This window comes from Cibotium barometz, chromosome 1, assembly GCF_041138505.1.
Source record: "Cibotium barometz isolate CiBa-2024 chromosome 1, ASM4113850v1, whole genome shotgun sequence".
Classification (NCBI taxonomy): domain Eukaryota; kingdom Viridiplantae; phylum Streptophyta; class Polypodiopsida; order Cyatheales; family Cibotiaceae; genus Cibotium; species Cibotium barometz.
The window spans coordinates 79,887,952-79,960,040 of NC_141046.1; the positions used below are offsets into that span (position 1 = coordinate 79,887,952).

General features: G+C 43.0%; 2 protein-coding genes across 5 annotated transcripts; both read left to right on the forward strand.

The window, feature by feature from the left end:
• Window positions 1-15,973: 15,973 nt before the first annotated feature.
• On the forward strand, window positions 15,974-52,212 carry LOC147642478 (uncharacterized). 4 transcript variants are annotated; one of them, XM_086806934.1, is made up of 6 exons: window positions 15,981-16,271; window positions 16,620-16,744; window positions 16,992-17,088; window positions 17,543-17,655; window positions 17,794-17,868; window positions 51,536-52,051. In XM_086806934.1, the coding sequence occupies exons 1-6, from the start codon at window positions 16,202-16,204 to the stop codon at window positions 51,563-51,565; spliced, it is 510 nt and encodes a 169-aa protein (XP_086663060.1). In that variant the 5' UTR covers window positions 15,981-16,201; the 3' UTR covers window positions 51,566-52,051. The 4 variants fall into 4 exon arrangements, with proteins under 4 accessions (XP_086663040.1, XP_086663060.1, XP_086663048.1 ...); XM_086806922.1 differs by lacking the exon at window positions 51,536-52,051 and adding an exon at window positions 52,100-52,212 and having other exon boundaries at window positions 15,983-16,271; XM_086806928.1 differs by lacking the exon at window positions 51,536-52,051 and adding an exon at window positions 52,100-52,212 and having other exon boundaries at window positions 15,985-16,271; window positions 17,546-17,655.
• On the forward strand, window positions 48,296-50,943 carry LOC147642479 (uncharacterized). Its single transcript, XM_086807319.1, has 3 exons — window positions 48,296-49,710; window positions 49,806-50,121; window positions 50,252-50,943. Exons 1-3 carry the CDS (start codon window positions 48,296-48,298, stop codon window positions 50,675-50,677), a joined length of 2,157 nt encoding a protein of 718 aa, XP_086663445.1. The 3' UTR covers window positions 50,678-50,943.
• Window positions 52,213-72,089: the final 19,877 nt, after the last annotated feature.

Sequence of the window (72,089 nt, forward strand, 5' to 3'; positions counted from 1 at the left end):
TAATTCATCCTTAGGTAAATAAATCAATTCTTTTTTTATTCTCCCTCACTTTAGGATCCATACCAACTTGTCATATGCTATGCTTTGTAGGTTAGGTATGGTAGCTTTTGGGATCCACACCCATTTTGGTTTCTTTACCTTGGATTTTGGAGAGTATAGCTCTACTATTGTAATTGTTAGAACTTTTGGTACCCCCACATGTCAAAGTTTTTCCTTGGGTGTTTGTGGCAAAGTGAAGGCAGTAGGGATTGGTGATTATTGGGCCATTTTCTGTTTCCTCCTCGATTTAGGCTTGGACTTCTCTAGCTTAGGTTTGGCTTTTTGCTTCTTGGCCCCTGTTACTAGTAGAGTTGGGAAGGGTTGGGGTGGTTTCATTAAGGCTTAGAGTTTTTCGATAATCGATCTTACTAGCTAGATTAGACCTACTTATAATGAGCGAACAATTTATAGATCTCAGAGGAGACTTGTTCTAGTTCACCATCAGCAACTAAGAAGGATACTTGTGGTTCTTTTCTCAAACTTGAGAGTTGCGGTCTTTGTCCTCCAATCGACATTACAATCATGCTTTTAGTGATCCATCCTCTTCCAAGGATGATTTCTTATGGCATAGTCTCTACATGATGACAAATAAACTACATTCCATACGATAAGAGTTTATGTGGAACTTCAGTTTTACAACACCTTCACACTCATTATATAGTCCTAAAACAATTTGTACGTAAGGCCTTTGTGGGATCAAGGACTGGTTTGCCTATTGTGATGACCATCTCTCCAAGAAGACCCCATTATGGTCAATGTAGATGGGAACCTTTGTAATTTCATGATACCCATAGCAATGCAACACATATGTTTCATTTACAGTTTTTGTGTATTCTCGGTGAGTCTCTTTTTTCTCCAGTCAGATGAGCTTCTTGAGCTCTCTTAGCCCTTCTTGATGATTCACCCATGTATATAAGATGCTCATTGGGCTCCATTCTATAGGATTATGGATACCCCACAATATTGATCTAGTCTCTTCATTGTGGTGAAAGACTCTTGGCCCACTTCCGAACTAGTGTGTTTAATGCTAGAAGGGAGGTCGATTTTACTCGAGGTCTAGTACCACTCTCCAATGTTAGTGCCTGTAGTGCATGAGATAAGCACATTCAAAGGTCGGATTTAAATAGAACTAGGCAATGATTCAACCTGACTACAAATGCATAATCATGTGATCTAGCCCCATAATTGCTTGCAAAAGTTCTTTTTATGATTTTTTGGTTTTTGAGTTTTTTACTAGTCTTTTTTTGGTTTTTGAGTTTTTTACTAGTCTTTTTTTGTAATGTTTTTATATTTTTAATATTCTAAAAGCACAAGAAAACAATAACAAAAGGAAGGGAATACATAAATACATACATAATGCGACTGTGAGTTCTTTGTTTCCCCCCCTTATTTTTCCCACTCTCTAGAATCCAGTTAGATTGACGATCTGAAAGTCCATCTATCTACCGTGTGGCATTAAAGTAAATGATCCTTCACTAGACTATCCTAATGTGCGCGATAAAAAACCGGACGATCGAAACATGATGATCTAAAAGACAACAATCAAAGCTTTGAGCAATCTAAACACAACGCGATTTGAATCATCACGATCGAGATGATGGGGCGGACATGATTTGATGATCCAAAAAGCTCATTAAAGATGGCAATTGGCGTTGGTTTCAACGTCCTTTTCAGCTACAGAGGTCTTTACTCACCTTTATTCCCTCTTATAAGAGAGCATATGTTAAGTACTTTGTCAACCCCCATAACTTATGCTCAAGCACGTGGCATTGAAAGGCCATTCACCACATGCTACCATAAATTAATTATTTTCAGGCTTTGACTAGCAATCTAGATGCTTGCACAATGATCTGGATCTTGGTTGATAATTTGAAAATTCTAGAGAGCAGAATATACATATTGTTTTATTTTTTAGGGTTTTTGTGAATGCCTTTTGGTTTTTTAACATGACAGGGTTGCTAAGAAACACTCCAATGTCATGTTTATCAACTCAATTTATTTTTAAAACAACACTTACTAAGATTAATTCCTTAACTACGCTAATCTAGGCAAAAAAATACAAATGTACACTAATTTCCCAATTAATCTAAGGCTAATTCTCATAGTTATGCTGAAATCTACTAAGTTGAGAGATAGCTTACCCCTCTATCACACCCGAGGGCGAGAGAGCTTGCTCTTCATTCCACCACTTCTATGAGACAAATAATTGAGCAAAATAAGCACTATAAAACCCTAAAGAGGTTAAAGTTAGAAGTAAAAACCTATTTTAATCGCATAAATCTACTCCCAATCACACAATGTAACTCCAATCCTACACTAGGCATATTTCCTCAACATTCAACCAAAGGATTTGTATCCCCATCAAGGGCAAGATAGAGCGGGGAAAATTAGAAGATTATTGAGTGGAAAAGTAGTTCTATTCCCTTATCTCATTCGAGACTAGTTTGATCCATTTGTTCATGTCAAGAACCTTCTTGCTCTCTAGCAAGGAATCATAGTACTAGTGGTTAGACCACTTGTCTTAGATCATGGATAAAGAAGCCAAGAGGTGTATCAATCCCTCCGAGGGGTTGGGTGGTGAGGGGAGAGAGAGAAAGAGAGACGTTTTTTTCTCTTTTCTCTTTTCTTTTTCTTCTTTTTTTGGAAAGAAGAAAGAAAAATAGGATGAGGGGGGCTTTTTGGGTAATTAAGGGAGTAACTAATTTTATTTTTTTGGGAGAAAACAAAATACTAAGGGGGAGTTGATTCGGCTTCCAACACTGTTTCTTCTTGGCATCTGTATTGCCGTCTATTCCACATGCTGATTTTGCTCACTTCCCATATGTTCATGCATTTTAGGGTTCCACCAACCCATTAGTTCATATCAATATGTATCTTCAAATGATGTGCCTCCCGGATCACACTGTTTGGCCAGCTTTACATGATTGTCTTCTTTCACTCACAAATGATCTTGATGTGGCGTTTCCAGCCCGCAACCACGAAGTCGGGTGCCGCTGGTCCCAAATGTGCCACCATATCTAAATTGCCAAGCACCAGTGTGAGCAGGTGTGGACAAAGCGGAAGCGAGAATGTCGGCTTGAGTAACGCAAACATTGGTGAGAATCCAATGCCCCGAAAACCTAAGGGTTCCTCCGCAAGTCAGGGCCTAAGATCAGGCCGAAAGACGTAGTCGATGGACAACGGGTTAATATTCCTGTATTGCCCCTTGTTGGTCCCGAGGGACGGAGGAGGCTAGGTTAGCCGAAAGATGGTTGTGTAAGCCCTTCCTCTACTCTCTAATCAGCTAAGAAATCCTTCCTAAAAGGCAATGGTTAAGCTAGGAAGCTTGAACCACCCTCTTCCACAATTATGCTCAATTAATCTCTCACTCAAGCAAGTAAGCATGCACTCTCTATGCACACCATCAAGTCACACAAGCATGCAAACTACAATCAAGCAAGCAAGACAACAAGAGCTCAAGAAAAGAAGAAAGCTTTATACGGTGACTTGAGAAATGATAAAAATTTCCCCATTCACATCATCACAAGCTGCCCAACTTAGGTGGGTGCCTAATTCCTATCTCTAGCCATATATACAAGATTTATGGTTGTGGTAGGCTTCAATACAACAGAGGCCCAAGGCGTAAACATAATGCGAATACAATTGAGGCTAAAGGCAGGGATTTTAGGTGTACGAAAAAAGAGCTAAGAGTTACCCCATGGATTGGTGATTACCCACCCTTTGATCATGCCGTTGATAGTGTTGCAAGAGACTCGTCACACTTTCCACATGGTGGTAATGGGCTACTTAGCTAAGGAATACCGTGAACTTTGTAGAAGGGTGTTATTCACATAGAGCATGTAGGTGAATTTAGGGTTTGGCATAGATTGTGGCACCTCCCATTTCTAGGAATCGGCTCCTCAATTCCTTCATTCACATTTACACTTATTAGGCTCATTTCTTCGTGAGACTCCTTGCTTGAGGTAGAATCTAAATCAACAAAAGCTGTCTTTTTATCGAGGAAGCACTTTATTGAGTGCGAGCTGTTTGTTGATAGGACTGAAGGCTGGATGGGTTTGATGATGTACGGTTTGATGATGTACAGCTGGATGGGTTTGATGATGTACGGTTTGATGCACTATAGTCAACTAAATTATCATTTCTAGTAATTCTCTTGGACCGGGTTCATATCAAAGAGTTTTTCTCACATTATAATCGGCTTTTAGCACTCATTGAGTAGATAGAAGTTGGCTTGGATCATATGTTCAATTTGGTTGGTGGCTTGATGAAATCATGTTGGTTTCAAATGTATTAAAATTGAATGTAAAAAAGAATGGTTTTCTTTTATGTGGCTCATGCAAGTTTAGATAAAATATGATTATTCAAGTTGAAGTGAGCTCATATCAGGCTCACGTCATGTCTGTGTAAGTTCACGTCCCGCTAAAATTTTACCTTGCTAGGCTCACGCTAAAATTTTACCTTGCTAGGCTCACACTATTTTAGTGAGCTTAGTGCTCAACGCAATTTTAGTGAGCTCCCACGGTCATGTCTATGCTGGCTCATGTTACATTGTGCTAACTCACCTCACATTAAAATTTGACTTGCTTATAGCTCACATAGTTTTGGTTTGCTAGGTGTAGAAAGTGTGTCCCTGTGCCTCTCAATAGTTAGGCCCTTAATGCTCATAACTGGAAAGGACAAGAAAGTGTTGGAACATATTTTCTGACGAGAAAATCTTTTCGGGACGTGTAGGTGAGGCCTTTTAAGTTTTTAAGGCAGTGTTAATTAATTGGTATAATAGTAGGTGCAACTACCACTTTAACCTAGGCTCAGGACAGGTTTCGAACCAAGCTTGCCTTGATACATCATGATTGTGCTCCTATCATGTCTGAATTTTGGGGGATTATGGACTCACGTAGGTGACTAGAAAGCAATTTGTGCAACTCTAGGCCTGGTTTTCTTATTTTCCTAATTTTTTAACGATTGTGGGCTCATGTGGATGACCAAAGAGATGTTTGCATAGTTTTGGCCTTGGTTTTTCTTGTTTTCCTTGATCTCTTAGACTTGTTTGGGGGTGTTAAACATTCCTACTTCTAATGAAGAGATTTGTGCAAGTAATGCAAAGCTAAATGATTATTTTTTAATTAATTTTATGTGCTCTTTGCTACCAAATGAATGTAATGCAAAAATACAACTTTCTAATCCATAAGATTAGGGCTTTAAGCCAAGGTTTTAATAATGGATTTCAAGAAATTTTTTTCCCTTCAAAACTTGCAAAAGCTAACACAACAAACACATTCGAGGCTCCAAAATCACATGCCTTTTCATAATGTGACCTCCTAATCAACAGTGGTGGAAACATCGGGTGACCCCAATAGATCAGATTCGAAGCTAAGTCCTTAGGCTACTCCTCGAGACTAGCATCATATATGTTCAAGTTGGAAGCTTACCGAGCCTTATCAAAACATGTGTCATGGGAGCTTTGCCTTAGAGTAGCGAAATGCAACTTCTTGATTATGGGTGTGCCAACTCGTCGTCTGGATCTTTACTTCATTGTCACACCAAAGAGCTCCATATCCATGGCTGTGGAGGAAGAGTTTGAACTGCCTTGATGGAGGCAAGAAGAAGATTCCTACACTATGGATCAATCGCTACTATCTCTAGTCTAAAGCAAGTATACACACAAAGTCACATACTTCTCCATTTGGCGTTAAGCACAAAGTAAGGCTACTTGATATATGCTAACATTATCTTACAAAAGCTAGGCTTCTGTTATGGAAAAGTAATATGGTGAAGTGCCTCACAAAAGTCTTTATGAAAGTAAGATAGGCAAGGCCATGTTTACAATATTATATTGGTGTGTTGAGTGCGATCAGATCCTACTACGTGTCGTGCATGCGAAAGGGGAGTGGTTTAGTGGAGTGTTTAATCCTCTCATGTGGGTGCATGCCCATCGTACATCGACGGGTGGTCAACGTATTGGGTCTTTCATGGTGGTGGCCTCGTGGGTGGCTTCTATGCAAGAATGAGGGGGCGATTGGATGGGGGGACTAGGATCCGGAAGTAGAGGAGGAGACAAAGCACAGAGGTGAGGAGGTTGAGGTGGAGTGCGTCAAGAGGAAGTGCATTCGTGAGACTGGCTAAATGAAAGACTCTGTAACCAAGTGCAAAGTAAGGTATGCCTAAAGCTGAGCCAAGAGTTCATTAGAAGCTAGGTAGGGTTATTCTTGATGTGTAGTGTGTTTCTTTTCTGCCCGGGCAAGCCTCCATTGAAGGGCAAATTAGGCAAGTGGCTCCAGGAAAGTATCTTGCACGACTGTTATGTGTCTAAGATGGGAAAGTGTTTTTTCAATGAGTTGTTTGTTAAAGGGCAATATGTGTCTGAGTTGTTTGCCAAGGGACCCTTGTTTTTTGGACAAAGGTTGGTGCATGTCTTTCCATTTGATCCTTTATTTGATGTCAATAAAAGTCTACAGAATGCATGCTCGGTTTGGGTTGAAGTGATTGGAGGATATTGGTTATAGAGATTGTAGTAGACGATGAAAGAATATTGGTTATTAATGTGTATGGGGCTCATAATCATAAGGTTAGGAGTAGTATGTGGGATTGGATTACCGAGTTAAATGTTCAGGTTCCTTGCATTTTACTAAGGGATTTTAATATGGTAGAAAGAGTTGATAGATGTGGTGGTAGTATTATTCTTTTAGGGAAGAAAAAAGAGAAATGGGAAGAGCTTAGAAGAGGCTTGGGGCTTAAGAATAGCTGGTATCTTGGGGATTGGAGAGACAAACCGGGGTACACTTAGCCTCCAATATTTATCTTCCTCATCAAGAATTGATAGAGTTTTCTTTAGTCAGCAGGCCTCATGGGGGTACCTCATACTTTGAGTGTGGTAGTGGATTGTAGCTCTACCTTGTCTGACCATCTTCCTTTGAAGTGGAGCTGGTCTCACTCTGATGGGACTAATATGGATTTATCTCATTTTCCAACAAGGAAATTGAGAGTGAATAATTTACTCCTAAAAGACCCCCTTTTTGTGGAATATACTGAAGAAGCCATTAATAAATTAAAAAGGAGAAAGGGGGTTGAGGGCAGTTTGCTAATGAGATGTAAGGAATCATTAGAGCTATGGGTAAACTGAGGGCTGAGGAAAGGAGAGGTGAGAGAAGAAAATGGTCTGCTTTGTTTGAAGATCTACTGCTAAAGAGGCTGACTATAGGACTAGATTTTGATGACACTAAGTTGTACTAACATTAAAGCTGAGGAGGATAAATGCTATAGAGAACATGAGTATTGGGCTAGAAGGAATCTATTCAGCAAAACAACAGCAAAAAACCTGACAATAGGTTTTTTAAACTCTCCAAGAGTAAAGGTGATATAGAGAGATTGTGGGGAACATCTTGGATGAGGATGGTAATCTTGTACATAACACCAAATCACTTGCTCTTAAATGGGTTAAGTTTTTGAGGTCAACCCCGAGTCTGAAAGAGGACTACTCCTTGCGGAGATTTCAAGCTGAAAATAGATTGCTTGGCCTTCTAAGTCAGAAGGTGGATCCTGACAAAGCCAAGTGGTTAGAAAGAGATATTGAGGTTGATGAGTGTTGGTGTGTTTTAGTAAAGCTGGGAAGGGAGAAAGCTCTTGGTTGGGATGGTCTCTCAACTGAGTTCTTCATAGCCTTTTGGCCTTCATTAAAAGAGGTGGTGGCTGACATTTGCAAGAAAGCTTTTAAATTGGGTCTTTGGGATAAGGTCTTTAAAGAAGGACTTGTAATTCTCATCCCTAAACAGATTGCTTGTAGTAGGTTTGGGCATTGGAGGCCTATTACTGTATTAACTGTGGTGTACAAAATTCTAGCTAAGGTGATTGCCCTCAGAATCACTCCTGTGTTGCAAGAGGTTATCTCAAAAAAATAACATGGCTTTATCAAAGGCAGGTCTATTTATGATAATATTTTTGTTGCTCTACTGGGTAGAGATGTGGCCATTAAAACTCTACAGAAATGCATTATAATGCAATTGGACCTAGAGAAAGCTTATGATAGGATACAATGGTCATTCATTGCTAGGGTGATGGGAAAAATGGGGTTTGGAGCTAAAATGGGGTTTGGAGCTAAAATGGCTACATGCATTTATACTCTCTCCTTGGGTGGATATTCTAAAGTGCTTCTTAATGGAAGAGTTGTAGGGGGATATGAGATCAACAGGTCAGTCAGACAAGGTTGTCCATTAGCCCCCCTTACTTTTTCTATTTCCTCTCACCCTTTAATTTTTTCATTAGAGCGAGCATGCAGTGAAGGGAAGATTAAATGTTTAAAACTTAAGCCCAGTGAGAAACTGGTAATTCAAATTTTTGCTGATGACTCTCTGTTATTCTTAAAGGCTGAGAACAATAATGTGAGATGGGCCCTAGAACTTGTACAGGAGTATGCCAATGCATCAGGTTCTAAATGTAACATTCTGAAGTCTAGGATTATAAGCTTGACTGAGGACAATGATTTTGATCTTCAAAGGTGGGGATGTGAGGTGGTGCAAAAGGGTCATATTGTTAGACTACTTGGGGTTCCTTTTGGGGTTGGGCTTACTAATAACTAGCTGGGTAATGTAGGCCATTAATATATTTGTGGAGAAATTGAAAAAGTGGGAAGGTTTAAAAGTTCCCTTCCATAACAGAATTGATATTTGCAACTTAGTGTTGAATGCTTATATCATGTTTCTAAGTCCTGTATTAAAATTTGGGAACTGTCATTGGAAGGAAATCATAGGACCTATCAGAGACTTTATGTGGAGAAATGGCATTGGTAAGAAAAGAGTTCCTGCTTGGTTGGCTTGGGAGAAGGTGTCAGTGCCTAAAAGGGATGGGGGTATTGGTATCATTCACTTGCCCACTCATTGTGTTACTAGAAGGAATTTGATGCTACCTAGGGTGCTATCTCAAAATTCTACTTGGGCCGCCTTAATGATAAGGGAATTGGTGGAAATGGCTGATGTGTTGGCCAAGGGCAGATGGGGAAACTTAAACTGGCAAGACAAATTGTTTTCACATGCTCCTCTGAAAGTCACATGTTCATATTTTTGCAAAATGCTCTGTAATTGTTGGAAAGATAATATGGGCTTCATGGCTTGGGATGGTGGGGGGACGGTAACTGGGAACTCCATGTTGTCCTTGGGGTTATGGTGGACTCATAAGTTTAATCCCCCCCCTAGCTGCACTTGATACTGAAGTGGCAAAGATTCTCAATAACAAAGGTATTAGATATCTAGCTAACTATTGGGACAGGGATGTGGCTGGGTGGAAAGAGGTGAACCTCTTATCTGAGGAATTTTAGTTAACCAAGAGAGAGAGAGAGAGACTTGATGACTCAGGTGATGGAGATGTTGCATAGTGAATTATGTTCCACAGCCACTGATACTTCAGTCTGGGGATCAAGGACTGGTCTTGGATTAATGGCGTCAAACTAAAGGAGGTGGAGTGCATCTAGTTGGAAAAAGAGATGGCACTTGATATGGAACTGCCAGGTCCCTAGGAAATTTCAAGTTTTTTTGTGGAAGGTTAGCATGTGGGCATTACCTATTGGTTATAAGCTGCAAAAAAGAAACATGGCTAGTGGCATTTGCCCTAGATGCAGGTCTTCAATAGAAAGTGGCAAGCATGTGTTTTGGGAATGTCTAGCCTTAAGGAGCACCTGGTGCAAAATGACTAAATGGATAGAGAAGGGTCTAAATATGCAAACCTTTTGGGAGGATTGGTTGGGAAGTGGGTAGTTAATGATGAGCATAGTGGGTTGGTGTTTAACATTATCAGAACTTGCATCCTATGGGAAATCTGGACAAGCAGAAATGAAATTGTGTTTTTGAGGGCTACATGTACAGGATTGGAGGATACTGAGTTGATGTATAAATGTATATGCATGTGATGGTCTGTATGTAATGTAAATAAAATTAGATCTCTAGAGTTGGATTTGTTGATTCATAATTTGCAAAGGAATATGCCTTGATTATTTCCCTGATTTTGGCTGAGCTTCATGCAACTAGGGTTCCTTCCCTAATGTTGGTTTGTTAGCCGCATGTGAGGTGTCGGATTAAGAAGAAAAAAAGCCTCCAAGATTTGGTCCTAAAACTCAGAGATGGTACTGCAAGGAAAAACAGATGGATCACACCTTTGTGGCCTTTATTGAGAATTCAATTGGCACTAGACCTATTGTCAAGGTGTGGTCAAAGCATGGGGGTATGTTAGAAAAACAGTCCCCCTGGGGCTACACTATTGAGGCCATGATGGAGGCTTGCTTATTTTACTGGGGTATCAGATCTCGTGAGATCAGTCTAGTTTCTTGTGTGAGGATGAAAGATGGGAATTTCTTTGTAAAATCTTGAATGAGGTTAAAAAGGAGTAGATAGTTGAGTTTTTGGAGGTGATGCATGTCTGATTTTGAACAGTTAATATAAATAAATATTATTGGTCCCAAAAAAAAAACAAAAGTGGTTAACAATATACAAGGAATATAGATATAATAATATAGAGCAATACAAGATTTCTTATATCTGAGGGAGAACTAGTGCCTTAGGGAGATTGAAATGGTGAGAAAGAGAGAGAGAGAATGCTTGCCTTTTGGGTCTTTTTGTTTTTCTTTGTTTGTTGTGCATGGTTTTTTGGTTATGCACTAAACCACAACTTTCGTTGGCTTAATGCACACAATGCTAGCCTAGATTCAATGTTTGAAGGTGGATTTACCTGTCACAAGCCCAAGTAGAGTGGGACTCGGGACATCTAGCCGCCGTGGGGCAGCCTTCCACAAACCAAGCTTTATGACATGGCTCCACCGGCCCGTCTCGCGCATCTCGCCGCGTTTTCCTTGCGGGTCTCATCGATCACTTGCCTTCATGCCCCGGCCCAGCTCCCATGGCCTCCTAGGCTTGGGACTTGCCTTCCATCCATGATCCACCCGGGGCCACACGGCACAGCTCGCTGGCTCGTCAGTCCACCATTTCCACCGTTTTTGGTCTCGTTTCCACATTTCAGCTCAATCACCTTCGTGAAGGTGGGGAGGGCATCCCCTAGGGCACTCGACACCTAGGAACCCCCACTACAACACGGGAGGCCTAACGTGCCTACCCAATGCATGAATGCGTTCTAGAGTGCCTAACATGGGTCCGTGCTATGCCACTCCCTTGCACCTCATCCCCATATAAAGATGCAATTTCCTCGGCGCGCATGCTAGCATACCCCCAAGGCACCAAGGGCCTTGGATAGTATTCCCACTCACATAGAGCCCCCCTTTATGGAATTGACGCCCTCGTCTCAATTGCATTCGAAACCAAAGGTTGAGTTTATGCACCTTGGAGTTGATCTTTGTGCATAGTGATAAGTAATAAATATCCGCGGGAGGTCTTAACCCTGCTTTATAGCCATCAGCAAAGAAAAAGGTGCATATTTTTGTATTTTTATGTTTTTCTTCTAAAGGCCCGAACTTCAAGCCCCCGCTTGAGAGTTCCCACTACGTGGTTTTGCCGAACCTCTTGTTTGAGCTGAGTAAGAGTGATTACCTAAGGCAATGCAGTTTTTCTCGGAATGCATAAGCCTTCAAGGAAGTCAAGATTTGTCAACCGAGTTGACACCAACTTGGTTGCAACATCTTTTCTTCAAATCTGACTTCACATTCCTTTCATTTGGAGCATTGTCTTGAGCCTTGTTGCTCGCGCCCTTGCGCTCTTTGTACAAAAATCTTCATGGACAAGAGTTGCCCACCTCACTGACTCCAGCTTGGTTTGCCCCCTCTTGTGCCACTTCCAACCCTGCACTTGGTTGCCATGGACCTTCTTGCCCTGCTTCAACCTGTTTGGTAGATAGGTGCATTGATCCTCTGTGACAAAGTGCCTTTGGCCCCACTTGACACCAAGTGAAACCACCGCGATCCTTTGGCATTTGAACCTTTACACCTCTTCGGCCTTGGTTCACACCTTGACTTGAGTGCTCTAGCTTGCCTTGACACCAAGACTTACTTTGCCATGCTTTTTTGTTTTTGTTTTTCGAGCTAGGGTCAGAAACGAGCACGCTCGTTCTAAGACTCAAACAGAGAAACACTTTTGTTATTAGCTTTGTCGTCTCTGTCATGAAGACGGTTTCGCTACTTCCTTAAGGCATGGCCCTGGAAGACCCATAAATTGGGCATGACAACGACCAAGAACTCCTGAAGGAGCCCAGGTACTATGCGACTTGCCCTCAGGCTCACCCACTAAAAACTCTGTATACCTGGCGGATTTCCAGAGAGGAATCGCCCTACCCACATTGGGCATCGGCTCGAAGGTGGCGTCCCCATCGTGTAAATAGTTAGAGTCTCCCCAGGAATGCTCTTCATGTCTACTTTAGGTGAGGTTAACCATACTCGTTATCCAAGTGCTCTAGATGCGCATGAGGATTCACACAAGGGGAGAATGACTTCATTTCCCAGCCTTATGTGCGATCGATTAACTGATTTTATTCCTAGCCTCGGCGGATGGGAGCGGGTTCTCATCCCCTTTCTCATGGGGGGTTCCGAGTGTATAGAGCACGGAGATAACGTGGTATAGCCTCACCAAGGAACGAGACAACAAGGGAGTGCCTTGCTGCCTCGCCCCTTGAGTGCAGACGAGGAGTCACCCAAAAGGGCAACCTCACCTCGCAAGCCTCCCCACCAAGGAGGATAGTGACCGATTTTGACTGTCCCCGTTGGGCCTAACACCTCACGGGCATCATAAAAGAAGGTTCTGGATCCGGTTTCTGGGCTCCTCCAGGTGGGAGCAATGCGACAGAATGTTGAGTAAGGATGGGCCCAACTCTATAGAGTCGCAAAGTGGGCAAATAGGGGGGTTCGGTTAGTTCCGATCCGTTAACACAAGTCCTCCAACACGAGCCAATAGCAGATATCTGTCTGTTCCTGCTTTGATATCAGTAGAAAGGTTAGATCGAAAAAGGTACGCTTTGGTGGTAACCAAATCTTGGGCCTTGCCATGCTCTAGCCAAACTACCTCAAAACTTGTTCAGGTTGTCTTGACCTTTGGGTTTGTGCCTATTCTTGTTCACCAAGGTGCAAAGTCCATCCACTTAGTCCTACTTGGGCCCCCATGATACCATGACGACCTTCACATGAGCCCTATTTCCTGACTCTGCAAGCAACATCACCTTGAACCTTGGCATTTTGAGTGTGTCTTTTCTTACTATGAAGATCGCAATATTCTTAGACGTCATCCCAACAAGCTCTACCTGGACGGCTAGGTCCCAAGTTTTACCTGCTTGAACTCTGTCTTAGGTCGTATCTTTTGCTTCCCACTTTGCCCTTTGGCTGGATATGAGTGCTTTCCACAACCAAGTTCCCTTCTAACTTCAGCGAGCCAACTGCCACTCTGTCCCGCCCAATTGCATACACACTGCCACTTACACATTCAACTGTTTCCATCTTTGGGTAAGTTGGGCCAAGTCGCCCTTTGGACTTCAGTGAAACAACTACCACTTCGCCTCACCCAACCATTTGCACAACTGCCACGTTGCACAAATGAGTGTTTCCATCTTCCGTTAGCCTTGGTGAGCCAAACGACGCAGGTTCACTTGCCCAGCACTCTCGTTCTAAGACCATTGCAAGGCCTGCTTTCCTTTATTGAAGTCAAAGACCTGGGGCTCTTGGTGTCGTGTCTCGGCCTTACCCTCACTCGAGTGCGGTTTTATTTGGAAGTGCTTTATTCGGGCAGCTCGTGCACCACGACGGGCTACACGGCCACATGGGGACCCCTCACGGTCTGGAGTACTACTTCCATTGCCCAGGGCTCTTGGTGCCTTGCCAGGCCTTACCCTCACCCAGGCGTGTCCTCGGTGTTGCGGTCAGTGGCGCGTGCGCCTCTTCTAGGCTACATGGCCACAAGGGGGGGACCACTCTACGCGCAGCAGCGTGCATGGCCGAGGGATCTTGGTGCCTCTCCTGGGACTAACCCTCACCAGGAGAAGAACTTGGTTTTGCCTTTGGGGTCATGGGTCTCTTGGTGCCATCTTTGGCCTTACCCTCGCCCGCATGCCCGATGTGTGCCACCATCATTACACTTTCGGGTTCGTTATCGTACCGTAGCTCGATGGTCTTTGTGAAGGTAGATTGCTTGGCTCTTAGAAACCTGAAAGGGATGTTGACACCTTCTGTCTCACCCTGCTTGGCACTACGAAGAAGTGCAGGGCTCATCATGCTTGCCTCACCTGAGATGATCCTTGGTGATCTGAGAAGGGCTTCGGCTCCTCCGGCCTAACCTGTGTTTTGGCATTGCGAAGGAGTGCGGGCTCCCGCTTTGTTGCATTCACCCTTTGGCTTGATCCTTAGTGATCTGAAGAGAGACTCGGTTCCTTCAGCCTATCCCATGCTCTGCAATGTGGAGAAGTGGGGGCTTCTGCTTTGCTACATCTGCCCAAGACGTAATCCTTTATGATCTGAAAGGGCTTCGGCTCCTCCGACCTAACCCGTTTGCATCGTGATGATGAGAGAGGGTGGCTCCATTGCCACAAGGCACACCATGGCCTTAGCGGATGCCTTTGCCGCTTACATGTTCCCTAAATGATTGGCTTGGTGGCTTGCATTCTGCTCTTTCTCTTGGGCACCACACCATCATGACGTCCCTTTCCATTGCATCCAGTTTCTTAGCATAAGCAAAGCCGAGCGCTGTCTCTGCGTGCGTGGCCCCTTTGTTTCCTTCTTTTCTCGACCTTTGAGTGGCTACCAGCCCGCGGTCCCCATCTGAGGTGCTGCCGGTCTATAAAGTGCCACTTTATCTCATTGCTTCCCTCACCATTTTCATCAAAGTATCACCTTCCCTTGGTGGTAACTCTGAAAGATCCTGAGCCCGCTGTTCTTCTTTGTTTGAAGTGTTGACAGTCCCACAAGGATCCAGTTGCATGCTTCTCTACTCAGCTCATATGCCAACACCTTCAGCTGGACTTGCACCCGGAAACCTTACCTCACATGGAACCCAACTGTCCACTGGCCTCATGGCATGTCGGCCAACTTTGGAATTTCTTCGAACAGACTGCGTGGTTGCGATCCCCTCGAAAAACTGATCATTTTTCATGTGTAGCATGTCCCCAAATTCCATCGTTCGGGGGCTCGTCGGGAACTACGTTATTTTAGGATGCCTCGCGTTGGTAGCTCGAGGTCCCGACGGGTTCGACCAACCACACTATCCTGTGCCTTGCTTCCCACTGCTCGAGATAGGTATAAGCAACCATGGGCAAATTCCTTCATCTTGATGCTCAAATCTTAGTCGATAACTTCTGTCGTTCGGCGGCTCGTGGCCGTCACAGTCACAACCCAACTTGCCGTTTTCATCGTTTTTGATGTTTCCGCTGTTCTTGCCGTCATGGCATCACACGCCTCACATAGGCTTCTAAAACGAACCACGCTTTGATACCAAGTGCCACTCTGTTGGGGCAGAGCGGGACTCGGACATCTAGCCGCGGGATGGCCTTCCACAAACCAAGCTTCATGACACGGCTCCATCGGTCTGTCTCGCGCGTTTTCCTTGCAGGTCTCACCGATCACTTGCCTTCATGCCCGGCTTGGCTCCCACAGCCTAGGCTTGGGACTTGCCTTCCATCCATGATCCGCCGGCCCGGCCCATCGACACGGCATGGCTCGCCAGCTCGTCGGTCCGCCGTTTCCACCGTTTCCACCGTTGTGGTCCCGTTTCCACATTTCGACCTGATCGTCTCGTCAAGGTGGGGAGGGCATCCCCGGGGCACTCGACACCTAGGAACCCCCATTGCAACACGGGAGGCCTAATGTACCTACCCGGTGCGTGAGTGCGTTCTAGAGTGCCTAACATGGGTCCATGCTATGCCGCTCCCTTGTACCTCATCCCCATAAAGATGCAATTTCCTCAGCGCGAGTTAGCATTCCCCCAATAGTATTCCCACCTCACACACTTTCGTGCATGTAGGCTTAATGCACACGATGCTAGCCCAGATAAGGTGGGTCTATCCACATAAACTCACTGACCGAGACATGCTTAAGAGCTAGTAGCTTGGAGTGTATTCTAACGTGCTGTGCTTCCTCGTTTAAATGACGATGCGTGCCCTCTTGCACACATCAATATATATTAACGAGCGTTTGCAGCTTTCTCCCTCCTCTTTTTGATCCTGACACTCACAAAAAGCAAACATCAGAAAGGAAAAAGCAATGGGCAACACCTCTTCTATGCTCACACAGTACGACATCGAAGATGTGCAGGAGCATTGCGGCCGATTGTGTAAGGGTGCTACCTCCCTTGCATGCCCTTCTGTCTTTTCCCCTTTTTTTTTTAATTTGGAGAAAAATGGGTCTGGGTCTTATCAATTATTTCAGTATTTCCTTTCCTGCTATGGCTGAAAATGTTTAGCTCCGAGTTTTCTGAAATCATGCCTATTACCTCCATTCCCATGAGACCTCACGGATATAATATGAAATAATTACACTCCAAAAAAAGAAAATCCCCCCCGCATCCCCCATGCTCCCTCCCTAAATTTGTGACTCACACATTGACATGGCTAAGCTGAGAAGAATATATGTTTTGAAATTTACTCTACTTATCTGTTTTATTATTATTTTGGCTATGCAGTCTCCCAGCGAGAAATTGTGTCCTTGTATGAAAGATTTTGCCAGCTCGATCGCAATGGAAAAGGTTTCATTTCTGCAGAGGAGTTCTTGTCGGTGCCTGAGTTTGCTGTAAATCCATTATCCCAGGTAATCTCATTTTTACCCTTTTTTTTGGAGGCATTTGTTTGGTCTGATGGGATTATGGAAACACTGCTCTTAGCCATTTTCAATGGTTGTCTTTGAATATTCGTAGGTAGTAAGGCAAGGTTTTAGCTGAAACGCTAAAAATAATGAATCATTTCTAGATTTTGTAAGTAGAATTAGGAATATTGCAGGTCCACCAAGGCACTAGTTATTTGTTGAGTTTGCTGGTTTCTGCCTTTTATGTGATCAGAGGATGCTAAGAATGCTGGATGGCTTGAATTTCAAAGATTTTGTTGCCCTTCTCTCAGTTTTTAGTGCCAAAGCAAGTCTCCGTCATAAAGTGGAGTGTAAGTACGCTGATTTCATAACACAAAGGAGAGCCGTTAAGTTGATAAGAATATAGATGACCACTGATCCCGCACACACACAGCATTAGTATTTATGTAAATAGCTAAGATATAAAGTGCACATTTAAACAGAATATTAAGCGCATACATATATTCATATGTACACACATAGGCATGTGTATTCATATATGTAGGTGTGCTTGGCTGTATCTGTAAACATATATCTATGTGTGCATGGGTGTATCTATATGTATATCTATACAACCATGCACACATATATCTATGTGTGCATGGGTATATCTATATGTATATATATGGCGCGCACACAGACACACACGCATGCATACATGGGTGCGCACACGTGTATTAAACACATATGCACATGTGTACCTATAAACATATATGTATGTGTGTATATTTGTGTTTGAATACAAATTTATTGTTTGGAAAATAGCAGTCATTTTCAAAGTTTATGATGCTGATGGAGATGGCGAGGTGACCCGTGATGACGTCTTGGAGGTTCTCCATGACCTCTCAGGCCCCTTTCTTTCCGAAGAAGAACGCCAGGTTTTAAAAGATTTTCCACCACCACCTGGCTGTATCTGGCTGCATCAGTTGACCACTTGTAAACAGTTTAAGAGGTAGCCCTTTAAAGTTGAGAAATTGCAGTCTAACAAGGGACTTGTGTGTGTTCTTTTTGGACAGCAAGTAGTAAATCGGGCCTTGGAAGAATCCGGATATGCAATCCACAGCCCATTGACCTTGCAAGGTTTTCTGAAGGTACGATTCAAGAATATTCCTTTTTCCCCCCTCCAGTAGTAGATCCTTCTGTAGATGCTAGGTGAGCTCGCCCGAGGGCAGATGGGAGCCCGCTCGAGGGCAGACGAGAGCGGTGTGAAAGCCCAACCTAGGACGTCTTTTTTGGCTGCCTCTGGGGAGCATCAGCTGGGGCTCAAACTCGGGATCCCCCTGGTCCACAGTGGAGCACGGCCAGGCTATAACGCTGTCGACGCGTTCAGGAAGATTGGATATGGATGCAGTAGAAGGCGGCCCACTTGTGCTTAAGAAGTGCATGGAAGGAAACAGAACCTTTGGGAACAGCTTAAGAACTGAAACTTTGGAAAGAGAGATGCGGTTTGAACACAAAGAGGCGGCATATGCGCTTTACCAGTAATTTGAAGAGGTAAAAGAAACTGGATGCTTGCATCAGGAGGAAGCATAAGCAGATCATTGCCAGTGACAAGACGAGATAACAATAGCAGATGAGAATGAGACCCAGTTTATTGGTGCAGCTAGCAAACTCAAGGTTCCCTCAGTAGACAGAGGCTTTGAGGTCACGGCTTGAATCATAACTGTGCCGTAATGCCCAGTGTCTTAGAGATCTAGCTGGCCCGGTTATCTCGAGAGCATTTGAGGTACCAGAGCTGGCAGGGTTGGGTTCACTTGGGTAACCACTGTGGTGCGGTAGCAGTCGACCTTCTATTTACCCTTCTTTGATTGCTTCTTGGAGTTAAAGTGACAATCTTGCCATGTGTTTCATGGGTTGGCAATAGAAGTATTGTCACATGAACCTCATAAGCTTTTAATGTGTCTTATAATGCTGTGATGTTTTTCATGTGAACTACTACTATTGTTGAGGCCCTTTTTCATGTGAACAGAGGCTTATTTGAGACCTTTTACATTAATGCTTTTAACCCTTTCAGGGTTTAATCTCAAAACACACAAAAAAATATCTGGATGAGGCACGAAGCTTTCAGGGTTTAATCTCAAAACACACAAAAAAATATCTGGATGAGGCACGAAGCTGAGATCTGGCTGACTGGAGAGGAGGGGCTCAATGCTGCTCAATCGAGCTGCTGCACCGTGCTACTGTGGTAAGTGCTCGCCTGCAGCTGGCTGCTGGAGAATGTGGAGGCGGGAGCAGCTGCAGTTACCTGTGGTGCTATTTGTGACTGTTCGTGATACATACTGAGGTGGTTGACCGTTGCCGGTTTGTGGGAAAGGAGCTTGATCATTCCAGCTGCTGCTAGGAGTGTGTATGGATGCTCTGCTTTTGTTGTGGCTAGTTGTCACAAATCCCTAACTTCTCGGGGGCTTACAGGTTATGATTATCTTGAAGCATACAAGGCATGTTGGATTTGATCATGTGTGAATCCATGCGGGGATGATGAGAGGTTTGGAGTATTGGCAATGTCCCATGTGATGTTCCGGTATCTTAAGAAACGGTCCACAGATTTCAGATCATTGGCAACAAGCACTTAGAGATCTTTGGGCAACGGCTCACATTCTATTTTCAGATCTCGGGCAATGGCCACTTAGACATCTTTGGGCAAGGGCCCACAGAGTATTTTTGGACCTCGGGCAATGGCCCCACTGTTACATGCGGAAGCTTTGGGAGTCTTCTTTCAGCCCTAAACACCTTTCTTGGAACAACCTGATGCAAAACGCAAGCAGAAGATGGAGAGAAGAGAGAGAGATAGCTGAGTTTCAGTATATTCATAGTACACGAAAAGGATACAGTTCTTGGCAAGCTATAGGCTGCCCCATCAAAAAGGTTCTTGACTCAAAAAGTCCTATTCTACTGATCCTACTCCCTAAAGGAGTGAATGCGTACCATGAGTTTTGCGCCTACCTTAAATAGGCCTTGGGATCATGTGTGGACTGGCCAACCTGCTGTCGGCCAGGTCCTTGGAGCCATAGTAGTTAGGAAACGCGTTTCCTATACAGGGAAGGAAACTTGGAAACGTTTTCTTGTAGGAAACATGTTTTTTTCAAGCGAAACTTTTAGGAAACCCATTTCAAACAACCCCCTAACTACTATGCTTGGACCCATAAATCCCGTTGCTACAGTTGACACAGGAATAATCCCTTAAACTGCTGGCCGACAGCCTCCTGGTCCTACCACCACATTTTCCGTGCCAATAAAGATGTAGAAGCTCCTAAATCTAGTCCTGAATTTGTTCTTTATCTGTGGCCCTTCAAGGAATAGCCCTGGGAATGAGCATGCACATGTCTTTGCACATGACATCCTGTTACATGCGGAAGCTCTGAGAGTCTTCTTTCAGCCCTAAACACCACTTAGAACATGCTGATGCAAAAACGCAGACAGAAGAGAGAGAGAGAGAGAGAGAGAGAGAGCTGGAAATTCAGTATTTCATATGGTACAAAAAGGTACACAATCCCTTGCAGCCATGGGCTGCCTTCTAGAAAAGGTAGAACACCCTAATCCCTAGTCCTATGTCTAGACCCACACCCAAGAGGGAGTGAATGACTAAAACAATGAGCAAACTTGCCCTTTATAGGCTGGAGAATATCCCCTGGACTGGCCGACTGCTGGTCGGCCAGCTCTTGGACAAATAATTCACATAATGATGTGTCCCTCCACAAGAAACTTTACGGAAAATGCTCCAAAAATCTGGTTCTGTTCTGATCCTCTCTTCTTTATCTTGTTGCCTCTCAGGATTAGCCTCAGAGAATGTACATGGCAAATCTTGCACATGACATCCCCCTCTGCTAAACTTGATGATGGGATTCCAACCTGTTCTTGGATGACTGTCATCATCCCATTCTGTTCTCAGAGTCCCTCTGTCATCCTTCCATCTCTGGCAACCTTTTCATTGAATGTCCGACCTGGTCTCCAAATCCACTCAAACTCTGAATAAGCTCTATGCATATGTTCCATCCAATCCCCAATCCGTTCCTGCCCTGTCTCTGAACACCGTCTTGGTCTTCATTCCTGAGAAATGAGTCTGGCACTCTCACTCCACCCCTTGGAGGATCATCCTCCCTTGGAACCGTTGCGTGAAAGCCTTTCCTAGCTCACAGGACTGCCATTCCCTTTGGGCTTTGTGGAACACCACCAACCAACCTCTTGGGAGCTCTTCTCGGTCTTGTGTTCCTCGCCTTGGGCTTCGTACTTGTGCACTTTCTTTACCTTGGACCTTTACACCTTCATATGGGACTGAATCAGGGTTTAGCCTTGCTGAGCCTGATGCTCTGATACCAATGTTACATGCGGAAGCTCTGAGAGTCCCTAAACACCACTTAGAACATGCTGATGCAAAAAAGCAGCCATGGGATGCCTTTTGGAAAAGGTAGATGAAACCGATCCCGTCAAGTGGGAAAGACTCCGTTGGACACCCACACGCGTAATAGCACAACTTAATACCACAATTTGAAATGGACATATCTCCCGTTCATAGAACAAGTACAAAATATCTGTCGGCACAAAAATGGCACGACGTAAAACATAAATCCTGGTCTTCCTAATGGAGTGACAGTCCCATAGGTAAGACAGCTCCAAGCACGAGCCTCCCTATGGAGTGACAGTCCCATAGGCAAAACACGGCACGAATACTGGCTCTTCCATGGCGTGACAATCCCATGGGTCGAACACAGTCCAGGTCATACACGGGTGGCACTAGTCTGGCTCCCGTCCATACGACACCATCCTGCTAACACGGGTGGCACCAGTCTGGCTCCCGTCCATGTCAGCAAAATACTGGCCTCTTCACATGAGACACTGGCCTGGCCTCAAGTGAACGAGACACAAAAACTGGAGATGGACCAAATGGTCGACCAATTGGTGACATCCGCCTGGGCTTCTAAAGAGTTGTCCTCAACTGAAAAGCCTCAAGATATGCCTGCAACAACTGTGGGTAATCAACAAAATAGTCCTCATTTACCCATTTTGCATCAATAGACAAATAATTTTTAAACTTCACAAGGTATCTCCTGGAAAGCACCATTTGGTCCATCTCTAGTTTTTGTGTCTCGTTCACTTGAGGCGAGGCCAGTGTCTCATGTGAAGAGGCCAGTATTTTGCTGACATGGACGGGAGCCAGACTAGTGCCACCCGTGTGTTAGCAGGATGGTGTCGTATGGACGGGAGCCAGACTGTTGTCACCCGTGTATGACCTGGACTGTGTTCGACCCATGGGATTGTCACGCCATGGAAGAGCCAGTATTCGTGCCGTGTTTTGCCTATGGGACTGTCGCTCCATAGGGAGGCTCGTGCCTGGAACTGTGTCTTACCTATGGGACTGCCACTCCATAGGAAGACCAGGATTTATGTTTTACGTCGTGCCATTTTTGTGTCGACAGATATTTTGTACTTGTTCCATGAACGAGAGATATGTCCATTTCAAATTGTGGTATTAAGTTGTGCTATTACGCGTGTGGGTGTCCAACGGAGTCTTTCCCACTTGACGGGATCGGTTTCATTGGTATCAGAGCGCTTGTTTGTGCGTGGTCTTGGAACACCAGTGGGGCGCTCTCCGCGGAGTCGAGTGAAAGCACAGGACCGTAAAGACTGGACCACGCTAGTGGTTGTTCTACTTCGAATATCTACTTCGAGCCTTTTGTTTGGTACTGTATTCATTTGTACATCCGTTCTTGGAACCCATGGAGCATTGTATTTGTTAAATACTCCCAATAAATATATCATATATTGAGGGGGGGGTAGGCCCGTTCCGGCCCCAGTGCTGGTGTCCATTTATCTCATTTCATTTCATTTCAATTTCAAGTTGTAATTAAGTTGTCCATTTCAAATTGTGGTATTAAGTTGTGCTATTACGCGTGTGGGTGTCCAACGGAGTCTTTCCCACTTGACGGGATCGGTTTCAGTAGAACACCCTAATCCCTAGTCCTATGTCTAGACCCACACCCAAGAGAGAGTGAATGACTAAAGCAATGAGCAAACTTGCCTTTTATAGGCTGGAGAATATCCCCTGGACTGGCCGATTGCTGGTTGGCCAGCTCTTGGACAAATAATTCACATAATGATCTGTCCCTCCACAAGAAACTCCACAGAAAATGCTCCAAAAATCTGGTTCTGTTCTGATCCTCTCTTCTTTATCTTGTTGCCTTTCAGGACTAGCCTCAGAGAATGTCCATGGCAAATCTTGCACATGACACATCCACTTAAAGATCTTTGGGCAACGGCCCAGTGTGGCATTAGCCTTGTACACAATAGAGTACTTGATAGCATATTGGATATCTTTGGACTTTGGTGGGGATGCTCGAAGGGGATTGAGAGATTGATAATTTGTACTTCGGTGTGGATGCTAGAAGGGGTTTTGGATGGTCCAAGGGTGGTTATCGGGTCTTGAGAAAGGGCCACAATATCTACGGTACCAGTGTGGTGAATTGTTGCCATGTACATGTGTACACATGGTGTCTGTGAGGATTTGAGCCATGTGACATGGGGTATTGCCATAAGGAGGGATATCTGGAAGTACAAGAAAGCATATGGGTGATTCTCGAAGCTACATGTGCATCACGGATTCATATGTGTGCCATGATATTTATTTTGTGTGACATTGTTTGGTTTGCTTGGACAATGTGTAACACGCGGAAGCTTTGAGAGTCTTCTTTCAAACCTAAACACCACTGAGAACATGCTGATGCAAAAACGCAGACAGAAGGGAGAGTAGAGAGAGATATGCTGGAAATTCAGTATATTCTTATGGTACAAAAAGGTACCTAATTCTACAACCCTAGGCTGCCTTACATAAAAGGTGGAATACACGAAAATCTGTCCTACTCTAAGGACCCAACTCATAAGGAGTTGAATGAGTAACACAATGAGCAAACATGCCTATTTATTGGCTCTTGGACAATAGAAGAGCTGGCCGACTGACATTTTTCCCATAAATGTGATGCGCCTGCAGCTCAAATCTGGTTCAGTCGACTAGTCTTCATGCAGCCGACAATACCCTCCTTGCAGCCGACAGGTCATCTTGGTCCCTTCTCCTAGTCCACACTAGCCAAAACAGCTCCTAATGCTCCAACTTCTGGTTCTTATCGTCTTTTTCTAGCTGCCCCTTCTGGACTAGCATGAGGATATGTCCATAGGCAAACATGCACATGACATCCCCCTCTGCTAAACTTGATGACGGGATTCCAACCTGTTCTTGGATGACTGTCATCATCCCACTCTATTCCCGGAGTCCCTCTGTCATCCATCCAACTCTGGCAACCCTTTTCACTGAAAACCCGGCCCGGTCTCCAAAACCACTCTGACTCTGAATAATATCTATGCATTTATTCCATCTAGTCCCCAATCCATTCCTGCCCTGACTCTGAACACTGTCTTGGTCTTCATTCCTGAGAAATGAGTTTGGCACTCTCACATCACTCCTTGGAGGATAATCCTCCCTTGGGAACGTTGCCCGAGAACCTATCTGGCTCACAGGATTGCCATCCCCTCTGGCTTTGTGGAACACCACCAACAAACCTCTTGGGAGCTCTTCCCGTTCCCGTGTTCCTTGCCTTGGGCTTCGTATCCGTGTACTTTCCCGTACCTTGGACCTGTACACCATCATATGGGACTGAATCAGTGTTTAGCTTTGTTGATCCTGATGCTCTGATACCAATGTAACACGCGGAAGCTCTGTGAGTCTTCTTTCAGTCCTAAACACCACTTAGAACATGCTGATGCAAAAACACAGACAGAGGGGAGAGTAGAGAGAGATATGCTGGAAATTCAGTATATTCTTATGGTACAAAAAGGTACCTAATTCTACAGCCCTAGGCTGCCTTACATAAAAGGTGGAATACACCAAAATCTGTCCTACTCTAAGGACCAAACTCATAAGCCTGACCTTCCCGATGCTTCTTAATTGCTTGCGTTTACCTTGCTTGGACACTGCCCTGAGAACTGCGACAATGCCCTTGTGGTGCAAAGTATGATGCCCTTGGGGTGGAGGTTGGTCCTCGTGTAGGGTGGGAGGGACTACTAGTCCTTGCAGGTCTACTAGTCCAAGTATGGAACTTTACATTTTTTGATGTGAGTTGTGCGACTTGCAGTGCGTTGGTGATGTGGCTGCACCTAATGCTCTGATACCAATTTGACAGAGCGGAAGTCTTCATGCCTTGATCACATGAGCACTTTGTAGGAACCTTAATGCAAAACGCATCAGAGACGAGAGAGAGAAAGAAAGATACATGTATTATGTACATGAAAAGTTTACATATATGCTTGGCCAGTGGCCTTCTAAAATAAGACTGTCTATGATCAATCTCCAAGAGGGAGAGAGATGATTTATGACTGAATTATGAATATGCCTTATACAGGCTCTTTTGGAACAAGTCAGCCTTAATAGATGCTGTCAGGTAGAAGAAAAGCCTGCGATTGATGTAAATCATCATAAAATGCTATGTTTTCACACTTGTGGCTGTTGGGTTGTTGAGGTGGCACCCCTGGATGCTGGCCGACTGGATATACTGCTGTAAATGCTTGCCAACTGGGTGGTAATGCCCTAAATGAATGCCTAATACTGCTGCCAAATGTGGGATTAGATGTGAGGTTAGCCATGTCACGATGCGTGTGCACCTGACATTGGTCATATAGATTTGGAGATGGTCGTATAGCTATTACTGATTTGGTCGTGTATATTAGGGTTTGACCTTACAACATGCAATCTTTGCCAGGTTGATAGTACAGTTGCAGGGTTGACTGTTGATCTTCATTGGCATTGTATTGGAGCAAAGAGATTTGTGCGACAGCATAGGATACACGGCAACGGCCTGTGGTGTTAGCTTTCTTGGTTCAATGGCATAGGGCAACTTCTTTGGTGCTTGTCACCTACCTTCATGCTTGGCACAGGGCACCTGTTGTGTTGGTATTTATTTGATTTGTATTCACTGTACTTGGAGAATCAGGTGCAGAGGATTTATGGGCACCCGTGAGAGCACACTCCTTTTGGTAATAAAATACCAAAAGAGGGGAGGGGGAGAGGGGTTGGGAAGTTTCCGGCCCATCATTCCGGGCCCCTAGTGTGGTGCACAGTTTTGTTTTAGTTATTTGTGATTGTGCTGTGATTATTGTTTAATCCTGTTTAATGTTAGCTGATTCCTTGCTACATGCCCGCCGCGTTACACGAGGAAGTGGTAACTGCACTCACCTGTAGAACAAGCTGCTTCACTGTGGTGCAGAGAGACGAGAATCTGCCTGGTGTAAATTTCTCAAAGGTTGCTGTGATGATTGAGATGATAGAGGTTGCTTCTTACTTGGGTTGAGTCACTATCCATGATGAACGCAAGTTGCCAGTAGAAATAGAGGTATCCTCTGTAAAGAGTGCTTCTTCAACTACTTATGAATCTTGGTGGCCTTTGAGAGAGATGGGGCTGTTGCATTAGAGGTTGCCTTGAAGGACACAGACTGTTAGTTGGAAGGAACTGAAGACTGTTAGTTGGAAGGAACTGAAGGATGCCCAAAAGGGTGCTCTTGAAGTCTCTTATCTCTATGTCTGTGAACTGCGTATGCAGAGAATATCCTTACACCTCTCTTTCTCTTTGTACTGCAAAGACAACTCTAGACCTAATGTTGAGATAAGAAACAAATAAGCAAAAACCTAATCTAGCTTAAAACCTCCTAATCTCCTCCTATCCTGCTCTGATACCAACTTGAAAGTTGGATCAAAGCACAGAACTTTTTTTTTTTTTGGAGAAATGATTTTAAATAACTATAAAAGACTTCTGACAACCAACCAACTCAACCAGTAATATCCACAAATATTCAGAACTGCCTAGCACCCTCATAGAGAGTTTGAGCTATCACGAGAGGTTTAGAGCTCCCAAGAGAAGTTTGGGTCCAATTGTTTGCTGACTGCTTTTTCAAGGAGGAGGATACCACATGAATGGACTGCAGATACATCCTTTAAGCACAATAGTAAGAGGTCTTCACAATTATACTTGTTTCCCCCTTTGGGTTATACCAAAGAGACCCTGGCCCTCTCCACCAACTTTGTCCAAATCTGTATACAAACAGATCTAAGTTACATCCTGCTAAATAAAAGCTTTTACATCTTTCCCAAAGCAAGCAAAAGGCAGATGAGGACGATCCATTAACCTGTGCAAAGAGTCTAAGCTAGCTTTACACCCAAACTTGAGAGTGCTATGATCAACTTTCTGTAACGAGCTTCCATAAAAAAGAACTGCATTCTTGGAGTTCCATATCTCTTCTGAGCATGAGAATCTGATCATTCCAAACAGGGTTATGCTCTCCTCAGCTAGGTCTACCTCTTTCCCAATCAACCAATGAGACCAAGACAATCTGTACTCTAGTAACCCCATTGCCCACTTATTCATGTTGGACTGCATACTTCTTAATGCTGGACAGCTCCAGAAGGTATGCCACGGGTCTTCCACACTAGATTTACATTTGGGGCAATTTCCTGATGTCATGCCTCTCTTCATCAGCTTTGAACCAATGGGAAGAGAACCTAGCATCACTCACCATAGAAACATCTTAGCTTTCTGAGGAACGTGGAGCCCCCAGAATGACGTTCATCTGCTAGTTCAAATCCTCTCAGGCCAATTCATTTTCCATAGCTTATTTAAGTATAAAACAATGTCATCATTTTGAGTCATGTTGAAATTTAAGAACTGGTCACAGATAGGGTCTTAGGGGGTCCCAACCCAAGGGTTAATGCTAGGTACGTAACACAGATGGAGTTGTTCAGGCTATGGAGGATAAGAACAATTCTAGTGGGGGAGTGTCACAATAACAATCCTCTCAAAATGAGTTTTGAGCTGAGGACGGCTGCTCAATATTTCAAGTGTGACTCCACTGAGCATACACGAAAGATTTCCCGAGGACATCAGAGGAGCAGTTTGAGGAGGCTTCTTCAGACCTAGAAGATGATTGTGCAGGAGGCACGTGTGCAAGTGTCTCGGCGCTTTTCATTTTTCGAGTTAGTGGCACAACAAGGGTAAAGAATTGCATTAATTTCTAGGGAGGGATTTGATGGAGAGTCTTCATAGTTGCCAATTGCATTAGGTTGAAATCTTTGGTGGTTTCTTCAGTTTTTTTGGGCTAGTGCAGGAGGACTCTTCAGAATTGCTGACTGTGTTGGGTGGGGTATTTCAGTTTCTAATGTCATGGCAGTATCATAGGAGGGCATGTCAGTGGATGTGCCTTCACTACTGGAGAGCATGTCTTTAGGGATGTGTCTTCATCCTACGAGTAGGTGTCAGTTGGTGTGTCCTCACAGGAGGCTACGGAGGATATACGAGTTTGTGTCTTTACAGGGACGGACTCCTTGGATGCTATGCAAACAATGGCCATAGTTGTTTTTCAATGTATCAGCCTATAGGGTGTATCATAGCCTATAGGGTGTATTACTTGGAGTATGTTCTATAGGAAGGTGTCCATTGTGAGGACCAAGCATCGGCCCCAGCAGCATGGGGATGTTGGTTTGAGCATAAGGTTCCGAGCGGTACTGATGGTTTGGTGCAGCAATTATGAGCAGTGTTGTCTGTGGTTTTGATTTCTTCCACCGGAGTGCATTGGAATTGGGGCGCAAGGCTCTCTGACATCTACTCTCTTTGGAATGCGAATAATGAACCTAATTCTTACGTATATAGATGATTGGTTAGAGTGCCCTTAACTTTTGAGTTACTAATCAACATTAGTCTAACTTCATTAGAATTATCCAGTCTAGTTAAAACATCAGCCATTTCACACCATAGCCTCTCGCTTAGGGTGGCATGCATGAAAACAATTGCCTTGGGTTTGTTGTGCATAGGCCATCCACCCCTAGCAACTGCAACAGTGTGCTATGTCTTAGTGTTCTCCTTGGCCATCTGCTCTAGAGGCGCCATTATCATTAACCCTCTCTACTTGCGCGTGATGACACGTCTTGACTATGCCGGATAGGTTCTTTGAGCTACTTGTCTGTGAACCTTTATATTCATATATTGTCTCTTGGGTGATACCACTAGTGGCACTGAATTCAAAGAGGGCAAAAGCTGAACGGTATTTGAGGTTGATGGCGGAGGTGTGGATGAGGTTGCTATGGTTGCTACTGTGAAAGTGGATGCCTTAGTAGACTTTTCAGCGTGAAGCTTAGTGCAATCTTTCTTCACGTGTCCCACAGTGTGACAGAAGAACCAACGGTTTTGTGTCGTGTACTATGTCTGTTCATCCGGCTGGAGATGATCTCCAATGACGCCCTCCTTAGCTTTTTCCTCAAGAGTCTTCTTGGGCATAGAATCTTTTCTATTGCCCGATTGACCCGAAGAATTTTTCTTTTGGTCCTTTTGGTCTTTTTGTTATTAGCCCCCTTACCTTGGGTAGATGACTGTTGTTGGGGCTTTGGGGAAGACTGTACCTGCTTGGGCTTACCTCCATTCAACATCAACTCCTGATTCTGAGCGAGGGTCAGTGCCCGTGCATAAGTTTGAGGCTCAAAATTTCTCACTGGGTACCTAATGGTAGTGTCTGAACCTCGAATGAATTTCTTGAGCGAATGAATTTCTTGAGCTCATCTTTTCCGATATGCCCAATTGCCGTGCCATTGTAATGACCTTGTTGGAATAGGTCAAAACAGGGGAACCACCCTGAGTGAGTTTGTAAAGCTCGTCCTCAAGATTGGTCATGTACTGTGGTGGAAGAAAACGGGCTTTGAGGTTATCCATGAAGGTGGTCCAATGAAAGTGGAATTGGCCTGTGATGGGGTTTGTGTGAAGTTGTGACCACTGTTGCCACCAAGTAACAGCCTCCCCAACGAGTTGGGGTGCTGCTACATGGACTTTGTCTTGTGGATTTGTAATTTTAGTTAAAGGAAAATGTGCTTCAAATTGATGAATAAATTGAGTAACTGCAGCATGATCACACTTACCACCATACTTACTAAAATTTGGAGAGGTTCGTATGACGATGGTAGGGGCGGTGGAGGATGAGGAATTCGGAGCCTGCTGAGGGAGAGACGCCAGAATCTGTGCTATTGTTTGCAGATGCTGGATTTGTAGAGCCTCCCAGTCGAGTCTTTGCTTGTCACGTGCATACCGCACTTGGATACCACGCAGACATTTCTGTACAGAAGGTGAAGGACCTGGGATGGTAAACTGGTCCCATGTGAGCCTAGTCCGAGACGAGTCAGCCAGGGATCCATCCCAGTCGTTCGAGGTCAGGTGTGCATTGTCCTGCACAGGAGTCCAAGGTCAGGTGTGCACTATCCTGCACATGAAACAGTGCCAGTCCGCGCTGTGAGTCCCCCTCTGGAATGATGTCAGTGATTCTGTGTATCTGGTATGGTACTGGATGCCAGATCATTGTGTAGGTAGTTAGGGTTTACTTTTAGGAAAAGGGGCCAGCCCATAGGGCTACCCCAAGTCTTTGTGTGGGCATGGGGATAGTGTGAAACCACCCCCATGAGGGCCAGGAAGGCCCTAGCTGAACCCACCAGCCTAGGGGCAGGCTAGGGGAAAACATACAAGATATGCAGCCTTATATGGTTGTAGGGCAAGTATGGGGCAGCCCATACGGCTGCCCAGCCCCCAAGTTGCTTGCAAAACAGTGCCTAGCCCCTAGAGATTCAGGCGCATGATGCCCAGCCAGCCATGAAGAAAAGCGCAGCTTCTTATGTGATTTATTCAGTATTAAATGCTGAATATTCAGTTGTGGGTCAAAAAGATTCTGGCCGCCTTGATAAGAGCTGGCCGACTGCTATTTATCGGGAGTATAAATAGGTGAGCCCACAATTCATTGTGTTATCTCATAATTCACCAAGTGCTGAGGCAAACTAGGGCCAGGACAGCCAAGAAGTTGCTTACGCAAAGGGGTGGAGGACTGGAGGTCAAGGGCATAGATTTCTCAGCCAAGAAAGGTCAAGTTTCTGTATTTTCTTTTTTTAGATTTACATCATTCTAATAAAGCAAATACACTATCCGTGGTGGGGGTCCTATAGAGGGTATTTGGGACCCAATACTGTGTCCTCTCCTCTCTCTCTCTCTCTCTCTCTCTCTCTCTCTCTATTTTCTGCACATCTTCATTCAGTTTTGTGCGTTAATTCCGTCGCGAAAAGTGTGCTGATTTCTAAGCATTGAAGTTACCGATCTTCCCCGAAGCTTCCGCATGTTACAGTGGTATCAGAGCCTACTTCAAGAGCAAAGATTCAGCAAAGAAACCAGAATTTTTTCTCGCTCGTGTGGTTGGTTTTAAGACGCCGGTGGACTACCCCTTTCGGAGTGACTCGTGTCTCTCGAAGGACGGTTGGTTTTCAGCCCTGGACGTCTCCCACACACACAGTGGATGGTTAGATTGCGCTCCGGAAAGGAAGTGCGTTTTCCTGCTATGGCGAGCTTCGACGACGAGAGAGACCAAGAACCATGGGACTAGAGTGCACCAGGCAGCCCAGCTAGGGCACCAAGCTTGAGTGTAGCAGAGATGTTCCAGCAGATGATGCGAGCAATCGCAGACCAGACAACCAAGATTGAAGAGCAGGCTAGAAATGGCCCCGCAAACGGCTAGAAACGGGCAAAAGAAACAAGTCTGACTGCGTAGAATGGCTCCTTGCCGTCTCCCCACAGTGCCGTCCCCCACAGTCGTCCCTGTTCCTACTGCCGTCCCCTTCACCGTCCCTCGTGAGGGGCGCCTCCAAGGGGACGTCCGACCGTCCCCTGCCGTTCCCGTTCTTGAACCGTCTCAACTCGGCGTCCCTCCATTCCAACAGTCCGTCCCTTCCGTCCCCTGTGACTATGGGGCTCATGCCCACACCAGATTAGGTATGGCAGCTTATGTGTGGGACGAGTTTGTCCGCGACCTTAAGCAACGGTTTCTACTGCCCCACTATCTTGAGCTACTCGAAGACGAGTTCAGGGAAGCGTGTCAGAACGCGCAACCAATCCTTCAGTTTGGCAATAGAATTTCGACTCTATGTCTGCAATTAGGCTTATTTGATGCGGACAAGAAAGGGCAGTTTTTGTATGGCCTTGACACGCAAATCTAGTGGGAGGTGCGTATGTTTAGGCCAGCCACCTTCAAAGACGCACTCTCGCTTGCGTAGAGTGCAGAAATGAAGCATAATGGTGGCAAGCCCAAGACTTCCCAACCGGCTTCTCCTCTCTCTTAGATCAAACCAAATAAAAAAAGGAGCCAAACTGGTCCAAATCTTGTCCAAATTCAGTTATTCTTAAGTTGGAAAATTCTAGAACTCAGTTGGACTCAGTTAGTGGCCTCCCTCACCTATAAATAGACCCTCATTCTTTTGTATTCTCATCTGTGAACTAAACTATGCCGATATTACTCTAAGATAAGCTTATTTTTCATTATCCTCTAAAAATCCTCTATAAATTGAAGAAATTAGAGCTTCTCTCTCTCTTCAATCTTCCTTGGAGTCTTCATCAACATACCAAACCAATTGAGTAGTTGGGGGCCTCTACTTTGATCAAAGAATAATCTAGGAGGTAAAGTGTGGTTTATGGTCTTTTTTTTAAAATCTCTAAATGTTTCTTTCTTCTCAACCTCTCTCAAGCTTGAGAAGCATTCAATTGAATGGCTTTTTAATACAATTGAAGTGTTATTTAATGAATTGTAGTGATAAAACACATAAATTTTCATTTATGTGTTTTATAATGTTTTTTTAAAAGCATTTCTCTCTCTCCCCCAAAGAATGGTCATTCCTATGATCTATTCTTTCATTTATGCTTAAATTATAATGTTTTTTTTAAAGCATTTCTCTCTCTCTCCCCCAAAGAATGGTCATTCCTATGACCTATTCTATATTCAAATGAAGCTTCTCATGAAGCAATTCCCTAATCTAAAAGTAATTTCAATGCTTGTCAAATTGAGATCAAACAAGTGGCTTTTTAATGCTTTTATGCTATTTAATTCATGAAAAAATTAGGAAACAAGTCCATAATTGGATATTGATCCAATTAATGGTTATTCTATCATATGATATTACTAAACTTTATGTTTCAAAATTATTGAGAATTATCAGTAATAGCAGTGGAGCTATAGCAAAATTTTTGAAAAAATTAACACAAATCATTTTTATTCATAATATGAAAAGAGGACTTCCTACCATATTCTAGGATTAATCATCTTAGATTAATTGAATGATTCTCATTATAATCATGAAAAATTTGATTTTTATGTTTATGCATAAATAGTTAATTAAGAAAAAGAGAAATTTCTAGTAATTCGTTTTTATGTTAAAAGAGTAATCTCCATGACAATGGAAATCCATGTATTCCAATGAAGTAAGAGAAAAATTGTGATGCTAAAATAATATATATTTTATCTAAAAATTAAAGAAAGATTTTAGTTAAATTTATCTTTTTGCATAGATAAATTTAAATGATGAAAGAGGGATTCCCACCATATTGGAATTCAAATATTTAAATGAGGAAAGTGTAATTCCTAGTGTAAATGAATTAATGGAGATTTTTATTTAAATTTTAAGAGAAAATTTAGTTGAATTTATCTTTTTGCATAGATAAGTATAAATGATGAAAGAGGAATTCTCATCATATTGGAATTCAAATACTTAAATGAGAAAAGTGAAATTTTTAGCTTAATGAAATTAATGGATATTTTTATGTAATTTTTAAGAAGAATTTTAAATAGATTTAATTTATGGTATGTGATAGAAGGAATATCTTTGGATATTTTAATTGGTAAAATCACTAAATGGATATTTACCCAAAATTAGATGTTTATCTGAAGGAAATCCTTGTAGAACTAAACCGAATGAATTTGATTAGACTACGAGAAGGACGGACAGTAAACCTACTTGTCCATCTCTCGATATGAATCAAGTAAAAACTTCATGATCAATTCCAGTTCTAATCACAAAGAATAGATTACCGGAACTAAACTAGTTTTTTCTGACCGAACTCACCAAGAATCTAGTTGGACAATCAGACTGAATGATGGGTAGATTATCCTGATGAGAGATCAAGGATTCTCATTATGAAACTGGAAGTTATGGAAAAAGGGTTTTTGGTACCAATCTCAAATTGGAATTTTACTTGTATTAGAACCTATGTTTTTTATTCAAAGGACTGTTTTACGTTAGAATGTTGGAGGAAGCATTTGGCTTACGTTTTTCTAAGAGGAGGTTCGTTGGAACAGCTGGCGGGGAGTCGTCAAGGGACGTCGCTCGCGGTAAAGCTTGCCGAGGTCTTGACTAGTCTCGGTACGGTTAAAATGGTGCGCTTCTGGTACCATGGGCGAGGACCGACGAAGCGATCCCCGAGTGAAGTGCTAGGTTACCTAAGGAGGATCCTAGAGAGTTCTGACCAGGCAATGCACGGGCTCGCGGTTGCTAGGACACCCATGCGTACGTCGAGGAAGATTTCGGATGGACTAAAAGGAAAGTTTTTTGGAAACCAAATTTTGATACTGGATCTCGTCGGTTTGCCAGCTGGTCTTCAACGGAGAGTCCACAGGATATTATTGTAAAACAACGGACTCGGAATTTTGAAAAATGATGATCAGAAATATTATGATTTCTATTGAAGGATTATTTTAAAGTCAGTCGAATTTGTTATAAATGGTAATTTCATATTGGGTGTGTACGTGGTATGCCTACCTTAATTTTTGCATGAATCGTCGGCTAGGGAGCCTGGGAACTCTTTTCCTCGGTACCCGGGCAAAAACACAACCAAAACTTTATAAAGGAATCCCACCAATACAGTGGTCAGGTGGTTGGCTAATCCATGGGCCGGATGGGGTTAGGCTGTGGATCGGAGGATTCCTGAGAAACAACTAGATACGATTAGTTACGTTAATTAGTCTAAATCCTGAGAAGACCTTGTTCTGTGGGAGGGGATCAGCGGCTGTGCCTCGTAAATGAGAAAAAAAGCGGTGATTCCATGGACCAAGTGCAAGTCTCTTCTTGATCTGACTATGTGACTTAAGGTTCGGTCAGATCAGTTTAACTAGTTAAGACTTTGACTCGTTAGAGTAATTCCCCCGTTAGAAGATTTTTCCCATGGCGGAATCGCCCGTGCCTTCCGGGCGAGGGGAGTCTTCCGGGCCCGGTCTCGAAGGGACCACCCGGGCTAGCCTCTCGTCCCGGACATCCACGGGCGAGGCCCTGAGTGTGGGTCTCCGCCCCGTGTGGGAGGCCGACGCCGCTTCCACCGTCGGCAGGGTACCGCGGAGGGGGCAGGGACCTCACAGTACAAGGAGGGTAGATGTTTCTTTTGTCATACAAAAGGACATACTTCTCGGGAGTGTCCTAAGAAGCCTCCAAAGCCCGCCGCCGCTGCCTCCACAGCTTCCGTGGTGAGCACAGCTTCCACACAGATCCCAGGGGCTGTCCCTAGTTCTTCAAACCCCGGTGCTTCAGTTAGAGCAATTATTAGCCGGGAGCTCGAAGATAAGTAGAAGAGCGTCCATGACCCGGAGTATGAGCGCAACGAATTGCTGAAGTCCTTTGGCTACATAGGTGGCCAGAGAGTCGTCGTCTTGTTTGACAGTAGCCACATGGAGGATGTGGTCACGGAACAGGTCGCTAGGCGTGCCCGTTTCATCCTAACTTCGGTGGACAAACAAGTTGAGGGTTTTAGCACAGGCATGACAACTAGCGTCGAGTATGAAGCTCTAGGTACTAAGTTAGTTATTCAAGGCATAAAATTTGTGCGTGATTTTATGGTTGTCCCTCTTGTAGGAGCATACATAATTTTGGGCATTCAGTGATTTCACAAGTTTCTTCCTGATATCAAGTGGGACAAGCACACGTTCCAGATTAATCGGAATGTGTCAAATGCCCCAGTGACCATTAAGTGTGAGCCAGGAATTTCGAACTTTCCACTCATAAGCCACTTGCAGGCTAGGCGAGCAGTCAGGAAAGACGCACATTGTGCAATAATATACATCCAGACAGCCCAGACGGTGGCCAGTGCTTCCGAGAGGTACTCGGCTCTTCATGAAAAGTTCTAGAAGATTTTTCTTCGGGACAATCTCCCTCCCCAGCTCCCCGCGTCCAGACCGGAGGACCACAAGATTGACCTCCTTCCAGGCTCGGAACTCCCGAGCAAGTTTCCGTATCGCCTTTCCAAGGCAATGGCATCGGAGTTGGACTGCCAACTCCAAGAATTGTTGCAATCTGGCTTCATCCGTCCCAGCGTGTCACCATTTGCAGCATTGATCTTATTTATCAAGAAGAAAGATGGGTCTTCTCGATTGTGTGTCGATTATTGTACACTCAATAAGCTGACTATCAAGAGTAGATTCCCGATGCCTCGAATAGATTATATTCTCGAGAGGTTGAATGGAGCAAAGGTGTTCTCGAAACTTGATTTAAAGAGTGGGTACCACCAGGTGAGGATTGTGGAGAGGGACATCTCCAAGACAGCCTTCTATACGGAATGGGCCCACTATGAATTTGTGGTCATGCCATTTGGCTTGACGAACGCCCTAGCTACATTTAACCGCATGATGATGCGTGTTTTCCGGGATTTGATTGCAAAGTGTGCTCATATTTCTGGACAATATACTGGTATTTTCAGCTATGGTTGAGCAGCATGACATTGATGTGGAGAAAGTTCTTAAGTTGCTGGAAAGCAACGAGCTCTATGTTAATGACAAGAAGTCAGAATTTTATTTGTTTCAAGTGCAGAAGTGGCCGAGATTGTCAATTGGGAAGTACCTCAGACAGCCTATGACATTAGATCCTTCGTGGATATATGCCAGGTATACTCCACCCACATAGACAAGTTTTCTGATCTCTCGGCAGATCTCACTGATCTGCTAAAGGGTTGAACACAAGAAGACAAAAGATTCGAATGACTCCACGAGCGTTGGAGGCATTTAAGAACCTCAAAGTGGCTTTATCAGAAGCGCCTTGTTTAGCACTTGCCTCGTGGGACAAGCCATTTCAGGTGATCACCGATGCGAGTAACATTGCAATTGTAGGTGTGTTACAACAAGTAGCTTACATGTCTCGTAAGTTACTGTCCGCAGAGAAAAATGACTCAGTCTATGATCATGAAGTCTTAGCAGTTATACAGGCCTGGAAACACTGGAAACATTTTCTTTATGGCCGTGACTTTGAGGTTCGCACTGCCCATCAGGCATTATGTTGGATTCAGACAATGCCAAGTGCATAGTGGAGTGATCGACAACATCGCTGGAGTCAGATATTCTAGCAATTCGGTGGTATGATTGAGTACCTTCCAGGAAAGGCCAATTCAGTGGCCGATGCTTTGACCAAGAAGGGACAAGTGACTTCGATTCAGACCACTAGACTCGATCTTGTTGGTACAGGACTAGATGACATGAAGCACACGTATGCGGATTCCGAGGAATTCGGTACACAGTGGGAACAGGCATTGGATGCCACAGGACCATGCCACTTTTTAATACGCGATGGTTGGCTTTTCTACAAAGGCCGACTGTGTGTCATGAAGTCGTTCAGGGCAACTCTTCTCCATGATGTCCATGATGCCATTACTGGTGATCATAGGGGCATGAATTCGACTCTGGAGAAATTGGAACGGCAATATTATTGGCCAAAGATGAGACGAGATGTGTTAACATATGTACAATGCTGTGATATTTGTGAAAAGGTGAAAGCTCCTCGTGGAAAGAAGATAGGGTTGTTACTGTTAGAAGTCATCTCCTGTCCAGTTTTATACACCAGGGCCTTTGTTGTGGGTGTGCCCGCCCTTATCAGGTGTTTTATCATTTTTCCTCACTCCCCGTATTTTTCCCTAATTTTTCCCTATTTTTTCCATTTTTCTGTGGCATGGGAGGCAGTCTAGTAGTGGCAGGAGGACCCTGAGCCTGGCCGACTGCATCTGTGACATGGCCGACTGCAGTGCATGAGTCGTGGGACTCTTCTGGTGCTGGCCGACCCATTCTGATGCTGGCCGACTGTGATTATCCAGTCGTGGAGGTTCTTGTGTCCAGTCGGCTGCCCTATAGCAGGCCGACTGCTGATGTGGGGGCATATATATAGGCCCCCAGCCCCATACCACTCTTTGTATCATATTCGGGATCTTCTTGTGTATATCAGAGCAGAGTTACACGCCTACATCTCTCTCTCTCTTGTGCTGTTTTTCTGCATGCGTTTTTTGCTCGTGTTCCCAGATCTGGTCATCATCTCCGCTGCGTATTCTGACATGGTATCAGAGCCCTAGGCTCTAGATAGGTCTTGGGATTTGTGTGAGTAAGAGGGAGACTATTTTGTGGCTGATTGGTGGACTGTTTTGGGCGGATTGGGAAGAGGAGAAGCAAGAGGAAGGCGGGCTGATTTGCTGAGCCACTTGCAGGTTTTAGTTCTTCTTTGTTCCCACCCACTCACCCACCCTTTTCAGAGTACATCCCCGCTATGGCAGATCTGTTTGAGATGGCCGAGAGACATGTGAAGATTCCGACACTCCCCACGTTCTCGGTGGACCGTCAGTTGGACGGGAGAAACTACGGCATATGGAAGGTGATGATGAAAACTGTTCTGGAGTCCTACGACCTCGCTGATTTCGTCATTGTTGGTGTTCCACGGCCGGAAGTTGAGGAAGGGGAGTTACCGTCAACCTGAAAGGACGGGGAGGCTCAGACACAGATGTGGGATCGTGTCAATGCCAGGGTCCGTTCGTTTATTTTCCTCAACTGCACACCGCAGGTAATCAATCATGTAAAGCATATGACGCTGGCCAGAGGTATATGGCAGCATTTGGCCTCACTTTACAACAGGGTATCGCCCATGAAGGGATTTCCTTGGAAGTACAGATGCGGGTTATGAGCCCTGCAAAGTCGTCGACGATGCGGGAGCATATTAACAAGCTGTAGGCTCTTCAGTAGGAAGTTCTTTAGGCTGGGAAGGAGATATCGTCAGAGGACATGGTCATCACCCTCTTCGTACTCAGCATTTTACTCGTCGTTGATTACCAGTGGAGGCAGGCTCAGCACCATCACGTGGGAGGAGCTTGTGCCCATGGTCCTGGACCAGGAGGAACGATTCACGAACCCTCCTCAGGGTGGAGGTTCGGAGGCCTTAACTGGCCACCGGTCGAAAGGCCGTAACTCGGGCAAAGGGAAGGCTTCATCGGAGAAGTCTTCTGAGAAGAAGTCTGACGCTGACCGCGAGAAACTAAAGGCAGAGAGGACCTGTAATGATTGTGGCGAGAAAGGCCACTATTGGAGGCAGTGTCTCAAGCGGAAGACCGAGAAGGGTGAAGATTCCTCAGTAGCAATCATGAAGACTCCGGCTTTTGTGCACCTGGAGGTGATGGACACTGATGTTTCATTTTCTTTAGGCAGGGAGCAGATTGGAGGACTCTCCGCAACGGATACTCGGGAGTGGATTCTCGATAGTGGTGCTTCCAGGCACATGACTCCTTCCCGTTCCGGTTTACAGGATCTCTGTAGGCTTTCTGGTCATATTCTTACTGGTGATACATCCGCTATCCCAGTTCACAGTGAGGGCAGGATGGAGATAGTTCCCAATGGCAAAGGGGGGAAGCATTCCTCCCAGGTCTTGTATTTTCCGGCACTTGGTTTTCATCTGTTGTCAGTGCATCAGGTTTGCAAGACTGGCGTACGGGTGGAGTTTGATGAGCATTTTGTTGCTCTCCGGGACAAAGCAACAGGCCAAGTGGTTTGGGAAGGTGGAGTGGAGAATGGAGTTTACAGGCTTTCAACACTCTCTCTCCCAGGTCCTCAGGTTTGTGATGAGTGGCAGTCTGGTAATGGCCACTTAAGTGTGGATACGTTGCAGGTGCGAGCTTTCCGAGACCAGGTGGTGGATAGCTTGCCAGTAGATGGCAGCAGTTGGCAGGAACTTTCCAGTACTGATGTTGGTAGTTCTTGTGTTCGTCAGTCAGAGGAAGCTGAACAGGTCACTTATGCTCTGATGTCTCGTAGTGTTTGGGACATAGAACTTCCAGTAGTTGAGGATGTTCTTTCCACGGGGACCTTTCGGAAAGCCAGGCAGGTGTGGCAGGTGCTTACTTGCAGAAGGAGGTGGTTTCTCCAGGCTTTGTGGTTCCGGATTCAGAGGGGGTGGTTGACAGGTTTCATCAGGTTTCCAGGACTTGTTTGTGCACCGTAACAGGTGATGATCCTTGGGAGTAGTGTGATGTCTCTGTGACTCAGAAGCTGTATGGTTCATTGATCTGGTTGAAGGACACCAGATTGGACGGGAGCTTCCTGATGAGGGAGTTGAGCTCATGGTTGCGGATGTCTCTTTGGGAGGTAGGATTGCGTTTTCTGTGGTTTCTGCGGCATGCGAAGGATCATGGACTCTTGTACACAGGAGGGGGATTGTTGGATGGAGTCCGACTCCACGGTAGGAGTGACTTGGTTTGGGGAGGAGATCCGGACACGAAGGGATCTACTTCAGGCCCAGGAGCAATTTTCCGGAGCAGTTGGAGACAGTCATCTTTTGCCTTGTCGAGCACAGAGGCAGAGTACCGGGCTATTTGTGATGCTGCTTGTGAGGTGGTGAGGATGCAGAGGTTGCATTGCAGGTTTGGGCTTCCACGGGCGGAACCCATGGTCATCCAGAGGCACTTTGTTCGTAAAGAGATCGTTGCTGATGACATCTTGCTAGAGTTCTGTTCGACGGAGGACAGTACGATGGACCTCTTCAGGTGGACCCCTTCACGAAGTCGCTCTCTCAGGACTTGCTCGGGCGGCACCCTAGCTCCCTGTGGTTGGTTTCATAGCCAGGAGCTGAGAGGGGGTGTTAGAAGTCATCTCTTGTCTAGTTTTATACACCAGGGCCTTTGTTGTGGGTGTGCCCGCCCTTATCAGGTGTTTTATCATTTTTCCTCACTCCCCGTATTTTTTCCTATTTTTTTCATTTTTCTGTGGCATGGGAGGCAGTCTAGTAGTGGCAGGAGGACCCTGAGCCTGGCCGACTGCATCTGTGACATGGCCGACTACAGTGCATGAGTCGTGGGACTCTTTTGGTGCTGGCCGACCCATTCTGATGCTGGCCGACTGTGATTATCCAGTCGTGGAGGTTCTTGTGTCCAGTCGGCTGCCCTACAGCAGCAGGCCGACTGCTGATGTGGGGGCATATATATAGGCCCCCAGCCCCATACCACTCTTTGTATCATATTCGGGATCTTCTTGTGTATATCAGAGCAGAGTTACACGCCTACATCTCTCTTTCTCTTGTGCTGTTTTTCTGCATGCGTTTTTTGCTCTTGTGTTCCCAGATCTGGTCATCATCTCCGCTGCGTATTCTGACAGTTACAGCCCTTGCCAATTCCTAAGGGTCCTTTCCAAGATATTTCAATGGGCTTTGTCACGAATCTGTCTCCCACTCTGAGTAAGCGTAATACGTAGTGCTTAACTATTGTTAATAGATTTAGCAAATTTGTTATGCTTATTCCTTGCAGGGCCAATGTGACCGCCGAGGATGTTGCCGAGTTGTTCATTCGGCATTGGTACCCGATTGGCGGGATTCCTAGGACCATAGTGTCAGACCGAGATGCCAAGTTTACCAGTCATTTTTGGAGGGCATTGTTTGATAACTTTAGTACTAAATTGAATTTTTCCAGTGCATTCCACCCACAGACGGACGGCCAAACAGAGATATACAACCAGTTGGCCTTTGATGTGCTGAAGTGTCATGTCCACGATCAGCAAGATAAGTGGGAATCTTATTTGCCTTTAGTTCAAGCTGTTTTGAATGATTCTTTTTCTTCAGCTATTGGCATGACTCCATATGAGGCAGCGTTTGGAAGACCTTTCGAATCGTTGTTGACCAGGACCTCGTCTTCAGGACCTCAAGCGAACAGAGTGACGAAGTCTTACCAGGAGATTTTAGAGTCAGTAAAAGACAGGTTGGCTAAAGCGCAAGAGGCCTACACTTGACAGGCCAATAAAGACCGACGGGATATGAAGTTTTCGGAAGGGGATTGGGTTTATCTTCGGATTTTAAAGCAAAGGTTGAAGCAGGTGGGCAAGCGATGCCCAAAGTTTTCTTTCAGGAGCTTTGGATCCTTTCCCATCCAAAAGAAGATTAATGAGAGGTCTATGCAGTTAAAGCTACCTTCGAGTTGGACTATGCATGATGTATTTCACGTCAGTTAGTTAAAGCCATATGTAGGTCCGATCCCTTCAGAAGTTAAAGATGAGGCGGAACCAGATATTGTTGATGAAGCAGAAGTTATGGTTCCAGAACAGATTCTTCTATACCGTTTCAAGCATGGCTCAGGTCGAAGACAAAGACAGTTCCTCTCACGAAGTTTGAGGACCGAGGGACCCACGAAGCGGTATGGCTTGACAAAGAGTTTTTCGAGGACTATCTGGCATTTTTGACGACAGATTATTTTGAGGCTATGCAGCTTCCGTCAAGTTAAGCAGAAGGGGATGTCACGTACATCCCGCACTTGGATGTCACGTAGACATTTATGTACAGAAGGTGCAGGACCTGGGATGGTAACTGGTGCCATGTGAGCCCAGTCTGGGACATGTCAGCCAGGGATCCATCCCAGTTGTCCGAGGTCAGGTGTGCATTGTCCTGCACAGGAGTCCAAGGTCAGGTGTGCACTGTCCCGCACATGAAACAGTGCCAGTCCGCACTGTGAGTCTCCCTCTGGAATGATGTCAGTGATTCTGTGTATCTGGTATAGTACTTGATGCCATATCATTGTGTAGGTAGTTAGGGTTTACTTTTAGTAGGAAAAGGGGCCAGCCCATAGGGCTACCCCAAGTCTTTGTGTGGGCATGGGGATAGTGTGAAACCACCCCCATGAGGGCCAAGAAGGCCCTGGCTGAACCCACCAGCCATGGAGGGGCTATACGACAGCCCTAGGGACAGGCTAGGGGAAAACATACAAGATATGCAGCCTTATATGGCTGTAGGGCAAGTATGGGGCAGCCCATACAGGCTGCCCAACCCCCAAGTTGCTTGCAAAACAGTGCCCAGCCCCTAGAGATTCAGGCGCATGATGCCCAGCCAGCCATGAAGAAAAGCGCAGCTTTTTATGTGATTTATTCAGTATTAAATGCTGAATATTCAGTCGTGGGACAAAAAGATTCCGGCCGCCTGGATAAGAGCTGGCCGACTGCTATTTATTGGGAGTATAAATAGGTGAGCCCACAGGTCATTGTGTTATCTCATAATTCACCAAGTGCTGAGGCAAACCAGGGCCAGGACAGCCAAGAAGTTGCTAACGCAAAGGGGTGGAGGACTGTAGGTCAAGGGCAGAGATTTCTCAGCCAAGAAAGGTCAAGTTTCTGTATTTTCTTTTTTCAGATTTATATCATTCTAATAAAGCAAATACACCATCCGTGGTGGGGGCCCTACAGAGGGTATTTGAGACCCAATACTGTGTCCTCTCCTCTCTCTCTCTCTCTCTCTCTCTCTCTCTCTCTCTCTATTTTCTGCACATCGTCATTCAATTTTGTGTGTTAATTCCATCGCAAAAAGTGTGCTGATTTCTAAGCATTGAAGTTAACGATCTTCCATGAAGCTTCCGCATGTTACATTGTTGGAACTCTTGGTTGGCTTTTTCTCGACGGCGTTGGTCTTCCTCATATTTACCTGTGGCTTTCTTATCTCTTTGTTTCTCGGTTCTTTCTCTTCTGCTTTCTTTTGCTTCTTTATTCTTCACGTCTTGCTTCTTCTTTTCTTTTTGCTTCACGTCGATCTTCGTCTTTTCTTTTTTGTTCCTCCATAGTGAGAAGGACATGTGAAAGATCTATGCCTTCTTTGGGCTTCTCTTTTTCAACAACAAGCTGCATCTTCAGAGAATTTATTTGCTCCATCATTATTCTCAGGAGCTCTTCTGTGCTTGGCGGAAGCGTGCTTTTTTGTTTGGAAGCTTTTTGCCTCCATCTCTACCTATTGGCTTTCTTCTTGATGTGATTTCTCTCCCGACATGGTGGAGGCCTGGGTGTTTTCTCTAGACCACAGTATTACCATCCACTCGATGCTCTCACTTCTTTAGGTAGCCGAGTTGGGTCACCAACTTGATGCTCTGATACCAATGTTATATGCACTGGGCTTGATCGTGATAATGCACAACAGGGCCTTTTTTATACCTTTATGTGGTGAGAATCTTTAGCATCCACTTTAGAGAGTAGAGAGAGAGAAGAGAATGAGAATGAAGAAGACGACACAGTATTGGGTCCCAAATACCCATTGAAGGCGTCCCCCCCCCCCCCCCCCCTCTTGCAAGTATGAGTATTTGCTTATATTATTCTTTGGAGAATGCTGTACAATGTTTGAGTAAACAAGCGATATGAATGCCCAATGCAAGGACGAGGAAGGCCGTACGTCGATTGAGTATCCACCAAATTCGAGGCTTTGTTGAAGACTCTTTGGGCCACTGATGCAAGTCCAGATAGCTGTAGGACTACACATATGCTGGTTGAATGTGAAGAGGAGCTTCCTTAGTTGCTTGGAGTCAATTGGATGCTGGTCTACTCACCGCCGCTTTCCCCACCCATCCTTGCTAAATACCTGAATATTGCCAGCCGTACTGGGCGCCAGTGGCGAACAGAGAGGGCGGCTACGCACAGAGGCGCGAAGCGAACGGGGGCGGTGAGGGCAGAGGCGAATTGAGGCGGCGGTGAGCAGGGGGCGGCCCAGGGAGAAGGCGGCGGCGACAGTAGCGAATAGAGAGAGAGTGCGACTGTAGAGGAGAGAGAGCATGGCGGCTGGCCCTTACCGGAAGGTTGAGGTTGTAGTACGTACGGCCTCCAAAGTCCAGACGCAAGACGCAGGCACGCCGCACAGAAGGACAAAACGGCAGCACCCAAAAAAAAAAAAGACGCACAGATCGATCCATGCGTACGGATTCCTGTACGGTACGGATTGGATCCGTACGTATGTTTTGATCCTACCTTGGTGTAGGGTGCACGTGGCACTGGATCCCAGATAGGCGACGGGTCAAAAAAGGCAAGTCAGCAAAAGGTGTGTGTTGTATGCGTGGAAGCCTTCTTCTGAGATCCAACACTAAGCCTGATTATGGAACACCTGTAGCTGCTTAAAGAAATGATTAGACAGAGAAGAGAGAGAGAGAGAGAGAGAGAGAGAGAGAGAGAGAGTTGGCTGTTGGTATTGGATATATTACTATGTTACAAAAAGATGTATGACTTTACAACTTCATGAGGCCTTTGGCTTGCCCAAAAGGTGGCTGATGCACTTCTATTACCTACATGATGACCTAATCCCAAAGGAGGGAAGAGATGTTTTGTAGAAATGATGCTGCCTGACTAATGCTTATATAGGCCTCGGGAGAGTAGGTCGGCTAGATGAAGGGGTTGTCTGCCGCCGTGAGTCCTCTTACCCACTTGGAGAATTCATCAAATTGGTTCATGTATAAGTCAACCTCAGCTTTAGTCTTTGCATTAGCAAGCATGTAGAAGTTTAGACATGTAGATGCATATGAAGCATGCCTATGGGCCAGCGAAATGCCAGCCCATGCCCCTGGGGCACAATTTGCAGCATGACCAGCCCATAGAAGGGGCTAAGGTCCAATCGGCTAGCATTAAATGCCTACAGGCATTAGTCAGCCAGCATCAGCACTTGCAAAAAAGCATCATAGGCAGCATAAACAGCAGGCCGACAGGCTGGCATGAACATATGCTCCAGTCGGCCAGCATAAGACACATCAGCAGCAGGTTGGGCAGGTGCTAAAGTTGGCCAGCAGTAAAAAGGCAAAAGAGATGTTATGCGCAGCATTAAATGCTAGCAAAAAGGCATTTTTTGTCCTATCAAAACAGGCGGACAGCATATGGATGATCTGACCAATAGCACAAGTCGATATAAAAGCAATCACTCAGTCCACCCCATAAATCATCTTTCATAAATTAGTATACAACAATACAAGAGCAGCATGTGTGCGAATTTGGGCATGTTCTTGGATTCATCTAGGTATATAATTCAGCCGTATTAGCGGACATGCAGATTTCACATTGTGAAGTTTTCGTCGGAGTTGTGGCAGTTGATATTGTGCTAATTCTTTCTATCTTTAGCGGTGCATTTGCCCTATCAACTACTTAGTTGCTGTACTAATTCTTTCTATTTGCTACTTCCCTTAGTGCTAGGCTTCATTATGGTTGAGCCTGCCTTGCATCTCCGGAGCTTTGACAGAAACTCAGTACGAAGAGCTTTGTGTGAATATATGCTCTTGTGTGCGTGTGTGAGAGCATATCTTGATACAAAGTTCTACACCCACTATTGGGCACTAATGACGTTAGTGGGGATGTCGTAGTATCTAGTCCATACTATGCATAATGGAGTTGATAGTTATATAGTCTTGTGGGTTGACTACCATGAGTATATAACATGCACGTTCCTAAAAGGTGAATTTGGACATATTTCTGGATTCATCTAGACATATAATTCAGCGGTATTAGCGGACATGTAGATTTCACATTGTGAAGTTTTCGTCCGAGTTGCGGCCAGTTGATATTGTACTAATTCTTTCTATCTTTAGCGGTACATTTGCCATATCAACTATGTAGTTACTGTACTAATTCTTTCTATTTGCTACTTCCCTTAGTGCTAGGCTTCATTATGGCTGAGTCTGCCTTGCATCTCCAGAGGTTTGATAGAAACTTAGTATGAAGGGCTTTGTGTGAATATATGCTCGTGTGTGTGTGTGTGTGAGAGAGAGAGCATATCTTGATTTAGAGTTCTACACCCACTATTGGGCACTGATGACATTAGTGGGGATGTCGTAGTATCTAGTCCATACTATGCATAATGGAGTTGATAGTTATATAGTCTTGTGGGTTGACTACCATGAGTATATAACATGCACGTTCCTAAAAGGTGAATTTGGGCATGTTCTTGGATTAGGTATATAATTAGAACCTTTTTAGAATTATTTGTCCTACGTCGTGATCCCATTCTGAGCCCTAGTCTAGGGACATGTTAGGCACGAGCTACGTAGCTTCCAAACCTTAGGTGTTAGGGTTTGTCACTTGGAGAACAGCCCATGTAGCTCATCCTAGCATAGGAGCATATAAACAAGCATGTGGAAGCATTAGCCCAAGGGCCACCTAGTGCTACGAAGAGCATGGCCAGCAGCCATGTCGTCCAGCCACAGAAGCCCAAAAGGGGCCTGTCAGCTAGCAGCCCATGCAGTCCAGCCACACATGTGAAGCACCTGCATAAATATGACTTTAATGAAGTCATGAGCAATATAAAACTGGCTGACATCATGAATGCAAAACTGACCAGTATAGTGTCACCAGGAAACATTTCACCTCGAAACACGTACGGACCGAAATGCCTATATATATGTAATCAAGAGATTAGAGTACTAGGAAGAAAAAAAAACCCCCAAAAAAAATTAGTAGTTTCAACTGCATATTTTAGGCAAGCGTTTCAGTGAAACTTTGAAACGTTTCAGGCGTTTCACGTTTCAGGGTTGCTGAAACGCGTTTCACAGTGACCATGGACCATCACTAGCATCGGGATGATCCTATAAAAGGTACCTTCAATCCCTTGCCTAAAATCATCTCATTCTCTCTTATCTACAACAGTAAACAAGAGCAGAGACATGTGTGCTTGAGTCTTTGACTTGTGCATACACATCTACAGCCAAACAATTCATTGTGCTTCAATCCAGCCTTCAGTCTTGCATCTCCCACAGCAGATCGGGGTGTGCATAGTGGCTTCCGAAGTGGCTTCAAAGTTGTCTTCAATCCGCTTGATGGTTCAGTCAACATTTGGTCTACCTAGTCCTTGCGTTTGGCATTCCCAAATCATTTGTCATTAGTAAGTTTTCTGCATTTTAAAGTTCTCCAAAGCAATAAAGCAAATACTCCTACTTGTGGGAGGGGGCCCTTAAGTGGGTAGATTGGGACTCAATCAGGTGTCAACTCTACATATTCTCTCTATAGCTCTTTCTCTTGTGTTGAAGATTAAAGTGGATTGCTTCATGCTTACTAACATAAAGGAATAAAGAAGGCCTTGTTGCGAGTTGCACGATCAAATTGGTTGCATGTTACATCTGTTGCATGCATGGCATAGTTGCAAAAAAACGCGTTTCAAACTTTAGGCTACTCGTTTGAAACGTGCAAACGTTTCAAACGTTTGAAACGCGTTTTTTTGCTGGGCCAGTTTTTTTTTATGATAGAAAACGTACGATGCAGTATCTCCTGGCATTTCAGTTTTGAAAGTGACGCTTGAAAGAGACGTTTCCAGCCTTTGAAGTCTTCCAGGTTTGCTTGCACCCCTACCTACGCACCAGTCCTTCTCCCCCGGCCCCTACGCACCGTAGGTAACAGGTTTGTACTAACCCTAAATCCTGATTTTTTCTGATTTTGGACCAAATTTCAGATTTGAAATTTGGGCATTTTTTGCCAGGTTGCCTACATTGGTGCATGCACACCTTGCCTACGCACCAAGCCTACTCCTCCGGCCCCTACGCACCCTGCTTCTCAGGTTTTTAATAACCCTAAATGCTGATTTTTTCTGATTTTGGACCAAATTTCAGATTTGAAATTTGGGCATTTCTTGCCAGGTTGCCCAAATTTCTTCATTCATTCATCATGCCTCGGGCTAAGGATGCCATGTGGAACCACGTAACTCCTGTGAGCAGATATGGGGGTTCAGGCACAGAAAGGTGGAAATGCAATTTTTGTGCCAAAGTGTCAGGTGGGTCTATTATTAGGGTAAAGGCCCATTTTACAGGAGTAAGAGGGGAAGGCATTGGCCCTTGCAGTCAAGTACCAAGAGAGGTTGTAGCGTCTCTTCAGCAATGGAAGAGAGAACATGAAGCAGCAAAGGGAATTCAGCCTATTGATGATGATGTACAGGATACAGATTCTGTAGGTGATGTGTCCAAAAGAGCTAGGACAGAGGATGATTTGCAGAGTCAAGCAGGTGGGTCTAGCTCCATTCCTGTAGCCCACAGATCTTCATTGCCCACCGTGCCTTCTCTAAAGAGGGCAGGCATTAAAGCAGGCATACAAAAGCAAGCTGTCAAGGAGGCCACACGTGAATTGACAAAGTTGTTTATACAATGCGCTTTGTCATTTCACGTCGTGCGTACTCCTCGTTGGAAGAAGGCCATTAAAGCTATCAGCCGCATTGGGTATGAGTGGGAGGGTCCATCTTATGAGTCCCTTCGCAAAACCCACTTAAGGAAGGAGAAGAAGGCAGTGGAGCTTGAGATGGAGCCTTTGAAGGCAACCTGGCAGAAATATGGATGCACATTGCTTTGTGATGGCTGGACAGACATGAGAAAGAGAAATGTATATAACATTTTGGTGTCCTGTTGTAAGGGCACAATGTTTTTGCGTGCCATTGATGCCTCGGTTCCAGGTACAGTTGTTACTGGAGCATTCATATGGAGACATTTGCGTGAGGCAGTGCTAGAGATTGGCCCAGAGAACATAGTGCAGGTAGTTACAGATAATGGGTCAAATTGTGTATCTATGGGCAGGATGTTAGAGGATGAGTTTCCAAAGATAGTGTGGACTCCATGTGCATCACACAGCTTGGACCTCTTGATAGAGGATGTGGCCAAAATTGGGTGGATTGCCGACCTCTTTAGTACTTCTCGGAGCATGGTGAAGTTTGTCACCAAGAGGCCAAAGGTTTTAGCTATGTTTCGTGCACACAGTGATTTGGAGTTGTTGAAGCCCTCAAACACCAGGTTTGCTTACATGCTCATTGTGGTTGAGAGGCTTGTGCGGGTCCGTACAGGTTTACTCCGCACTGTTGTCTCTCAGGAGTGGATGGCATGGGATGATAGAGAGCATCCCAAGGCAGTAGCATTTGTGCGCGCGGTAATGCGAGACACTTGGTGGGCTGAGGCCCTTGCACTTGTCACGGCCACTCAGCCTATATATAGTGTGCTTCGCATTACGGACATGGAGGGCAGCACCCTTGGACTCTTATATGAGTTCATGGACCGCATTGGAGAGGCCCTAGATCGATGCACTATACTATCAGCTGAGAGGTATGTATCATTGTATGTCATTGTTGTTCTTTTAGTTGCCAGTGGCCACATTATACATTGATATTAATTCCATGCTTCCAAGTGTCGTTGAACAGGATCCAGGACATCAGGGAGGTGTGGAACCGTAGATGGGATTGGTTTCATAGGCCAATCCATGCGGTTGCCCATATACTACACCCACTATGGCGGAATGAGGAGCAGTTCAACAATGAGGAGCTAGAAGAGGGATGGCAGTCTTACATCCAGACCTGGACTGGAGGTGATGTTCAGCTCCTCAGGAAGTTAGAGGATGAGCTCCTAGTATTTCGGAATGGGAGTCATGCCTTTGGGAGAGCCACTGCAGTTTTGAGAGAGACTCAGCTTCAGCCAGTCTCTTGGTGGGAGAAATATGGCATCGGTACTCCAGTTCTGGTAAGTGCCCACTGACAAGTTACAACTTACATGTAATAAGTTTGCACTTTGAAGTAACAACTTAGTACTTACAACTTATATAAGTTGTTTCTTCTTATTATTTATAAAGTTTTCTGTTATCTTTTGACAGAAACGCCTTGCATTACGAGTCCTCTCACAGGATTGCAGCTCTGGTCCATGTGAGAGAAACTGGAGCACATGGGCCCTCTTCCATACAAAGAAGAGGAACAAATTGTCCACTGCTCAATTAGAACGGTTGGTGTATTGTCATTGCAACCTCCGTTTAATTGAGCAGCAAGGCAATCCCATTGAGCCGCGCCAAGTGAATGTCGACAAGATCGACATAGAGAAAGTGAAGGACGTACCAGAGATCCCTGCTGAGGAGCGCGACATCTATGCCATGCTATACGAGGAGATGATGGCACCAGCTACTATGACACGATCACGGGCACCGACATCAGCAGATCATGCATCTACGAGTGCTGAGGCTGAGGCTGAGGCTTCATCTTCTTACGACACAGACTCACATTCCTCAGAGGAGGATGATGCTGAGTAGTTACTAGTTACTACTAGTGACTCTTGACTCTTGACACTTGAGTCTAGAGTTGAGAGTCCAGACTCCAGACATTGGAGACCATTTGTTTTTTCAGAGTTTTTGTATTTGGTCTTTCGGTACAGACATCTGTATTTCAGATTTCAGATTTATCATTTGACACTATTCACTAGTGCTTAGTATGTTGCTTAGTATGTTGTAAGTTGTAACTTGTAACTTCAAACTGGTTATGCTATTAATAATTATATGGGTTTTTGCCATCTATGATCTAATTCCTGATTCCTGAAGACTGCCATGTATCATGTATGATGTATCATGATTCATGTTACATGTATGATCATTGTATGATGTAAATTGTAATCATGTATGATGTATTAAGAATCAGGATTCAGTATGAAATTTGAATCATGGATTCATCATTCATGATGTATCATGATTCATGTATATGAAAGTTGAATGTAGATTTTAGCATTAAACTGTACCAAACATAAATTTATGGACACCCTCCTAAAAAAAACCTGGAAAAAACACCTGAAAAAAAATTTGAAAAAAACTTTTAAAAAACTTTTGGAAATTTGTTTGAAACGTTTTTGAAACGTTTCAAACACGTTTCAAAAACGCGTTTCAAAAAACGTGTGGCAACTATGATGCATGGTCACATTGAAACGCATTTTAGCTGCCTTGAAATGTGAAACCTCTAAAATGCCTAAAAAATTTTGAAGTTTCATTGAAACGCTTGCTCAAAACGTACAATTATAATGGCTATTTTTGGGGTTTTTTTTCCCAGTACTCATCTCTTGATCATATATATATATATATATATATATATATATATATATATATATATATGTATGTATATAGGCATTTCAGTCCGTACTTGTCTTGGGGTGAAACGTTTCGGGTTGGAACTTCGTGTTTCGAGGAGAGACTTTTCGGGGTTGAAACGTTCCGTTGGTGACGCTAGCGGCATGTGTCAACATGTAGCCCATTTGGTGCATGGCAACCCACCCTTGGTGAAGGCTGCCTCATTCAAGTACCTGCATGTAAGGACGACTTCAGACATCCACAATCATGCTGACTTGCTCCTTACAATTTTATTTTTCCATGGAGCATCAACATCATCTGGTGAAAATTAGTATCTCATTGGCCTTGTTAAACCTCTAGAAAAAGGTGCCCATTGGTTATTTGACCCTTCGACCCCCGACCCTTGAACCAAACCCCACCTCCACTCCTCTCTCACATTCATCATACTTCAAATGAACTTGTATATTAAAGCACGGGTGACACAAATGCAAAAATCCTGTGCATCGTTAAATAAATAAAATAGGCTAAAATGGTTAGCATTGTATTTTGATTTTGTTGGGGATTTAGTTTTCTGAACTAATATGTACAATTAATTTTTAACTGATGAATCTTTGTATTCAGCTTTGGGATAAAACTGGCCTGAAGATGGAAGTTGAAGTTCCTGTAGATTGAACATCTTGAGTGCGCAACATGATATACATCTAATGGAGATGGTTTCTTTCTTGGATCTTAAATTATATTGAAAAGTTGATTATTTATGATAATACGCCTTGAGTGTAAGTATGCCCATATAGATATGGTAAGAATAGTGTTAGGGAAACCCTTTTTACTGACCCTTACATGAATCCTTTTTGAGGAGGAAATAAGTCGAACCTTTTTCTCGAACCCTAGGTAAGAATGCCTTACCTCTGATGTTTTTGGAATGGCTAAATACATGGGGTAATTACTTTCCAATTTCATACTTTTTTATTGTCTTTGGACAAGTAAGAATACTTTTATTACTCATTTTAGTAATTTGATTCTTTTATTTCTTGCAAGGGCTACAAGCATAAGAAGCATTCTTTTTAGTTCTTGGTATTTTTCACATCTATGCATACATGTAGGTGACATTTTATATGTTAACAAGTAATTTTGTTATTACTTGCTCCATTTGTCTTTTTCGCACTCTCTTTCTTTGCCAAAGCTGTCCAAAAGAGTATCATTTGAGCCTTTAAGATCTCCCAAACTTTATGAAATGCTCCGCAACACATTTCCAATCATGGCTAAGAAGTGTATATGTCAATTGCATCCATTTGAACCTCTTTTATGCCTAATAATAGTAAATTACAACAAGCTTTTTTTTTCTGTTTTGGCTCAAGAATGTACCTCGGATGCATCAAAAAGGTGTTCCATCCCCTTTAACATAGAGGTGGGTTGCCATGTTGCTTTATCTTGAGGTAAACCTTTTCACTTGACAAGGTATTCACGCAAAGTACGATTGCGTAACATCTCTCTTTCTCCCAACATCTTCTCGGGTATGTACTCCACCATGCTATCTTCACTCATGGGTGGAAGCTCATCCAATACTTGCACCTCTAGCCCAACAAATGCCTTCAAATGTGATACATGAAAGACATCATGTATTCTTGTAGTAGATGGAAGTAGCAATTAACAAGCCACTTCACCAACTCTCCTTAATACTTTGTATGGCCCATAATAACGGTGTGCAAGCTTTGTGTTGGTACTATCTTTGAGAGATCCATCTCGAGTCTTAGGTATTCTTAAAAACACAAAGTCTCCTTCTTTGAATTCTAATGGCCTTTGATGTGCATCTTCATAATGCTTCTTCTTCTCTTGAGACTTCTTGATGTTCTCTTTGCATGTTTGCAAAAGAATTTGCATTCTTTCCACTTCATCCCTTGCATGTGGATTTGCATTCTCTTGCTTGAATGCTACAATTGGTACATGCACCTTATAGCCATACAAAGCCTCAAAAGGCGACATTCCAATACTATTATGATAGGTGCTATCGTAGTCAAACTTCGCCAAATGCAACCAATCATCCCATGCATGTTGCGTTTCATAGCAATAATGTCTCAAGTAAGTCTCAAGCTACTTATTGCCCCCTTCGGTTTGACCATCGGTTTCCGGATGATTAGGTCGTACTAGGAGTCAACTTAGTGCCGATGCTATCAAACAATGTACGCCAAAATGTGCTCATAAACTTCACATCTCGATCACTCACTATTTGTTGCGGCATACCATGCAACTTGAACACATTTTCCATGAATTGGTATGCCACCATAGATGCCAAGTGTCTCACTTTTGTTGGTATAAAATGGGCATCTTTTGTCAATTGGTCAACCACCACATAGATGCTATCCCATCCCCTCTTGGTAGAAGGCAAGCCGGTAATGAAATCTATAGCAATATGCGTCCATTTACCCTTCGGAATAGGTAAAGGCTAAAGCAAACCACCAGGTTTGTGTGTGGGATCCTTGTTGAGTTGACAAGGCGAAACTTGATTAGCTTGTAAATTTGATTAGTATGTGTTAATTGTGATTAGCTATTGATATTGGCCTATATACCATGGCCCACTTTTCACACACACTAATTAATGTCCACTCTACTTGGCCTTTGGTCCATAAGTTTATGTCACCACTTATACTTGATCCTTTGGCCCAATACAAGTTATGCTTGGCTCTTGGTCTCATATGTATAACTTATATCCACAGTTTCATTACACTAGTTTGTTGGTCCCATGGGTCATATTTGACTCCCAATGGACGATAATACAATCTTCTTCTTCTTCTTCTCTCTCTCTCTCTCTCTCTCTCTCTCTCACACACACACACACACACACACACACACACACAAGCAGTCATCTCATCCTTGTGGGTTGATGGTGTTGTGGTTTACACTTCGTCTTAAGTCTTGCACCCTTGCACTTGCACTTGAATGATATTATATAAATTATTTTTGGTTTGCTATGCTTAGAGACAATATTGCTCCTCTCTCTCTCTCTCTCTCTCTCTCTCTCTCTCTCATATGTAAATTGTTACTTGTTTGGGATGCTTAAAGTTTTAGTTTTCGCTCATCTTCTTCTCCACGGCTACACCCTAGCTCTTACTTGGGTGCATGGAGGCCACAACTTTTACAATGCAATGTAGAATTTGTAGCATTATATGGTAGTGATGTATGTGAACACACGTAAGACCGTTGGGGTATTTTTTCCCTCACTAGGAGGTTTTTTTCCCGTGTGTATATACACCCTCTTATCTACTCATTTTGGGGTGTGTACTTATCTTTTATATGTGGCACACATTTGTTCATTCTATTCTAGTGAGTTTGTGTGCTCTCAAGCTTCTCTATCTTGTGTGTGTGCATTGTTGAAACTCTAACCCTAATTTCAACAATTGGTATCAGAGTTATCTTCCTTGACACTTGATCTAGTAGTCTACCTCCCTCCTCACGACCTTATTTTTCTGTCTCCGATTGAGGTACCCTCTTAGGAGGAGAAGGTGTACTAGTGTGTGTTGTAACGAAGTATACTTCTTTTTGGGGTATGCGGCGTGATTCGAGCATGTTTCAGGCGTGTTTTGGGCACCACAAGGTTTCTGCAGACGTTCTGAAGAGGCGTCATTTTGGATTGGTTTTGCTTAATTTTGGGTGTTTGGGCTGTGTAGCGCGACAAAGATTTGGTGTGCAGTAGCAACATCTACAATGTCTTCAACAACATCGATTATCATACTTTTGCCAGTAACACTCTATTCTCTACTCTGTGTTATTTTTCATACACTTTGCAGGTGATTCAGTCAGTTGGCAGTCATCTAGGGTTGCATCGAGTGAATACTGAGTACTTGTAGTGTGTTGATGAAAGATTTTGCATTTGGTAGAAAGTGGTTGGCAGTAGTGGTGTATTCAACATGTTGTCTGCTGTGCTGAGGACAAACTTGATGGGACTAACTATCCATTGTGGTCCTATGGTCAGTGGTAGTAAAACTCGTTCTGTTTCACAACTACTAGTGCAACCAAGTGCTGTAGGTACATCTGAAGTAGAATATGATATAGAAGTGGCTCCTCCACATGCACCACCAGTACCTCCCATTGCTGCTCAAACGAGATGGGATGGAAGAGATGCACAGGTACATGCATTGCTTGCACTTTTTGTGAAGCGAAGCATTATTCCTCATATTCGGTCATGTAAGACTTCAAAACAGGCATGGGATGCACTTGTTGCATTATACCAGGTGCGTAATGAAGCACGTGTTGCTTATCTGCGCAAACAATTGAAGTTTGAGCACATGGATAAGGGAGACTCAATGGATAGCTTCTTGACCAAGATCAAAGATTTTAAGGAGCAGCTTGCTAGTGTGGATGAGATATATCTTGATAGTACATTGGTGCCCACAGTTCTCAATGCATTGCCGGATTCTTATCAGAGTTTTGCCTCTATCCTTAGACTCATGATTAAGGGAAATCCAAATGCCCTTACATTTGATGAGCTGATTTCAATACTCTTGCAAGAAGAGCAGTCTAGGCAAAATAGATCTAACATGCGAGTTGGTGACCAAGATTTTGTTGCCAATCAGAAAGGCAAAGGTAAAAGCTTCTTCACATGGTGGCTATAAGCCAAAATCAGAATCCTCAAGTAAGGATGCAGAGAAAGAAGGTGATAAGCTTAAAAAGAAGGACAAGTGTCACTATTGCAGGAAACTAGGACACTACATACATGAGTGCAAGAAAAGACTAGAGAAGGAGAAAAAGAAAGAATCGGGCATGGCTGTGGTGGGGCTGATGCATTTGCACCAAGTGCAGAGAAGAAGGAATCTGCAAGTTTTTCTCTCAAGATGATTGGGCATGGACTGTACATTGCAGTTATGACTCTTATGTTCATGATGTATGCATGTCAGTGGCAGAATTGTATGCTTGGTACTTTGACAGTGGTGCTAGTAAGCACATTACTTCACAAAAAGGTTTGTTCTCATCTCTGGAATCTGTCCCAAGTGCAGGAACCGTCACACGTGCAAATGGTTCCTCATATCCTGTCAAAGGAGTTGGTAGAGTTGTGCTCATCACTACTGCAAATGGGGGCACATTTACTCTTTCGAAAGTTTTATATGTGCCAGGCATTAAGAAGAACTTGCTGTCAGTTTGAGTCTTAGCTTTGTGAGGCTTGACGATGAATTTTGTTCATGACATTGGTAAAGTTCAGGATAGAAATGATGGTTATTCTATCATTGCCTCAAGTACCTTGTTTCATGGCCTATATAAGATGGATGTATTTGAGAAGTTGCAGCATGATGCTTGCTCAATCTCTACGACTAGTGCTATGAGTGATACATAATTATGGCATGCACGATTTGGCCATTTGAATTATGGTGTCCGAGTTGCCAACTCTTGAGACCCCTACTAGACATGTATGTGAAGGGCGTATTCTTGGTAAAATACATCGGGCATCATTTCCAAAGGATGGATCTGTGAGAGCTGTTAAGAAATAACAACTTATACATAGTGATGTATGTGGTCCTATGAGGACACCATCTATTGGGGGATATCTCTACTTCGTCACTTTTATTGATGATTACTCTAGAGGACACCATCTATTGGGGGATATCTCTACTTCGTCACTTTTATTGATGATTACTCCAGATATAGCTATGTGGTCCTATGAGGACACCATCTATTGGGGGATATCTCTACTTCGTCACTTTTATTGATGATTACTCCAGATATAGCTATGTGGTCCTATGAGGACACCATCTATTGGGGGATATCTCTACTTCGTCACTTTTATTGATGATTACTCCAGATATAGCTAGGTGTATCCATTACTCCAGATATAGCTAGGTGTATCCATTAAAGCAGAAGTCAGAGGTTTTTATGTGCTTTAAGCACTTTGTATCCATGGCTAAAAATGCATGTGAATGTAAAGGTGGCACCCTTCGTTCAGATCAAGGGGGGGAGTATATGTCCAAGGAATTTTATGTATATATGGCTGAAAAAGGCATAAGGCATCAATGTACATTGCCATACACACCTCAGCAAAATGGTGTGGCTGAGAGGAAGAACAAGTCTCTCATGGCGATGGCACGATGTATGGTGAAAGCCCAAGATTTACCTCATGGTTTTTGGTTAGAGGTAACTATGTGCGCAAACTATGTGTTGAACAAATGCGCTACCAAGGTCTTGCAGTCAAACTCCTTATGAAGCTTGGCATGGCAGGAAGCCTTCTGTGGGTCATTTGCGTGTTTTTGGTTGTCTGGCTTATGCTCTTGTGCCGGATCAACAACGCACTAAGCTTGATGATAAGGCAGTTAAATGCATATTTGTGGGATACAGTTCAGAAAGCAAGGAATATAGACTCTACCATCCGGCCTCAAAGCGGATTTTAGTAAATAGAGATGCTGTTTTTGTCGAAAACTCAGTTTAGCCCATGCTTTTATGCAAAAAACAGTAAAATGTATGCTCACAGGACATGTTTGATTCGCTCCTACCTTTGTTTAATAGAGGAGGGCAGCCATATGTAGAGCAATTGAATGCTCAATCAAGTGCTGAAACTGAGCCTTAGGTGAAAATTCAGCCTCGTGCTGAAATTCAGCCTTAGGTGAAAAATCAGTCTGCAAATCAGTCTTTTGATGAGGCAATTATTGAGGATGTAGTGGATGAGGAGCGAGAAGCCATAGAAGAATCTAGGCGTATGCTAAAATGGCTTGTGCAGACATTGAGAGATAGGAAGTTGGCAACTCCTTTATCTAGCACAGAACTCATGCAGGTTCTCATCATGCAGATTATTCTCATGTGGATCATGTTCTCATTTCGACTTTATGTAATGAGGAGGAATCTGTTTCCTTTGAGGAAGCACAGGATGATGATCATTGGATGCATGCTATGCAGGATGAGTATAACTCTATACTCAAGAATGACACCTGGTATTTGGCAGACCTCATGGCAAGAAGGCCATTGGTACTAAGCGAGTTTACAAGTTAAAATGCAAAGTATAACTCTATGCAGGATGAGTATAACTCTATACTCAAGAATGACACCTGGTATTTGGCAGATCTACCTCATGGCAAGAAGGCCATTGGTACTAAGCGAGTTTACAAGTTAAAATGCAAAGTAGATGGTAGCATTGATCGTTACAAAGCCAGACTTGTTGTTGCAAAGGGGTATGTCCAACAAAAGGGCATTGATTATGATGAGACCTTTGCACCCACATCTCGTATAACTACCATTAGGTGTCTCATTGTTTTGGCAGCACATCATGGTTGGAATGTACATCAGTTGGACATTAAGACTGCATACTTGAATGGTGATTTACATGAGGAGGTGTATATATCGTAGCCTCTTGGTTTTGATGTGAAAGGAGAAGAGTCTAAAGTATGCAGGTTGAAAAAGGCTCTTTATGGCCTTAAGCAAGCTCCTAGAGCATGGTATGAGAAGATTCATGCATACTTGGTTGCAAATGATTTTTGCAACAGTCCAACAGAGAGTACCCTTTATGTGAAGAGGAGTAAGGACACATTTTTTAGTCATCGTTCTATACGTTGATGACATGCTCCTCCACGAGACCTAGTATAGATCATATTTTAGTCTTTAAGGTTGATTTGTAGTCATCGTTTGAGATGTCAGATTTGGGACCCTTGCATTATTATTTGGGGATTCAGTTTATGCAGCGCAATAATGGCATTGTTATGCTGCAGTCTAAATATATAGAGAAGCTATTTACTCTTTTGATGCTAGTTTGTATCAGCGGGGTGTTGGATCCCTTCTTTATGTATGCAACATGAGGCCAGATATACAATATGCGGTCTCACAGTTGAGCAGATTTATGCATAACCCATGTATGAAGCATTGGCAGGCTGTCAAATGGGTTTTTCGCTATTTGCAGGGCACTCAATATTTTGGATTGTTTTATCAAAAGGGGGGTGTCACAGATGCGTGCTTTTAGTGATTCAGATTGGGCTGGATGTTACGACAAGAGTATCCACTAGTGGGTTTTGCTTTCGCCTTGGTGATTCATGTATATCATGGCTCAGCAAGAAGCAGCCTACACAGTGGCCACTTCCAGTTGTGATGCTGAGTACGGCAGTTTTTAAAGCTACAATTTAGTGTGTGTGGCTTAGACGTCTTGGTTGATTTGGGTGTTGGACAGTCGTCTAGTACTACCATTTTCACTGGCAGCTAGAGTGCATTAGCAGTTGCGAGGAACCTAGTGTTTCATGCTCGCACTAAGCACATTGAGTTGCATTACCACTATGTCAGGGAAAGACTCTCTGCAGTAGAGATCAGCTTGATCTATGTGTCTTCACATGACAACATGACAGATTTATTCATGAAGCTCTTCCTCATGAAAAGTTCAAAGCTTTTCGTAAAGCTTTGGGCTTACTGCCTTTTTAGGATTGATCGGCTATACCCTGTACATGTTCACTTCATCACTCTCCAGGGGGGATTTGTAGCATTATATGGTAGTGATGTATGTGAACACATTTAGGACCGCCGGGGTATTTTTTCCCTCACTAGGAGGTTTTTTTCCCCGTGCGTATGTACACCCTCTTATCTACTCATTTTGGGGTGTGTACTTATCTTTTGTATCTGTGGCACACATTTGTTCATTCTATTCTAGCGAGTTTGTGTGCTCTCAAGATTCTCTATCTTGTGTGTGTGCATTGTTGAAACCCTAACCCTAATTCCAACAATTGTAGCATTATATGGTAGTGATGTGTGTAAACACACTTAGGACCGTGGGGGCATTTTTTTCCTCACTAGGAGGTTTTTTTTCCCATGCGTATGTACACCCTCTTATCTACTCATTTTGGGATGTGTACTTATCTTTTGTATCTAGCACACATTTGTTCATTCTATTCTAGTGAGTTTGTGTGCTCTCAAGCTTCTATATCTTGTATGTGTGCATTGTTGAAACCCTAACCCTAACTCCAACAATTGTAGCATTATATGGTAGTGATGTGTGTGAACACACTTAGGACTGTCGGGGCATTTTTTACTTCACTAGGAGGTTTTTTTCCCCGTGTGTATATACACCCTCTTATCTACACATTTTGGGATGTGTACTTATCTTTTGTATCTGGCACACATTTGTTCATTCTATTCTAGTGAGTTTGTGTGCTCTCAAGCTTCTCTATCTTGTGTGTGTGCATTGTTGAAACCCTAACCCTAATTCCAACAGAATTGACATCATCTTTAAATATGTTCTCGTTGTTCTTGTTCCACATCATCATACTATTTTATGTAGCCAATAAACCTCCCATTGGCCTCACATATAGGTGTGGTTTTCTCAAGCCCAAAGTTCCATGTGGTGGCGTTGGCGTGTTTAAAGTGACGATGCTTCTAAGCTTATTTCTAGCTAGTATAGACAAAGTCTCTTCTCTTAGACTCATTAGTCAAATCAGTAACAGTGCATGGATACTATTTTATGTAGCCAATGAACCTCCCATTGGCCTCACATATAGGTGTGGTTTTCTCAAGCCCAAAGTTCCATGTGGTGGCGTTGGCGTGTTTAAAGTGACGATGCTTCTAAGCTCATTTCTAGCTAGTATAGACAAAGTCTCTTCTCTTAGACTCATTAGTCAAATCAGTAACAGTGCATGGACACTATTTTGAGTAGTTGATCTCACATCTCTTGATTGGAGCTCTATAAAAAAGGTTGTATGTCATTATGTTCATGTGTAGCCAACCCTCCCTTACACCACATCATTATAGCAAAGTTGGAAGCTCACCCACTTAAGTACACTTACTAAACTTATTGAATGTAAAGAAGACAACAATATATATATATATATATATATATATATATATATATATATATATATATATATATATATATATATATATATGTAAATTTGCTCTTAGCAAGCGTACCAAGATAAGTGGTCGTACGTGATAAATGTGATCATGTACTTGGCTAATTATGCATCCTTGAATGGCCAATGGTAAAAGTATGTTTGTTTCAAAGTAAAGTATAAACACATGTCCATCAGTCTATACAATGTGCGGTGTATATAAGAGAATGCTCACAAGAAGCAGGATCTCTCACATTACAAAACTTCAAAAACTCAAATTGCACAATAATAGTACTATATTTTTGAAGTGATATAATATATGGCAAAGCCCCACACCTGTGTTCTCTTGTGTGAAGGGAGCTTTGATGGTTGATCTGGAACTACTAAGATAAGAGGCTATATGCTAGTAGAAGCTAGCAAGGACTATATCATTGAAGTGGTATGATAGATGGCAAAGCTCCACATTGTGTGCTCTTATGAAGGGAGCTTCTATGGTTGATTTAGAACTACTAAGACGGAGGCTATATGCTAGTAGAAGCTAGGGAGTAAGCTTACAATGACGATTGTTGAACTGTGTGGAGAAGGAGATATCTATATAAGCATGTACATATAAGAGGCGACTATGACATGACCACTAAGATCCACAGTCATATTTGGTGCCACCATCCATGGTGTAGACTCCCTACCTTCCATGGCTACCATCCACGCTCAACTTCGGTCCCGTTCATGTCCTGCAATGTTAAGACATGGTGTCCAAGAGTAAGGTCTACCTACTCCATGTGTGTACCATTATGAGATAACGGTTCACTAGTGTAGCATGCAACCTATTTGGTTGTATGTAAAATTTACTCTAAGCCATCTCTAAACCATCTGGCTTCATAGGCCACCTTCCCGTGTTGTGAACACATGGATGTTGGGGGTTCACAAGATACATGCCAAGCATGTGACTCCTTCACTAGACATGTACCCTTAGCACTTTGCATGTGACTCCCACACTACACATGTAACCTTAGCACTTTCCATGTGGCCATCAATGAGCTCTTTTGACTTTACCATCATATGCGCTTTTACATTGTGCACATAACCTGAAGATAACCTTTCAAGATACAACCATCCAAATGGGTCTTTCTAAACAAATATACACACTTTCGAAGGTTTATGCTTAACCCATCAAATAATTCTAGGATCCAAGATCACATAAATTCCAATAGCCTTCCTTGATCTAGTGACCAAGATCACATAAATTCCAATAGCCTTCCTTGATCTAGTGATCCTAGTGTAGGTACACATGATCTCATTCTAATATTTGTGCTACAGCAGGAAATGACCTACCAACAGAAGACAATCTTGTATAAGATCTTTAGAACAAATGTTCATTCCCATACTGGGATGGTGATGTGTCTAGATCTCTAGCTTGCATGGTATTGATAGAGTGCTTTTACGTCTTGTCCTTCCTTTTGGTCCATTAGTCTTTCACCAAGTGTCTATTTATCCCATAGTATGTGTACTTCTTTAATTGCTCCTATTTGTTGATAGAAGGCTTCTCCGTCCATTCCCATTCCTCCTTGAGTCTCTTCTCTTCCTCCATGGTGAGCTTTCAATTCCTTCAAAAGTTAGATTGGGAAGATTCTTGAGTTTTTGACACTACATGTGCACCAATGCTAACTAGTTATTTTATTATGCTTTTTCAATTTCCATTGTGAGTAGAATATGAGTTTGTGAACTCCATTTTTACCCCTAAAAATTTCCCTTGGCCTCAAATAATTCTTCTAGATAATTTAAATCTTCCTTTGATGTGGTTGTGGATGTAATGTGATGAATAAAGGAATCATTTATCCCCACTGCTATTACGGATAAAGCCCCTTCATCCCTAACTTTCTAAGAACTTTTTTCTCTCAATAGGACATACCTTTTTCACCAACAATCTTTGTGCTATCAATGTTTTGCAGTGTACACCCTTAGTGTTTTTAAAAAATCTCCTCTCTTCTCCTAAAGATTGCACTACAAGAAGAGTTGCCTTGGGGAGAAAAATTTTCCTTACTATAAATGTGAAGAGCAACGAAAAAGCACTGATTTATTATCATAGCCTTTGTCGCTCCCTTCTCTATCTTTTGGATGCTTACTAGAGGTGAATGGATGCCCACAATCTTGTTGTCTCTTCACTGCCCTTCGGACCTTATTTGGTGCCACCTAGTTTCCTCTAAGAGTTGTTGTTGGGAAGATTTTACCTTACCACACTTTGTGGATGCGTAGCAAAATTTTTAAGAGTAGTGTCCCGTAGATTTATTGATGGAGAGTTGATTGAATCCTCGTTCCATCGTCACCCCTCATTTCTTTGAAGATAAATAAGAGTTCCAATTTACAAGCCTTCCAATATTGTTCCTTGTGAATAACGGTGCTAGTGGTCAGTGTGACAACCTTCTTGCATCATGACTTTCTACAACGTAAAAGAGCACCTTCTTGACTTTAAAGAAGACCTTCTATGGGCACTGCAACCTTTTGCTGACAGAGCCTAGACTAGGCTTTGAACAGTTAACTAAGATTTATGTAAAATTAGAAGATAACTTGGAAGAGATTCTTGGAGTTAAAAAATCCAAATATCTTCTTAATAAAGATGTGCTAACCCGTATCACTTCATTCTTCAACATATCTTCTTAATGAAGAGGTGCTAACCCTTATCACTTTATTAATCAAGCTTTTTAATCACTTGCTAAGAGCCACTAGCCTAGGAGGTTGTTATACCAACTCCATTAGTTGGATGCATTTTCCAAGTTTGTAGGTCAAGCTTTAGAACTTGGGTATCTTTTCTTGAATAAATATGGTGTAATGCACAATCATGCAGCATAATCATGCACCAACTTGGCTTCCCAAATAAAAGTTCTACCCAGAATAATGCCATATGAATGTGGTTGGTGTAAGAAGTTCATTACCAAAGATGTATGTTTGTAATGGAACTTAAAAACTTTCATCCTCGGGTTTTGTTAAACTCCCATGGGTCTTGCTGAAGATCCATCTACCATTTTTATGATTAGATCTATTAATTATAAGGTTTGTTTTCTCTAATTTTCCTAATGTTTCTTAGTGATAATGTTAACTCCTTCTCCATCTAGGATTATAGTTGCCTGTTAATATCCATTATGGTGGATTGGAATGGTGCCATTACTACTCATTGCATTTTTATAGTAGTGACCTAGTTGACTCATTGGGATTGAATGAATCTAAAAATACTACCATTCTTTTTTCATTGATTGGAGTAGACCTTGAGTGTGTCATGATGCTAAGATACGTCCCTCTCTTGGCTAACTCTTGGTTGTTCTGGAGAACCTTTGACCCATTCCTTAACATATTCCCATAGTGTATTGGCGTGTTAAATCGATGATGAAAGGAACACCGTAAAAGTATCCATATCTCTTAGTCTCTTTCGTGACCTATGGTGGGTAGTATGTAATCCTCTGAAAAGAAGGATCTCAGGGAAGGAATTTCATCCTCATTTACAAACATCCATGTCATGAGATCATCCCCTTAGTCAAGATTATAGCTATACTCTTTCTCCCCCTTTGCTCAAGGATGGGCTCATAACATTCAATCCTCTTCCCTTCCGATTTCTTAGCATGGATATGTTGTATTTGGTGCACCCTTAATTTCTTGCCAAATTTCACTTGGGATTTTCCACAAGGGCTTTAGCTATTTTTAGCTTTTGAATTTCTTCTTTGACATTTGGATATTCACCAATGACTACTCTAGGAGTTGAAGTTGGTCTTAGCATGTGATCCTCCTTCTTTGTAGGATCTGCCATCATTTCCTTCAATAACATATCTTCTTCATTGGACTAAGTTGACTGTGTATCTATGGTTCCTTCCTTTGAACCATAGATACGCAGCCATCATTTCCTTCAGTAACATATCCTCTTCATTGGACTAAGTTGACTGTGTATCTATGGTTCCTTCCTTTGAACCATAGTTACACAGCCATCATTTCCTTCATTGGAGCTGGGGACTATTATCCCAACACCAAAATCTACCAAAAAAATGTTTGAGCCGTCTCTTCTGCAACAATGACCCTCTCCCTAACATAAAAATAATGCATGTCAATGTGCTTTGTGTGAGCATGAAATACTAGATTCCTTGCAAATGGCTAATGCACTCTAGACGTCAACGAAGATGGAGGTGGGGACTACTGTCCAACACCAAGATCTACTAAAAAATGTTTGAGCCATGCACACTTCACAATCACTTCAAATGGCTAATGCACTCTAGACGTCAACGAAGATGGAGCTGGGGACTATTATCCCAACACCAAAATCTACCAAAAAATGTTTGAGCCGTCTCTTCTACAACAAATGACCCTCTCCCTAACGTAATAATAATGCACGTCAATGTGCTTTGTGTGAGCATGAAATACTAGATTCCTTGCAAATGGCTAATGCACTCTAGACGTCAACGAAGATGGAGGTGGGGACTACTGTCCAACACCAAGATCTACTAAAAAATGTTTGAGCCATGCACACTTCACAATCACTCTATAAATTTTTCCCTATACTTAGCTTTACTGCTCAAAGTGGCCATGTGCTGCTTCTTATTGAGCCATGATATGCATGAATCACCAAAATGAAAGAAAAAGTTATAACATCCAACTCAATTGGAATCACTGAAATCATATATTTGTATATCACCTCCCTTAGCATAGAATAGACCAAGGAGTTGATTGCCCTGTAAGTTAGTAATGCTTAGTTCTGAGACTATGCACAAATCTACTCAATTGGGAGACCCCAAACCAAATGTCTAGCATACATCTGAATATCACCACCCCAGCATATAATAGACAAAGGGATTGAGTGCCCTCTAAGTATTGGAATACTTGCTTGGTAGCCTACTAATACTTACTTCCGAGACTGTGCATAAATCTACTCAATTACGAGACCCCAAACTAAATGTCTAGTCTCATATTACATAGACACATATGAGGCACCCCGCCCATAGCCTACACCTTATAGCCTGTTTATAAAGTGATGCATCCAATGGTCTATTTGCATCCTCGAGATTGATCCTAGCACTTATTTCTATTGGTATAGCACTAGGCTTACAATCTTCCCGTGTAAGAAGTCTCTGTATGTACTTTGACTATAACATGATAATACCATCATCACACTTTATAAAATGTATGCCCAAATAATAATGTAATGAGACCAATTTTTCATCTCAATTACTACATATAATTTAGCCTTAAACGCTAAAATCTTCTCCTTACTACATATAATTTAGCCTTAAACGCTAAAATCTTCTCCTTTATTAGGGCCTATGAGAAGCATGTCATCAATGTATAAAACAATATCCAAAGAACAATCTTTACCCTATTTACATAGAGAGTACTCGTAGTTAGACTATTGCAAAAACCATTTTTAACCATGTATGCATTTATCTTCTCATACCATGCTTTGGGAACCTACTTAAGGCTCTATAAAGCCTTTCTTAACCTACATACTTTAGAACCATGTCCTTTCGTAATAACAAAACCATGAGGTTGAGATACATAAACCTCCTCATGAGAATCACCTTTCAACAAGGAAGTTTTGAATCCAATTGATATACATTCTAACCATGAGGTAATGCCAATACAATAATACACTTGATTATAATCAAAGGAGACATGGATGCAAAGGTCTCATCATCATAATCTATGCCCTTACCTTGAGCATAACCCTTTGTAACAAGACTTTCCTCTTCTTGTAGAGGTCAATGGTACCATTAGCTTTACGCTTAAGCTTATAAACCCAATTCATATACCAATGGCCTTTTTACAATAAGACAAATCTAGTAAATACTAAGTGTAATTTTGAGAATTGACTCGTATACAACTGTATGGCCTACATCCCCAATGATCATTTTCTCGTGCTTCCTCAAAGTAGAGGAAAATGAGAGCACCACTCATACTAAGTGTCATTTTTACTCATTCTGCATGGCCTACATCCCCAATGATCATTTTCGTGTCCTTCCTCAAAGTATAGAAAAATGAGAGCATAACTCATACTGGCAATGAGAGCATGATCCACAAAAGAATAAGATGTATGATGAGAACCTGCATATGTCTTGCTAAGCAAGGAGTAGCTAATTTTCTATCTTGAAATGTCCATTTTGGCATACTCTTAGATGCATGTATCATCATCCACAATTGTCCCATCAATAGGTTGATCTGTGAGTTAAAATTTGAGCTTATTTTCAGCCCTAGTATGGGCTAATTTCCAACACCTTATTGAGCATTCTTTTGCCCCAGCACTGTACAAAGGTAGAAGTGTATCAAAGATGTCCTATTATGAGCATACATTTTTTTTTCATAAAAGCATGGATTGAAGTGAGTTCTCAAAAAGAGCAACATCTTTACTCATCACCAAAATCTGCCTTATGGCTAGATAGTAGAGTCTATACCCTTTGCATTATGAGTTATATCTCGTAAAAATGCATTTCACCACCTTATCATCTAGATTATTACTTGCTCAAGTAAAGAATATAAGCAAGATAACCAAAAACATGCAAATGAGCCACAAAGAGCTTCCTATCATTCTAAGCTTCTTTCATAAGGGATAATTGTTGGCCTTGGTAGGAAATATGTTTAGAACATAAGTGGTATACATAACTGTCTCCATAATAGAGAGCTTCCTGTCATTCTAAGATTCATAAGGGATAATTATCTATAAGGCCTTGGTAGGAAATTTGTTAGGACAGAAGTGGCACACATAATTGCCTCTATAACAAAAAAAAACAAGAGGCAAACCATGCCATTTAACCATGCAACATGCCATATTTATGAGAGATATGTTCTTCCTCTCAGCCACACCATTTTGTGTTGACGTGTGTAGGGAACTGTGCATTGATGTTTTATTCCTCTTTCAGCCATATATGCATGAAATTTATTTGACATGTACTCTCCCCTCAATCTATACGAAGGGTGCCAACTTTATATGCAGACACATTTTTAGCCATAGAAAAAAGTGTCTAAACATGTAAATACCTCTAACTTTTCTTTCAATGGATACACCCAAGTGTGGTGTGCCTAAAGTAGTCATCAATAAAAGTCATAAAGTAGAGATATTACCCAATTGATGGTATCCTCTTAGAACCACATACATCACTATGTATAAGATGTAATTTCTAGACAGCCCTGATCCATCTTTCGAGAATGATGCCCATTGTATCTTGCCCAAAATGCACCCCTCACATACGTGTTTAATAGGGCCTCAAGATTTTGTAACTCTGACACCATCTATTTACTTTTAAGATGTAACAAATTACCAAAATTCAAGTGACCAAACCATAGTAAATGTGGCAACTAAACAAGCATGATGTGTTAATCTCTCATACATGTCCAATGTGTAAATCTCATGGCTTAGAGTAGCGGATATATCTCAGTGATGGCTCCATCACTCCAGTCATGAACTATACCTATCATTAACAAATTTGACCACTATACTTGCCCAACAATGGTAGAGACTGGCAACAAGTTCTTTTTAATGCTTGGAACAAACAAAACTTCTGAGAGAGTGATTGTGCCACCATTTGTAATACCTTACTAATTTCTTTCTCACTGAATATGATGAGTTGTTTGCACATGTGACTATGCCTCTTTAATGAGGAGAAGACTTAAGGGAGGAAAACAAATCACACTAAGAAGTAATGTGCTTGCGCACCACTATCAAAATACCAGTCATGTTAATCTATCACTAATATACATACATCATGGATAAAAGGTTCATAACTTTGCAATGTAAAATGAATGCCCAATCATATTATGCATAGTTTGTTGACTCCTTCTTTCAACACTTCGTGTTGCTTCTTCTTCTTCTCCAACATTTTCTACATTCATTGATATTGGCCTAGCTTCTCACAATAGTTTCATTTGTCTTTCTTCTCAAGCTTATCACCCCTTTTTGACATCCTTGCTAGAAGATTGAGTTGATCCTACCTTTGGCCTATAGACACCTTGAGAAAAGGCTTTACCTTTATTTTTTGACCGATAATGCAAATGCATGATCTCCCACATGCATAATACTAGTTTAATTTTAGTGGGATTACTCTTCTTGCAAGAGCACTTTAACCAACTCATCAAATTTAAGGGCATTGAGATTACCCTTCATCAATGAGCCAAAGGTTGGTGGATGTAAAACCCTAGTACAAATCCGTTAAAGCTATGAGAATAGTAGACCAATGAACTATCCAAATAGGCCTCATCAATACATGCTAGCTGCTCTCTGATATCTTTGATCCTTCTGAGAAACTCATCCATTAAGCTTTCTCCTTCATTCATATGCTCGGACCCTATAACTACTGCTTGTGCAAGTAGGCCACTCATGCCTTGTTATGTACCTAATAAAGCGTAGCAAGTGTATCCCAAGCATGCTTGGCAATTTTACATGAGTGAATATGGAAAATAATGCTCCTTTTCATGGAAAGTGCTACCAATGCATGTGCATGTGCATCCCTACCATCCTATCTCGCTTGTTTTGTTGTGGGGAGGTGTAGAGACGGATGCCACAAATTACATCTGAACTAGTATCACTATCCAAAGTATAAGTACTATCATGTGCTAGTGAGATAGGGCATGTCTCAACAATAATAACAACATTCCATATCCCTTTGACAACCAATACATGACACATCATATCAAACCACAATGAGTGGTTAGTCTCATCAAACTTATCCTTAGTGAAATGCATCCTAAATACATCATTGCCTGTCATTTCAGCCTATAAATAACAAATCTCTCTGACACAAAATATAAACATCCTATCTACTTGCTACTACTACTATCAATGTCCACTGTATAGCTGAGATGGCTTTACCAGTAGATCACTAATGATAAAGAAACCTGTAAAGTGTATGAAAAATGATAGTGTAGAGTGTAGAAATGTTACTAGTAGGGATACAAAATTCAACGATAAGGATGATGATGCTCACAAAGTTGTTGTAGGATGATGATCTTGAAGATGTGAAGTCGATGGAGCAGTGATGACGGTCTTGTCTACACACCAGATGATGATGTGTGGTGCAAAAAACTTAAAACCAAACAAAGCTTACACTCCCTCGAGATATCTTTGGGTATATTTCTTCTCCACCTACCTAAGAGGATAACTCAATTTGAGATAATCACAAGAGAAGCTTAAGGAGAAGATGACAAGGAGGTGAGGGCCAAGAGAACTTTCTCTGATACCAATTGCTAGAGTGGAGCAACACACACATAGATGTAGCAAGCATGGAGGGATAGGGAGAAACACATCAAAGTAGATTGACAAGAATGAGTGACATATAAGTAGCAACACACACACAAATGCAACAAGCAACAAGGAGAGATAAAGAGAAGCATAATACTCAAAGTATATTAACAAGAATAAGTGAAGTACAAGTGAAATGACATGTAAGGTCACTTACACACACTCAAAGAGTGTATGCACATTCTCGAGGAGAAAAACCTCCTAAGGAGGGAAAAAGCATCCCGACCCATTATTAGCCTATGTCCACACATCATTACAATATAAATGGACTATAAGAGAAAATCATTAATGCGGAGAATACTTATAAGGCAAGCCAACAAGTGTTTAAGATTCTCCATGAGATAGGAGGACTCACTATGTTCTTCGAGTTTTGTGTGTGGTGGATATTAATCTCAATGTGTGTTATTTGTGAAGTGTCATGTATGGTAAGTCATGACTCATACTAGGTTCCCTCACCTCTTTATATAGAGACCTAAATAATGCTTCAAACTTCCTCTTTGTCTATGGGGCCTTATGGAGAAAGCATCAATGCAGCAAGGCTACCTATAGGGTAAGCCATCATGTGTTAAGCTTCTCTATGTGGTAAAGTTATGTGAGATGTTCACCTCCAACAACTCCCTCCAATTGAGAATGGAGAGGCATGGAATGGGATTATAAACCGGGGCTCTAATACCATGTTGGAAACCAAGAGTTTCCATGCCACCTATGATGTGTTTGCCCCACACCAAACCAAGAGTTTCCATGCCACCTATGATGTGTTTGCCCCACACCAAACCAAGAGTTTCCATGCCACCTATGATGTGTTTGCCCCACACCATGGTAGAGATAGTGACTAGCCAATGTTCTCTCTAGAGCTGCTAGCACCCATGGAGGCACACACATCTGCATTGGCCTATAGAGATGTTGGCTTTGCTAAGGCATGTCCCCAACTCTGCCCACCCAGCCCTCTAATCTTCCACAAAAGACAAGCTTGGGGGATTTTAAGATAGGAGGGGTCCCATTAGACTATATCTACATTTTCATCTACCACATTGCCTTTGCATGTGGGATTACTTGGTATCCCTTTTCCCATCTTGCTATCCCCATCATCCATGCAAGATTTGTAACTCCAACACATAAATATCATTAGAACACCTCTACAACCCAAATATCATTAGAACATGGATGTTATCCATACCCCAATTGTTTATACCTCTCTGAAGTGGAAATTAAAAAGAATCTACCACACAAATTATCTCTCTCTCTCTCTCTCTCTCTCTCTCTCTCTCTCTCATTGGAGAACATAACATAAGAACAAGAACAAGAAGCAACAATAATACTAGTATAGCAACACCCAAATCTCATTAGAACATGGATGTTATTCTTACCCCAATTGTGTATACCTCTTTGAAGTGGAAATCAAAAAGAATCTATCACATGAATAAACTCTTCTCTCTCTCTCTCTCTCTCTCTCTCTCTCACACACACACACACACACACACACACACAAAGAAGAAGAAGAAGTAGCAGGCAACAATAGCAATAGCAGTAGGAGTAGTAGCATCAATAGCAATAGTAGAAGTAAGCAACA

Excerpts from the sequence above, each read along its gene's own strand:
- LOC147642478 (XM_086806914.1), top strand. The coding sequence starts at position 16,202 with ATGGGCAACACCTCTTCTATGCTCACACAGTACGACATCGAAGATGTG. Across the intron at positions 16,272-16,619 it reads GGAGCATTGCGGCCGATTGT|TCTCCCAGCGAGAAATTGTG; the intron begins GTAAGGGTGCTA and ends TTGGCTATGCAG. Across the intron at positions 17,089-17,793 it reads TCTCCGTCATAAAGTGGAGT|CAAGTAGTAAATCGGGCCTT; the intron begins GTAAGTACGCTG and ends CTTTTTGGACAG.
- LOC147642479 (XM_086807319.1), top strand. The coding sequence starts at position 48,296 with ATGCCTCGGGCTAAGGATGCCATGTGGAACCACGTAACTCCTGTGAGC. Across the intron at positions 49,711-49,805 it reads ACTATACTATCAGCTGAGAG|GATCCAGGACATCAGGGAGG; the intron begins GTATGTATCATT and ends GTCGTTGAACAG. Across the intron at positions 50,122-50,251 it reads GCATCGGTACTCCAGTTCTG|AAACGCCTTGCATTACGAGT; the intron begins GTAAGTGCCCAC and ends ATCTTTTGACAG.